The following is a 60,948-nucleotide window of genomic DNA, read 5'->3' on the forward strand; positions in this document are numbered from 1 at the left end:
GTTGCCAGCCCTCCAGCATCTAGAATATTGACTGCGGTATGGGCCTGGTTCGTCATGTGGATGTGCAGTAAAGCCCACCTACACCCTGATACTTGTTTAGTAATAGAGCTGCTGGCTGCCCCTGCCTCAGCCAAGTCCCACCAGTGTACTGTCAGGGAAAGGTAAGAGTGTGCAGCATTCATGGTGGTCCATATATCGCAGGTGAAATGCACTCTCCCCTCTGCCTTAGCTAGCAGTACTTGCATGCAACTGCGACACTGCTTGTACAGGCTGGGGATGACCTTTCTGCTAAATGTGGTTCTGGAGTGGACTTTGTAATTTGGAACTATGACCTTCAGAAAACGCTTGAAACCCACATTCTCCACTAACTGCAAGGGCTGGTCATCAAGGGCAAACATTTCCCCAATGCTCCTGGTTACAACTTTTGAGGCTGCCTGCCTCCTACCCCGGGATAGCATTACCGCACTCCACCCCATTTCCTCCATGGTGGGTTGTCGCTTCTGCCACATGTCAAGGGGTTGCTGGCCTGCCACCTGACTGTTAGAAGGGGATGAGGGTGTGGGCTGACTCTGCTGCTTTTGAACCACTTTTCGCTGCTTGGAAGGGGTCCCCTTACTGGTACTGCCACCATCCCCAGATGGCAGTACTCTTGTTGGGTGTTGCCTCTTCATGTGATGCGTCATGCTAAAATTAGATAGATGTCCCATTTGCTTGCCTCTGCTAATATCCCTGCCACAGTAATTACATGGAGCAAAACGCGAGTCATCCGTCACTTTACAGTGGCCCAAGATCGCAGATATCTTTCATGATCCTCCCTTCTCTAAAGCCTTGGGGGTGGATGCTGGCACTGGATCTGAAGTAATGGGTGCACCTTGAGAAGCAATGCCAGGGGCCTCAGTCACCCTGTGTGCCTGTGCTGACTGCTCTTCCTCCTCCTCATCATCAATTTCATCTCTCCCCTGCTGCACTGAAGTGGAGGCTAAGACAGGACTAACTGATCCTCCTAAAGCTTCGTCAGCTATTACTTTTTCCGTTTCTGATGAGAATCCCACACAAGATGATTCTTCATCTGAATCAGAGCAAACAGTGACTGCGCTACATTGTCAACGCTAAGTGTTAGTCGAGACTTCTGTCCCCCTGCTGCTTTTGGGTGTTGACATTTTGTCTGGCATGACTCAGTCTCCTTTTCCCTCACCTCTAAAACTACAGGGTCAGAAACAGGTGATGGCGATGGCGATGCATCATGGTCAGATTTCATTTTTTTCTGGATGGAACTGCCTGCCCCTCCAAAGAGTTTAGATTGTGACAGGTCCCTTTTTAACTTTAATGGGGGAATGGCACTAGTAAGTGCCTCCTCTGCCAGTCCCAATCACTCGACTACATCTAGCTTTCCCTGACATTATGGATTTAATGTCACTGCCTAGTGCCTACTGGCTGCCCACTGTCACAGTGCCTTGCTATGCACTAATGTAACGTGTGTGTGGTGTGCACACACAAGCAGCTTGCTTGTAAGCACAAAAGAGGCAGACTGGGGATTTCACTGCATAGACCGTCCCAATAATAAAGTTCAGTCTGTTAAACTACCCACTGCCCACTGTCACAGTGCCTTGCTATGCACTAATGTAACATGTGTGGTGTGTGCACACACACGCAGCTTGCTTGCAAGCACAAAAGAGGCGGGATTTCACTGCACAGACCGTCCCAATAATAAAGTTCAGTCTGTTAAACTACCCACTGCCCACTGTCACAGTGCCTTGCTATGCACTAATTTAATGTGTGTGGTGTGCACACACACGCAGCTTGCTTGTAGGCACAAATGAGGCAGACTGGGGATTTCACTGCACAGACCGTCAAAATAATAAAGTTCAGTCTGAAGCCCAGTGCACAGAGAGACTGAGTGAGTTGAATTAAACAAACTCAGTTTAAAAAAGCTGGCATTGTTGGCACAGCAGGAAAATTGATGAAATATATTTTCCAATGGAAATTCTAGCAAAATTGAATATATCTCTCCCAGCCACAACACCCAAATCATGCTTGCTTGCAGCCTAGCCCAGAGGGTGAATGAAAAAAAAAAATGGCACTGCTAGCAGCTTCTCTCCCTGGCACAGAGAGACCGTCTCAGATCATCTAAATAAACTGCTTAAAAAACAAACAGGGCTAGCTGGCACAGGCACTGCAGCCAAATAAAGAATAAATATCTTTTTTTTCTCTTTACTAACTAGCCTAGCTAGCTCTCAGTGCAGCCTCCTTCCGCAAAGACCACCTCCCCACAAGACTCAACAGTAGGCAAAATTATAGAATCAAAAGAGATACAAGATGTACTCATCAGAATTGTAGAACAAATAAATTATATAATCAGTGAAAGAGGTATACGGTGGTAGATAGGTAGGTGGTAGGTAGGTAGGTAGGTAGGACCGGGCAGTTGATACTAAGATCTACGACAGAGTGGACATGTTGGAAGTAGTAGAGAGAATGAGATGTGATTTAAGGAAGCTTGAACAGTGGTCAAAGTTATGGCAGCTAGGATTCAATGCTAAGAAGTGCAGAGTCATGCATCTGGGGTTCAGTAATCCAAAAGAGCTGTATGTGATGGAGGGTGAAAGGCTGTTGTGCACGGACTAAGAGAGGGATCTTGGGGTGATAGTGTCGAGCGATTTGACGACAGTTAAACAATGTGTCAAGGCGATAACTAAAGCCAGAAAAATGCTGCCTGCATAGCGAGTGTTGCACCCTTTGGTCACAGATGGCTGCGACCTTTGCTGCTCACTTCATTTTGCCCTATAGCTCTGATTCTGGTAAAGATGGCCACCACTGTCTCTGGACGCCGACCTCCCTGGCGTTCCTGGGATGGCGTGGGTGATCCCGGTTGCCATCTTAAATCTGGTGTAACTTAAGGCACGCGCGCGCCTGCCTCCGTCTTATCCACATCATGGCAGGAACCTCAGGGGCGTCCCCTCCACATGATGTCACTGCCTATGTGTACTTAAGCCTACTGGACCTTCCTACCAACGAGTTAGCAAGGATTCTATCTTGCTCAATTCCTTTTCTCAGAGGCGCTTCACCTCGCTGTTCCTGCATTCCAGACTGAGTGACTCAGGTACCCGCTCCTCGGGGGTCTTGCTGCACTCAGGGCTATCTGCTCCTCGGAGAGCCTTCTCTGTGAGTCTCACCTTCACCAGCTTAGTGAGTACCTCTCGCTATTTCTACAGACGACCCTTCAGTGTTCCTGCTCCGGGTCTCCGCTGCTGCTACAACGATATCTCTACTTCAGCACCACGGAGTGAGTACTAGACCTGATCTTCAACTCTGCTTCTCTCTTGCTGTGCAGATCCTCGGATTACCCCGCTCTGCGGACCACTACTGGATCCATGCTGTCTTGTGCCTGCTGCCAACATCTATCTCCGGCCTACCCCGCGCTTTGGACTACTACGGAGCCTCCACGCACAAGAACTATCAAGAAGCAAGTATTTCCTGGGTTACCCCGCTCTGCGGACCACTACCGGAGAATCCATATCAGGTCTTCCTACTCAAGGACTGAGTTTACAAATCCGCTCCTCGGGTTTCTCTTTGCTGAATAATAAATATATCTCTGACTCTTGTGTCCATCGCTGCTGAGACCCTGCCTGTCGTGGAGAGTCCCCACAGGGCTCCTCCCTGTGGGTGGAGTCAGCTCTCTCCAGGACCCAAGGGCCCACAAACCAAGTTCAAGTATAACAGAGAGAGGAATAACCAGTAAGAAAAAGGAGGTGATAATCCCCTTGTACAAGTCCTTAGTGAGGCCTCACCTGAAGTACTATGTTCAGTTCTTTTGAAATCATATCTCAAAAGGGACAGAGACAGGATGGAGGTGGTTCAAAGAAGGGCAACAAAAATGGGGGGGGTCTCCCTCAAATGATTTATGAGGAGAGGTTGGAGGACCTAAATACGTATACCCTGGAGGAGAGGAGGTGCAGGGGAGATATTATACAGACCTTCAGATACCTGAAAGGTCTGAATGATGTACCATTGACAAGCCTTTTCTGTTGGAAAGAAATCAGTAGAACTAGGGGTCGCGTAATGAAACTCCAGGGAGGACGACTCAGAAACGTCACAAAATATTTCTCACAGAGAGGGTGGTGGAGCCTAGAATGCCCTTCCAGAGAAGGTGGTGAAGACAAAAACAGTGAAAGAATTCAAAAGGGCATGGGATATACACTGTGGAAATGAAGAATTGAGTGCATGGGGGTAACTTCCTGGTGTGGCAGTTACTACCCTTATCCAATAAGCCTTCATATTGTTGATGCAACTCCATCATTGCTCTCTGCTTTAACGGCAGGGGAAAAGGGGAATTGGATTCAGACAGAAACCAACAAGAACCCTGACTTTTACAGTCTGGGGAAACAAATAAGCATGGAGTAACTTGCTGATGTGGCTGTTACTATCCTTAACCAATAATCCTGATACTTTTGATGCAACTCCAACATTGCTCTCTGCTTCAACGGCTAGAGATAACAGGGAATTGGACTCAAGATAGCACTAAACAAGGACCCTGACTTTTACAGTCTGAGAAGCTGATAAGTATGGGGGTGACCTATATGTCATGGCGGGTGCTGCCGTGGGCCTCCTGGGCAGACTAGATGGACCATTTAGCCTTTTTCTGCCACCATTTCTATGTTTCTGTTTTACAGCAGAGTGGGGAAAGAGCTGTAACCTGCTGCTGCTGCTTCACAGGGCTGCCAGCAAGCTCTGTGTCATTAGGGGCAGGCTGAGGCAGTCCTTCTTTTACCTTTGTTACACATGTGGCCTTGTACTTCTTATTTATCTCAGTGCAGTGATGCAATGAGGCAAATCTAGGCTTGGCTCAGTCTGTCCTTGATGACACAGAACTATGTTGCCTGCTACTAAATCCAACAGAAAAGCAAATTATCAGTTCCAGACCTTGCTCAGAGAATGACTTTTCTAATTTAGATTTCAAACATGAGTATGGATTTGAAGACAGATCCAGAAACAAAACAGAGTAACTGTCTACTAGAAACCAGAATGTTTTCCTGTTACATAGAATATTAAGGGAAAATAACCAAATCACTGTTGACATACATATTTATTTTTTTAGATTTTTTATATTCTGCTTTTTTCAGCACTTCAAAGTGGATTACATTCAGGTACTGTAGGTACTTCCCTATCCCCAGAGGGCTTACAATCTAAGGGGGTCATTTAACAAAATGTGCTAAGGTGTTTTTGCATGCATTAAGGGTTTACTGCCTGTGAAAGTGTCTTTAATGCATGCGATAGCACCATATTGTATGGTGTGATGCAAATTTGTAAAACAGGAGAAGTTAGGGGCAGGCTGGGAGTGCTAATGCACAGACTTAACTACACCTTTTTCAGAGAGAGAGAGCGAGAGAGAGAACCTAGCTGTGATGTCTTCTCCCTAGATAGGTATTTGTATCCCTATGGTAGGCCCACCTAGTAACTCGAGGTGAGGTTCAGGTATTAGTGTAGGGGGTTAGGGGCCACTTTGACATTCAATGTGAGACGTACTAAAAGAACAGTGCTCTCTTGTGAAAATTTGATGACCTACAGAGAGAGGAAACTCACCCAAAGATGAGATTTGGGCAATGTTCTCTCCACCTAGCTTGATGTTACCCAGGTAGAGAGTCCATCAAGCTAGGTTGAGAGAACCTTGCACAAATATCATCTTGGAGTGAGTTTCCTCACTCCGAAGGTCATCAAATCTTCACAAGAGACCACTGTTCTGTTCGTACATCTCACGTTGAATGTCAAAGTGGCCCCTAACCCCCTACACTACTATCTAAACCTCACCTCGAGTTACTAGGTGGGCCTACCATAGGGATACAAATACCTATCTAGGGAGATGCCACTATGGCTCGGCTTGCTCTCTCTCTCTCCCCCCCCCCCCCGTGGTTGAATGCAGGAACTACAACAGGTATGTTATTGCAATTTGCATTAACTTATCTCTTCACATAGGTAATTATTGCAATAAACTGTATATTAGCATGAAACACACCCCTTTTACTATCACATTTTGATAAATCCAGGCCTAAGTTTTTAGTGACTTGCCCAAGGTCACAAGCAGCAACAGCAGGACTTGAACACTTGTCTCCTGGTTCATAGGCCAATTCCTCTAACCACTAGGCTACTCCTCCATAGAAGTCACTGACACTTGGAGTTCAACAGAAGAGTGTGTGTGGGGTGGGAATAAGATTCTTTTGAAAGCTGGTATAGTTTGAAACAGATTTTCAATTTAAATATGATTAAGACATTGGTCCCAACCGCTAGTCATAGGGAGAAACGGTCTATGGTGGAATTTGATAATGTCAGCAATAATATCTACAGGGTGTAATGGATAAGACTTGTAGTGAGTAAAGAGCCCATTTTGTCGGTGGTTTTTCTCAGCTGATATTTCATCTATTTGCTGTTTCCTTGCTCCCTAGTGCAGAAACCAGTAAAGGAAACCTTGTTTCACATGGAGGAAGTAAATTAGTTACTCTACTCCTAGGCTTAAGGCTTAACTTGTTTTTGGAAAAGCCCCTGAGAAGAATAATGGGGACAACCAAAGGAGGAACAGCCTGCCTAATAGAAGTCTCATCATTTATCTCATGTGAAGAATTAAGAGACATTACTGATGCACTATATTGGATTTTGCCAGGAACGAATTCTAGGCACTAAGGAATTTATGTTACTACTAAAACTATTTTTGCTACTGCTGCATTTTTTTTTTTTTTTTTACTGCGGAAGCCTGTGGTTTGATTTTTATGAAGAAACCCCATTTTGAGTTAAATAAATATGACATTATTGGAACCAATAAGTTCTAGGTATAGCCTAACTTATTTCAAGATTTTGGTTTACATGAGGTAGAAATTGCTAGTGAGCTATTACGATTTAGAAGAAGCCATTCATTTAGGAGAGCGTCTGTCAGCCACAGAGGGGAGGTGTTTCCTTGTCCAGTAAAGAAATTCATCTTGGCACACTGGCCCACTACCCATCTGTTCAGCCACATTCCAAGGACTCCAGGTTTGTGTTTCTAGCTGCTGGTTATATCTTATGTACCATATTAGTGCTGAGCTCTCCCTCACTTCTCTGCCTAATGCCTCAACTCCCCTGTTGGACAATCGTCCCTCCACTGAAAATGCTTTGGTTGCTGTAAGCCTTTCAATGCAGTATCCCCCAATGGTCTGTATTAATTGCTAAATCAGATGAGAGCTTCCTCATCACCATTAGACCCACTGCCATTTAAATTTTGTAACATGCCACCAACCACAGTCAGCAGCCTGTGCCTCATGGCCCCAGGCCTGGTGCGGTGTCCTGTGATCTGCTGGGCTCTCCCAGCATCCTGCTCTTCCATGGTATCCAGTTGCTCTGAATAGGCCCTGCAGGAACTCTTCAGTTTTATAGAACATTTTTGTTCCATGGCCCAAAAGCTGGCTTGGTATATTCCTACTAGATCCTTAAGATCTGCTGGCATACATTAACTTGCACTGCCAGTTCCAAAGGATTTTAAGTGCCAAGTGACCAGAGCAAGTGCCTTTTATTACTCTGCCCTGACACTTTGGAACATGTTGCTGGTGGAGATCGGAAGAGAGAAAGACTTAATAAATACCTCATTAAAATATAATTTAAATAGACTGTTAATACTCTAATTTAAAATGTTATAGTTATGTTTATGAAGTTTTATGTCCAATTTTTTGTATAAATTTGGATATTTTGTTGTAATCTGCCCTGGACAGATTTATTGAAAGAGGAGGACTATAAGATGTTTTAATAAATAATAATTAAAAAAAAATCTTATTCAGGAAATGGGTAAATCAGTTTTCATTTTGAAACACAGTGGCCATTTCGGGATTCTGTGATTGTGGCTGTATATACCTAGGCCAGCACACGCTTGTTTTTTTCACAATGAAGTTTATATGGGAGTGGTACAGCTTTGATATATGAAGACTTAGGCCTAGATTTATCAATCTGCAGTAAATATCGCCTGCCATAGGAAAAGGGGCATGTTTTATGGTAATAGCCTATTTATTGTAATGTGCATTCTCTTAGCACTTCATTCACCCCTGGGGGGGGGGGGGAGACTTGTAGTAGTTAGCTATTTATGCGACTATAGGAGGCCCATCTAGTAACACTGGCTGACATCGGCTTCCAGTTCTGCAGCTCCTGGGCTTAAATTGTTCGCTCCACCCTTGGGGTTCCTCTAATATTGAAGAAGTTTATTATCTTCTCAATTCAAGATAAGCCCTTCAGAAAATGTTTTTCTGGGGGGGTTATAAGAACACGGCAACATTTTCTCTAAATACCTTCAGTACCTGAATGTAATCCACTTTGAAGTGCTGAAAAAAGTGCAAAAAGCAGAATATAAAAAATCTAAAATAAATACAATTCAAAATAATCCAATGAAATCTCCAGAAAGCATTTTGAAGAGAGTAAAGGACATATTGAGGAGGGGTTTTTTAGACCGATGGCTGTAAGCTTGTGGAGTGCAAGTTGCTTTTAGCAAAGCGGCTCCCATCAGGATCTGAGGTCTTTTCTTCTTTTTTAACATGAATAGTGCCTGAGTGAATCATTTTGGTGAAGTTCTTTTTTTTTTTTTTCTTAGTGTACCTGCACATGCTTTTTCTGATTTGCTTTACCTTAAATATTCATGCAATATGCAATGGTGATGGGCTAATTGGACCACTGTGGCTGTATTTTTTAGTTCAGTGATCCTTTGCACAGCTCTGCACCTCCTTCCCATTCAGTTTTGTCTGACCTTCAGTCTTCCCCAGAGTGACCATTCACCGTCTTCACTGGCTGCTGGGTTTTTTTCTAGCCCCAGTTCAAAAGGCTACTTCTGACCTTTAGCATCTCCCTAAGCCTACGCATTCACGACACCCAAAGTATCCCTGCTTCCTTCATTCTCAAAGTCGTTATTTCCGGGTGGTTTTCGGTTCCGTCCATTTTCATTTAAAGCCTGAAAATAATGAAGCTAACACTCCTGCGTGTCCTCATCTTCTACAGTTTCAAAATATCTGCCCTGTCTGTGCTCTTAAAGCTATACTGGCAATTCCACGGGTTTCGGCTGCTATTTCTTGAGAATGGAGTGGTTTACCACAGACACCCCACGTCACCTGGAAAAGGAGCACTCTCCCTTCCCCCGACCCCCATCTTTGTATTCAGGTTTATGTTTTGAGTTGCCCCTTCTGGTAACTTAGGTGTGCTAGAATAACTGTGCATGAGCACCCTGACTTAAGTGTAGGGATTTGCTATATCTTCTTTGATAACAAGACATGTCCGATGACTACAATAGTAGCTATCTTATAGTATATCCCATGATGATTACTGTCACTGATCTCTGGCAAGTGGATGTTCCTTATGCTTTTCTTCCCCTTTGCTTTAAATGAAAAATGAGCAGCACATTTCCACAGCTTGTGGGCATTTATAATCGCGCATTTTAGGACTCCCAAACCTCAAGCCAAGCTGCATATCAACCTTGTCTTATTAAATTCCCTCTCATTCTCTAATCCTACTACCAGCTTTCATCTATCGCTGCACTCATGGGTTGAATCTCCTCATACAAGACAACTTTGCATATTTTATTTTAAGAGTTGAATGTGAAAGTTAATAAATGCTAATTTTCATACATGAAAGCAGCTATAGTTTTAAATAAAATGCCATTTTTCTCCTGGCATGTTTTGCTCTGACAGAATAACAACATGTTCAGTTACTGCATACAGTCTTTTTAATTTAAAATACTTTAAAAAATTATTGCACAGCACATGTTTAATTTATACAAATATTATTTCAACAAATAAATAGAGAATGAACATTAGTCCCAGCTGCAGGTTCATTCACTTCTTTCCTTGGTGCCGTAATTCGTTTTTCCTTATGATAGATCAGTTCAGAGTTCAAAATGGCTTTTTCTGACCCAAACAGTAGTTTAGTAGGTGTCTAATGAGAGAATGGTTTGTTTTATGCACTTCATTAAAGTCTGTCTATTTCCTACTAGCAGATCAAATGGAATAGAAGAGTCAAGGACCAGGCTGTTTTTGTGATCTATAAGGGCCTTAGTTCAAATCCACTGCCATATAGGTTTGGCTTGTGGTATGTTTCCAGATTCATCTAACAGAACTAATTAAAATAAGGTGCAGTGACAAACTGGAGAATATGTTGCTGGTTTCTTCATCAGTACTGGCCGTCATAAAAACGTAATCATCCGTCATTAGACTCTCCATTATATTTTCTTTCAGTGTATCATTCCCTCTCAGCTCCAGCATCAGGCTGGAGTTTTCGTTGGCACGCCTGTAATAAACTTTGACAGTAACCGGAATGGTAGTTTTGGAGAGTTTACCCTTGACCTGAACCATATAGAATCCGTCCTTGGAAACAATGATGGAATTATTACTTTTCAAATTCATGTTGCCGGAACGATGAATAAGAACAACACGACTTTCATTATTAAAGAAATTCACTGGAAACAAAGAAAAAGATGAAAGTGAAGACTTACGAAATTTCTCAGTTTGAGTACAACTTGCAGACTGAGCACCTAAATGCAAAGTCTATGGGTACAGTTTACCAGTGGATTTTGCTCCAATTTTCAAAGGGAAAAAAAAACTTACTGCATCTGCTTTTTTGTGTGGGTACTTGTCCCAGCTAATAGTAAGGGCTTTTGCTTTTGAAACTCCAAAAGAATGTGTGTACTCACTTGGCCCAACCCTAATCCGGCTCGCCCTCCTCCACCTCCCCTCTTTCTGTGGGGAAAGATTACGCACCTTGTGGCATGATGCCTGTAATTTCACCTGCAAATAGGCTGGGCAATTTACAAAGACCCCATTTTCTGCAGGCAAATGGCTATTTACCCACAGGAATGAGTTTTGAAAATAGCCCTACTTATGACTAGCAGTGGAAGAACTCATTTAAGAAAGCCTATAAACCTCCCTGACAACATTCCCTGGGAGCTGGGGACCACTTCAGTATATTCACCATGGTTGACAATACGTTGATTATAGCTTCCGACTATAACGGTGGCAGACCATCACATAAACATAATAACTTGGTAAATGGCCTTTGGCAAAAGAAGCGTATACAGAATTTGCAGTAGTGAAAGTTTATTCTGTAGGACAGAGGGAATCGCCAGGCAGTCTCACTGCAACGTGAGGCATGGAGCCCGTTCCATGAGGCTGGAATGATCACTGGTGCTTAAAGAATGCCGAGGCTGCTAACAAGCCAAACATTCCTTTACGCAACTGCTCTGAGTGGGCTTGTCCTTTTAGTCTTTGAAAAATACTTACATGGACCATTCATGTCTGTCTTAATGTAATGAGTCTTCTCCTGAAAAATTAAAAAAAAAAACAACACTTTAGACAAGCAGAATTATTCTCTCTCTCCTTACATTGTATATCGCTTTCAAAATATTGCTTATGATACCAATATAGAATTTCTGGTATGCGGAAAAAGATGATGATAGCAACCTTTACAAAATATTTTTTGCTCTAAAGTTGTGCCAGGGCATGCTGGTGTGCCTTGGGCAAGTCCCCAGCAACATCCTCCTCGCTGGGCTCATGTTCTGACTCTGTTGGACAGACCCGCCATGCTCCAGCCCCGCTCTCGTGTCCCGTCCCCCCCCCGTGTCCCCCCCCCATGGCAACCACTGGAGGAGAGGGAGAGAAGCGGGAGGCCAGCACAGCAGCCGTGAATGGTAGAGAAGAAGCCTCTGCTCCCTGCTCCAGCCCCTCCCCACCCCCACTGTGCTCTGTTTGCTTGGAGAGTCACTGGAGATCTAGAGAGAGAAAGACTTAACAGAGACTTGGGACTCAACTGACAGCAGCGTAGAGAACCACCCAAAGCTCCAGTTAGACAATAATGATTTGTGGGAAGGGGAGGGAATGCTGAAAGGGGGTGAGGGGAGCTTGGGGTGGGAAGTGCATAAAGGTGATGAATGTTGGGGGGAGGTGAGGAAGGGATGAGGCACAGGATGCTGATACAATATTATATACTAGGCCCTGGCCTTTATGGTCTGGGGGTACTGGTCTGCAGACATAAAGGAAAAAGAACATAAGAAATTGCCATGCTGGGTCAGACCAAGGGTCCATCAAGCCCAGAACCTGGCAATTACCCAAACACTAAGAAGATCCCATGCTACTGATGCAATTAATAGCAGTGACTATTCCCTAAGGGGTAGATCTTAAAAACATACGCGAGCGCGTACTTTTGTTTGCGCACCAGCCGCACGTATCTTATAAAATCCGGGGTCGGCGCGCACAAGGGGGTGCACATTTGTACAACCTGCTCGCGCAGAGCCCAGCGCACCCCCTTGTGCGCGCCGACCCCGGATTTTATAAGATACGCGCGTGCTCACTCTCATCAATAACAAGGGGCAGAGAACTTGTTTAGCCAAATATGCAGCTCCCCAGAACTTATTAGATCAAGTTTTGGCAAAAAAACAAAACAAAACAAAGAAAGCAAGCAGTGTTCGTGTCAGAGAAAAGAGTTCAATCATAGAAGAGCTTAACTCCGATATTCCCTTCCAAAATCGTGAGTTCCCAGGGCATCTAAGGCCAGCAGCAGGCATTGAGAATTCTGGACAAATTATTTGTGGGTGCAGAAGACATGGGGGTAAGGACTGATGAGAGAGAGAGAGAGAGAGAGATGTAGAAGACATGAGGTACGAGTCATAGGAAAGGTGAGGTAACAGGGAGGGATGAGATTGATCACAGTTAAACTTCCATTAATTTTCTATAGAACTATCCCAAAAGAAACAATAATGTCTGGAGATGTTTTCCAAAAATACATGTTTTGCTTAAGTCAAAAGGTTTTACATAACATGTAGAAATTTTCTTATAACCCTAAAGGTTTAATACCCCATTTGCCTCCCAAAGCAAAACCTGTGCAGACTTCATAGTATCACTCCAATTGAATGCTGAACCAGAGGAAGGAGATTTTTAAAGCAGTGATCATTCCCACAGTATAAGGTGCTCATCTTTTATTCCAACAAAGGAATTAAATATATGAAATAAAATAATTTTGGCTGAAAAAGGTAAGGATCCCAGAAATAAGAGTGAAAAAAATGGAAGTCACAGAGCCAGGAAACTGGCAAGATCATATTTTGAGAAACCTATTTTGTACTGCTACTCTGAAAATAACAAATGCTATCATGGGAAATGGGCCAGAGTATTTCTGAACACAAGTAGGTTTTTCTCCGCTTTTCTTCACACTGTGGTAAGATTTGACTAAAAACCTTGGGATGTTCATTCTTACTCTTGCAAAAAGTGGCCAAGAAGCTGTCCACAAAGAGCAGCCTTGCTTAATGTCTCATCTGCGAGACAGAATCCTCCAGTGCTCCTATAGTAGCTCTGGATTTTCAAATCTTGCTTAAAAAGTGTTTTATACAGCAAGTCTTTGGATTATTTGAAACAGGGAATGAAAAAATAAGGCTGACTCAGCAGCTATATTACCATTACTTAACACTTCTATACTACTACTAGGCATACACAGACTAACCAGCTAGGATGCTAGACTATTTTGCATTTAAGACGGCTCAGCTGGAAAGCATTTTAACACATATTTTTGATCAACATTTACAGTGGTAGTGGCATTGGGCCTCAAACCAGAAATCAATTGGACCCTCATACTCAGGCTTCATTCTTCCTTCTCTATCCTTCGCTCGCCTTAATGCAATTGCAATCACCTACAGACCCAGCCCTGACTCTAGAGGTATCACAGGTATCATCCGGCTTCCTTGAGCAGAGTAGGACCTTTCTTCAATGGATGGTGGGGGTCAAGCCTCAAGGCTGAACATTTACTCTGATTATCTTTGCAGGGTTTTGTTTAACACTTATACTACTACTACTAATACATGTATTTTTGTTTCATGCTTTAAGACCAAACAGGTCTTGAAACTTCTTACAACTATCATATTAAAATTAAAATCATAATTTAAAATAAAATTGAGACCACAACCCTATCTAAAACCTCCCCTTCAAAACCACCCATCTTCCCCAAAACACTACAATTCCAAAACACACCCCTAAAGAAAAATACCCTCCCAACCAACTCAAAGCACCCTTTTACCCAGATACATAACAATTATGTGAGTAGCTACCTGCAGCCCAAAGTCAGGAAAACACCTGAGGACAGAGCCATATCTTTAGTTACAAGGTCTTCATGAAGGTCTGTTTCTAGCTAACACTCCCATACTTCCCAAAGAGGAGGAGGAGGTACCAAGCATCCATCCTTGGCTGATCTAAGGGTCCTACAAAGAGCATATTTAGTCATGCCTTCTCTTAGATAACTAAGGCCACATTTGCAGCGTGTTGTAGATCATCTCCTGCGACTTCAAAATGACTCTACATAAAACCGGCAGCTGGGATCACCTAGTTTTCCACAGCCCAGGACTGGACACACATTTTTTGAATTTTGAAACCACTAAGCCACTCTACAAGAGGTTTTTTTTATTTTTTCTACTTTCTTAAGAGATTAAGCTTATTGTAACACATGTTGAGTGTGGCTGGGCCCTCAGAAAATCATGAGCAGATCCTTAGCTAGGAAATTTGACGCCAGCAGCCAAGTGAAAAACTGCGCCCTCACCCATTACAGGGCACCAAAAGCTGGGTGACTCTGTTCAATGTTTGTACAGCAATGCCCATGGCCAGTGCAAGGGTATTAGGTGCCCTAGGAAAACTTTACAGCCTTGTACTCCCCAACCCATCACGCCCTCCTCGCACAAAAATAAAAAATAAATATTTATAATAACAAATTTTACATGAAAAAGAACATTCAAAGCACAGTCTTTTGAGCTACAAATATCACTTACAATATGTATATTATATTTACATGCAGTGCTGTGGTGCCAAACAGAAAACCCTGCAAAAAAGCAAGACACACTTGGAACCTATATGGTATTAGGCCTAATGTAATTCATCTTAGGCATAGGTATGACCCTCAGAGAGCCAGAAGAAAACAGAATTTCTATATCAAAACAGCACTAACTGCCAGCACTCAAACAGCAACAACTCTAATGTAGGCCTAATGTATTAACTATGAAAGTTAATACTACAAAGAGATTGGGAGCCTACTTGTGTGTGTGCCTGTGAGAGAGAGATTGGGAATCTGCTTATGTGTGTGCCTGTGAGAGCCTAGTGTTACATATAGGGTCTCACAGGCACGCACATACACACATAATGTGTCTGTGAGGGAAAGAGCCTGTATATGTGAGCAAGGGAGTACATGTGAAAGCTAAGGCATGTATATGAGAAAGGGAGTGTGTGAGAAAATGAATATGTTATTGTGTTTGTGTGTGAGAAAGAAGATAACATTTGTGTGGCACTATTTTCAGCAATCCATGACAATCTCAGGATGACTGGAAATCAAAAGATCCCAGGTATGAAGAGCAGGAGATTTTTCTAAAATTCTTATTAGTTTTAATTATTGGGTGTAATTTGATGTTTTTGCTGTTTTGAAATATTTTGGTTTTTTGTGGAAATATTAGAACTTTTTTTAATTACTGGATTTTTTTTTTTTAGTCATCAGATGTGTTGAAATATTTTATTGGTATTTGGGAAATATTAGAACAAATTTATGCAAGTTTTTAAATTATTGGGTGTTCAGCTGTTTGGACATATTTATTCTTTTGATTAGTATGGTTTTAATATTATGAATGATGTTTTATATCTCTTGATTTTATTGCTTGATGTTTTGCAAGGAATGAATATGTTTCTGTTTTTCTATTCTTCTACTTCATAATACAGTTGGGCTTGTGGTTTCCAGTACGTTTTTGTTGGCACACTTTTGTTTATATTTTATAAGGCACATAACTGCTGGTAAAAATGAAGGATAAGCACGTGGGGGTCCATGAAAATTTTGGAGGCTGAAAAGGGGTCCACACTCCCAAAAAGGTTGGGAACCCCTGCTCTGAGTGTGTACCTGAGGCAATGAAAGTGACTTGCCAGAAGTCACAAGGAGTGGCAGGGAGATTTGAAACCTGGCTTCCCTAGCTGGCAGCCCACTGCTCTAACCACCCACTAACTGCCTACCTATAAAAATGCAGTATTACAAATGTTATACCAAGCCCTAAAACACCAATACACCTCCTATTAGGAAACCAGCACAAGCCAAGCTGCTATAGATCCCTCAGCTGCAATTATACACTAGCAGAATACCTCACCTTGGCCGCACATGCAGAACACAGTGGAGGTGGTGGAAACAGAAATGGTAATTTAATTCAAGAAAGCCTGGGATAAATGCAGGGGGGATCTGTGAGGGAGCGATGGGAATTGTAAAGCTATCTTAGTTGGGTGGATGGCCAGACTGGACGGGTCAGACGGTCATTTTCTGCCATTGTAGTTCTATGTTTCCTCCAGACTCTTCATACATGGAAAAGAGCCTTAGGCAAGAGATCTTTTATCCCAGCTCAACCTCGGTATGAGAAGAAAACGAAACTTGCTTCCTGCTTCTTCTTCCAAAGCAAGCTCAGCACGCTCTCTGAAACAAACGCAGGCTGTGCCCTGCCACCAGCTGGTAGAACTCAGGCACTGCAGCCTCTTAAAAGCATCATATCCTTTCACCGAGGGTATAATACTCCTTACATGTGGAATTGTAGTGTTTGTTTATTTTCAAAGAACTTAGCACAGTATATTTATGTGAAATATGTTTTTTTTTCCAAAGAAAACAGTACCAGTTTGCTATCTGAAAAGCAAATAATCTCAGGCAGTGGAAGCCCCAGTAAGAGTCAAGACAAAACTGTTTCTCCTATAATTTTCCTTGGGTAGCATTCATATAATTTGGATTATTCAGAATAGAAAGGCCCGGCCATTTTTGAGTTGTAAGCGAACATGTGCACAGACAGACATACTTACACTTCTACATGCTAGCAGAATCACCCATTCTATGCATGGGTAAAAGTCTATTTATTCAGAAAAGAAAATGTATAACTAAAAAAAAAAACCTAATGTAGTAAAGCTTTCTGATATACCATATTAGTTGTTTTTACACTTAGTGAAAGTATGTATGGCAAATTTGGACTTCTAAAAACTGCACATTTGTGCAGTTGTGTCTGCATGTGTGTTAAAAGTGTGTTTTGTGTATATTTGCCCCAGCATCTGGCTCCCAAAGCACATAAGCTCCATTTCAGAGAAGGAGCCTGGCCCCTCTTTTTAGACTAGAGAAGTTCCTCAGACTACAAAGTAAGGGTGGCATCGGCTGCTTCACCCATTCTGCTCTGTAGGAGGTAATGACAGAAAGAATTTCTAGTCCTAGAGGAATTTGCGCAGAATTGCAGTGATAGTGAAAGTGTATATGTGACAGGAGGGGGAGGGGTGTGAGAGAGGGGGGGGAGGGGAGGGGTGGGGTGGGATAAGAGAGAGTTGGGGGGTGAGAGAGCAGGGGGGGGTGAGCAGGAGGGTGTGAGAGAGTGCGGGGAGGTGAGAGAGCAGGGGAGGTGTGAGACCAGGGAGGGTTAGCGGGGTGTGTGTGAGAGAGAGCAGAGGTGGTGCTTGAGTGTGGGTGCCACAGAGAGGGAGTCTATATGAGGAGATTATGAAGGAGTGTGTATGTGTGTGAGAGATTGGGAACTGGTGTGTCTGAAAAAGGGATCGTGTGTACATGAGGGTGCTAGCCTCTGAGAAAGAATTGTTTATGTGTGAGACAGAGCCTGTGTGAAGGGATTGTGTATGTGTGAGACAAAGCCTGTGTGAAAGGGTACATGACAGAGAGGCATAGGGAGCCTGTGTGAGGATGTATGTGTGAGAGAGAAAGGGAGCTTGTGTGGGTGTGTATGCAAGAGAGAGGGTCCCCGTATGAGGGGATGTGTGTGTGTGCGCGAGAGAGTGAGGGAGCCTGTAAGAGGGTGTGTGTATGTGTACTAGAGAGAGGGAGCCTGTGTGAGGGCCAGTACTGAGAACGGGGTCAAACTCTGGGACTGGTGATAGAGTGGAAAGAGTTGAGCATAGAAGTGGAGGGGAGAGATACTGGCAAGTGGAGGAGTTGGGGCCTGAGAGGGCAAAGTGGCCAGGGAGTAGTGAGAGCAAGTGGAAGAGATACTCTTACAGTGAATTTCTAGACTATCATGGAAATTGTGTTATTTTGACCAATATAAAGTTTGCAGAATTTTAAGTTTTTGTGCGCAGAATTTTAAATCTTTTTGCGCAGAATTCCCCCAGGAGAGAAAGAATGGACATGCTGCTGTAAACACATGCACTGAACCCAGCGCAGAGCAGGTATGGGCTGGGAGGAAAGACGTGTTCGAGCCATTACTTTTGCCAATATCATTGGGTTGTTATCTGACCAGGAACTTAAGGTCCTTTTATTCCCCTCATGATTTGTCGTGACCATGAACTTCTAGATCTTTGTGAAGATTCATCAGGACTAAACCTGCCTCAAGTGCTGGATCTGCACTAAGCCTAAGGCCTAGTCTCCAGTGTTTTCAATGATGAGGAACAAGCACAAGCGTCATGCATCTGACAAAGTGGACTCTACCCTCGAAAGCTCATGCCTTAATAAATTGGTTAGTCTATAAGGTGCCACCCACCTCGTGTCATTTTTGCTACACCAGACTAACATGGCTATCCCTCTGAAGATCGGATTGAAAGGGACTCAGTTTTCATCTTCCTAGTGTGGAAGGTGATATGTTACCAGTTGCAGTTTATAATGAGAAAAGTTAAGTGATAACTAACTAACATAATAGATATTTGCTGCAGCTCCATAAATAGCAAGAGTCAAAGGTTAAGTGAATTTGGCAACCTGATGTCTCTATTGCAGGAGCCTCCACCCTTAGAGGTCATGAGAATAAAATGTGGAGAATTTGCTGATTGAGTTGTTTGTTGTTGCAGTTCCAGAAACGGGGGAAAGTGTAGGAGTATGGTATGGTCCGTAACCTTTATTGAAGCATGATTTCATTTATCTCAAATGAATTCATTCGGTATTATTCTCACCAAAACCGGGAGAGTGTTCTTGTGTCTTTCAGGTACCAAACGATGGGTAATGTGGATTTGAAGAATATACCCTCCTGTGTGAGGATACATCTGAATTCAGGAAAGCATGGAATAACCACAGAGGGAGTGGTAGGGTTTGTAAATCTGAATTAGTTGGGTGGGTGGGTCGACTAGATAGGCAGTATGGTCTTTTCTGCTGTCACGCTTCCGGGTTTCTGTGAATGGTGTGCTTATACTTGTCCACTAGGAGGAATGGCCGGTGTAAAAATGCAACCCTCTTAGTGAGAGGAAGAGCTGCATCATCCAGGTATATGACGTTCCTTTAATAGGTCACAGTGCGTCTATTATAAAACTGTGCTTTTCATCTAATATCTATTTTGAAGATTTCCTCACGTGTGGTACTGGTATGGCTGTTCTGTGGGTGTGTTTGGTGGTGACATTGGTGGATGGTCACTAGAAGGTTCACACAGCATTGTCTGAATTATTAGGCAGGCTGCTCACCACATAAAATTGTTGCTAGCAGTAATTTGGTTACGGATTTAACAGTTGTTTGGTTTTGATTGTAAATATTGCTATCCTTAACGTAACATAGAAACATAGAAATGATGGCAGAAAAGGACCAAATGGTCCGTTCAACCTGCCCAGCAAGCTTAGAGAAGTATCTTCCATGCCATGCAGGTTACCCCCATGCTTATCAGTTTCCCAGACTGGGCCCTCGTTGATTGCTGTCTGAATCCAGTTCCCCTTTATGTTGGAGTTGAATCAAAAATATCAGGCTTATTGGTTAAGGGTAGTAACAGCCACATCAGCAAGTTACCCCCATGCATTTTTGTTCCCCAGATCATAAAAGTCAGGGCCCTTGTTTGTTGCTGTCTGAATGTGATTCCCCTTTTCCCCCTGCAGTTGAAGCAGAGAGCCATGATGGAGTTGCATCAAGGCATATTGGTTAAGAGTAGTGGTTGCGCTCCCCGCTCATAGGACAGGCCTGAGAGCAGCTCACTCACATCTCGGCATGGCACTTGTGCCCCCAAAACCGCCTCAGCCTTGCCGCCATGTTTTGTGGTGGGAGAGATGCCACCAGTCTGTCGTGCGGCTGTGAGCCGCCTCCACTGCCATCTTCTTCGCGGCCTTCACCACCAACTCTGCTGGGGCGCCTCCCTCCTGCGTGGCCTGGAAATGCCACCAACATTCTCCATTGCAGCGTGCTGCCTCCCTAGGCATGCACACGCATCTCTGCTTAGAATTTAAAGGGACCATGGTGGGAAAAGCCCCGCGGGCCCCTCCAATTATGTTCTTCCTGCCAGCCCTATAAAAGACCTCTTCAGTCTTTGCTCCTGACCTTTGCAAGGGTTTCCTGTGGTCATCAGTTTCTTCAAAGTGTTCTGTTTCCTGTCTTCATTGTTGGAGGTCCTCCATGTCTTCATTCCTTGTCTCTTGTCGTGTTCCTGGTATCCAAGTCTTCATCGTGATCCTGGATCCTGTGTCTTCCTCATTTCCTGAGTCCAAGTCTTCAGATTTGCTTCCAAGCCTGTTTCCAAATCTTCGGTTCCTGTTCCTAGTCAGTGTCCTGCCTGAATCTTCCTCTGGTTCTAGTCTTCAGAGTCTTCCAAGTTCCTGAGTCAAAGTCAGAGTTCCTGAATCTGAGTCTGAATTCCTGAATCCGAATTCCTGAGTCTGAATCCAAGTTCCTGAATCCTGTCCCTGGCCTTCGGAGTTCTAGTTCCCGCTTGTGTCTTGTGTCAAGTCTTTGAGTCCAATGCCTGTGCCGCTATTGGAGTGGTCCCTGACCAGCCCCGGGGTTGTGTAGGATGCACAGCGGCACCAGACTCTCTCAGAGCCTTCATCATGTTCCAAGTCCTGAGCCTTCAACACATGCCAAATCCTCAGCCTTTGTCTATCCTCATGCTCAAACCACTTTCAAGTGGCAGTCCAAAAGGGCTTTTGAGTGGCCGGAGGGCTATCCCAGAGACCAGCATTGTATTGCTGAGTTTCAGTTCCTGATGCATGTTGGTCATCTGAGTCTACCCGCTGCCAAGTCAAGAGAATTTCCTGTTCCAGTCAGCCTGTGCCCAGATGCATTCGCCTGCCAGCGGCATAGACCATAGCCAGCCCCGGGGTTGTGCAGTTCGCATTGCGGCATAGGGGCTCATGCTCTCGAGTGCACATCTGTGCTCACAACAGACTGCAAAGGCCTCGCTCTCTTAGCTGCTCAACAGATTGCAGAGACCACGCTGTCTGTCCCGCACAGGCAGTAACCACCGCACCAGCAAGTTACCCCATGCACTCTTTTCTTCATTTCCATCCTCTAGCCTTTAGGGATCCACAGTGTTTATCCCATGCCCCTTTGAATTCATTCACCGTTTTTGTCTTTCCCACTTCCTCCGGAAGGGCATGCCAGGCATCCACCACCCTCTCCATGAAGAAATATCCTGATGTTTGTTCTGAGTTATCCGCCCTGGAGTTTCATTTTGTGACCCCTAGTTTTACTGATTTCTTTCCAACAGAAACAGTTTGATGATTGTACGTCATTAAAACCTTTCAGGTATCTGAAGGTCAGTTTTATATCTCCTCTGCACCTCCTCGATTCAAGGGTGTACATATTCAGAACCTTCAGCCTCTCCTCATAAGTTTTTCGATGCTGACCCCAAAACCATTTTGGTTGCTCTTCTTTGGACTGCCTCCATCTTGTCTCTATACTTTTTGAAAAGTGGGCATCAGTACTGAACACAGTACTCTAGGTGAGGCCTCACCAAGGACCTGTACAAGGGCATTGCCACCTCCATTTTATTACTGGTTATTCCTATCTATGCAGCCCAGTGTTCAATTACTACCATAAGGAATTTTCTGGGCAGATTGGATTGACCATTTGGTCTTCTTCTGCCATCATTATTATGTTACTATGAATATGTTCTCTTCATTGAGAAGGCACCTGAATATCATCAGTATTCAGAGGAGGGATGACTTACAGCCATCTAGAGGAGAAGAAGAAGAACGGGGAAAACTGAGCTGGGATGGACCCCCATCAAGGCCCATGAATTACTGCAGATCTTGGGAGAAGAGGAGTACAAACAGTATTAATCTGATACAATGAGAAGAAAAGGAGTACTGGACATTGAGAAGGCAGGAGATATGGGAGTGTATTTGGACACATATCTAAATTGGATTACGTATTATCTTTGCCAACCACTTGAGAGGGAAGCTTTAAAACTTGCCCTAAATCATGGAGAAGGGAAGAGAAAATTGGCTTTAACATCGTAAAGTTTAACAAGACTCTAAGACGTCACAAATTTATTAAGAAGCTCACTTATAATATCTCTAAGTATCATTTTCATCCTTTTATAACAAGTTAGTAAAAGTATTGTTGGAAACTAAGTCAGCTTCTTACTGCTTAGTGACATTAACTCTCATCAGTGCTGTCATCATCATTGCTGTATATAATAACTTTGTACTGGGACTTAAGTAACTGCAATCACAAGGCCTTGAAAGTTATCCTTCTCCCTGCTCAGGAAATCCTGGTTAATAACATATAGGAGTTAAGAAAGAATTTCGCCATCCGTGATTATATTCGATATATTGACTTTGGGATCTTCTATTCGGGACTAAACTAGCTCAGAGGTTACACACACATGTCTTGGAGGCAACAGCACTGAATAAGTGCCTGGGGGCACTGGCTGATCAAATTCAACTCTGCTGGGAGAATACATCTACTTGGCATCCCCATTATGCCAGAAAAATCGTAAGGAAGTTTGTGGCATCGTAAAATAGAGAGGAACTGAAAGAAGGAATTCTGGCTAGGAGAGAAGGAGAAAAAAAACCTGTGAGGGGAAGAAAGACTGATGGTGAAGCTGTGTGAGAGGAGGAGACAGACTGTGAAGATGAGAGGCATTGAAAAAGGGGACAAAGGCTGAGAGAAGGGAGAAAGAGATACAAAGAGAGAAAGGAGAAAAGACGGCAGGATATGATAGAGGTCTATACAATCAGGAAAGGACTAGAATGGGTAACTGTGAATCAGTTTACTCTTTCAGATAATAGAAGGTCTAGGGGGCACTCCATGAAGTTAGCAAGTAGCACATTTAAAACAAATCTGAGAAAATTCTTTTCACTCGACACACAATTAAGCTCTGGAATTCATTGCCAGAGGATGTGGTTAAGGCAGTTGGTGCAGCTGGGTTTAAAAAATATTTGGATGTCCCTGGAGAAGAAGTCCATAAATTGCTATTAATCAAGTTGACTTGGGAAATAGCCACTGCTCTTACTAGCATTAGTAGCATGGGATATATTTAATGTTTGGGTACTTGCCAGGTGTAGCCTAGATTGGCCACTGTTGGAAACAGAATGCTGGGCTTGATGGACTCTCTGTCTGACCCAATATGACAACTTCTTATGTGATAGGCAGAGGAGCCGGCATAAGTGTAGAAATGTAATGGGCCACCCATGCCCTGGCCTATCTAAATTTTGGGCTATTTTGGAACTGTAGCTGCCACTGCCAGAGACACTGCATGGCTTACTATACTGCTTTCTGACTATCTTGCGCTGGTCCCATGAGACATGCAGAACAGAGTGAAAACACAGGCACTTACTGAGGGCGGAGTTTGGTTGTCCTCCCCCCACCCCATCCAAAAAGTTGTTCTGCTGTCCACGGGCGCTGGGGTGACAGGCTACTCCTCTCCATTGTCCCATACAGCTCCTTTTCCATTCCTTGTCATCCCTCTTGATAGGTGACGAGGACTGGAAGAGGAGATGCATGGGACAGAAGAGGGGTGCTGAGAGCTGATAAGGAAGATAAAACAAGAGAAGGGTTGTGAGAAGAGAAAAGTGGAAGGAAGAGGTATGAGGGAGAGAGAAGGATGGAAGTGGCTGGAGGGTTTGAGACTAGGAGGAGATGTGGGAAGATCTGAGGAGCTGAGGAAATATAGCCGGCTGATAGAAAGATATACAAACAGAGGAAAAATGAAAGAAATTAGAAGATGACCAGAAAATAAGTTTAAAATAAAATGGAGGAGGAGGCAGAGACCTAGAAGAGATTAAACTACAGACACCAAGGTTGAAAAATTGTCCATTTTAAGTTTGGTGAAAATCTCTGTGCTAGCTGGGATGAGTCAAAGGAAGGGGACAGATAGCATCTGCCCTTTTATTCCAATCCTACACAGTCACCGGGATAAAGCTCCACATGCAGCTGTGACTCGGGATCTGGGGAGATGCCAGGGCTCAGGGCTTGCGGGTGGTGGAGGGTCTTAAAAAGTGCTGCAGAGGATGGGGGGGAGGGAGGGGGCAGGGGCAGATGTAGAAAAAGAGAGAGGTGCTTAGGCTCAGGAAAGATAGTGCAGGGAAGTGATTCAGGTCTGTGGAGCAGGGGGGATCACAAACTGAGAGGTGACCTAGATTAACCTTTAATTTTGCACCTTTCCCTTACTTATCTGCCTCTCTTGCCCTGCTCATTAAGGACCTCACTCTCCTCTCTCCAAGTCCTGTATTCCCCGACCTGTGCCTCCTACCTTCAATGCCCAGCATTTCCTTCTCTCTTCTCCCCCCCCCCCCCCCCCCCCCCCCAGCATCTTCATGTTCCTCCTTCACTCCCTGTTCAGCCCAGCCGCATCACCCCAATCTTTCTTATTTATTTCCACTCGTGTCCAACATCATAGCATAGAGGTGTCCAACATGACCACATCTATGCTTGTCGTTTTGGTACTGTGCACTAATTCTGTATATAGTTTTGATGTAAATAGTTTTGATGTAAGGGCTCCCCCCTAATTTCAATCATATGTTTCCTAGTTCAGTATATTATCTGTTTTATGTAAGGGCCCCGCCCAATGGTTTTGTGTTCACTGTAAACCGATGCGATGTGCGAACGGTCATCGGTATAAAAGAAACGTTAAATAAATAAATAAATAAATAAAATCATCTCTAAGCAATCCTCTTACTGCATCCCACCCTCTCCTGCCCAGCACCATCTCTCTCTCCACAAAACCTGCCCACCCATCTTCCTCTGCCTCCGCATGTACCCAGCACCCATCCCCTTTTTGCTGTACCTTAAAAGTGGGTGGGCAGCATCTATTTATTATTTATTTATTTTTAATTTTTATATACCGAAGTTCTTGTAGGGACTACAAATCACTCCGGTTTACATAAAACGAAGAACTGCTCAACAGAGAGCTGAGCTTTACATGGAACAGTAGAACATATGGAACAGTATAACTGGTTGACAATTTAACATAGAGCTAAATAAAGAAATAATAATTTAACTGGTAATAAATATTAATAAGTAAAGAAATATAATATATTATATAAGCAGTATAACTATTTAACGTAGCAATAAATATAAATATAAGCAATGCCAAATATATATATGAAATAAAGTAAATTTTTGATCTCAAAGATAATTGTCCAGTTGTAGATATTTTAGAATTAGTACTGGATACAGTGACCATAATTAGGGTAATTAGGATACTTAGTAATTAGGGAGTCTGTCTGTCACTGTCATCTGGAGGTTTCCTGGGATTTTGCCATTGCGCCCACTCCCCCTCCCCCAATAAAAACCAATTTGGCACCCTAGGCAACTGCCTAGCTCCCCTGATGAAAGAAGCAGCCCTGGCTAAGCCTGATGTGCTGAGGAGGGGTACGGAGTGGAGCGCAACGAAAGGAAAGGGTGAACCCAGCCTGCAGAGGAGGGGAGCTGGCTGAGGAGAGATGGAGGGAAACAGAAAAAGTTGAGTGAAGGGGGAAATGTGGAGTAGAACAGGATACGCGGGGTGTACAGAGAGGAGAAGGTAGAGGGATATTTCTCCCATGCAGGAGGGGGAGAAAAGTGCAGAGGGAGTAAGGAGAGGAAGTGGGAAGGAGGATAAATGGGGAAAGGAGGAAGAGGAGGTGAGGAGAATGTGAGAGAAAAGGGGGTGGTGTGGATGAGTTGTGAGAAGGAGTCGGGTTGGGGAGAAGTAGGACTGGTGGAGCTCTGAGCGCTTCCATTGCTTTTCTTTTGGCCACGTGTCGACGTTACCTGCTCCTCTCTGGTCAGTCAAGCTCGGGTCCCACTCTATCTCCTTTTTTTTTTTGCTTGGGGAGCTATATTCAGCACCTCCATTCATGTTCAGAAGCTGCCTCCTTTCCTCCCCATGCACTTTCAGCACACTCCTTTTAGACTCCTCACTAGTTATTTTCCTCTCCTCCCTTTTAGAATTACTCTTCTCCCCTAATTTTACTTCAGTAGATTCTAATGAGCCTGAATGTGGCTCCTCCTCTCTCTCCTTTCCTAAGGATGGCTGAAAATTATCCATCTCCACAGAGCCCCAGTGATCTCACATTCCTCTTTGGTAAAAGGGAATCTCTCCCATTGTTGTTACAGCAAGTACAAGATTATCTAGTATTTCCTAAAGAATTGAAAGCAGTTTTATTTTGCCAAGCTTATGATAAATGCGATGCCAGGGATGGTAATTTTCAAAGCGTCACGTGTGCGCACATGCGTCGGCCCGTGCCCAGGGATGTGGCCATTTTATAACATAAGTGCGTATATGCAGGCATGTTATAAAACAGACTGCCCACTGGCACGTGTGCTCAATTTTAAGCGGGCACGCACCTGTGCACGTAAATCCTGCTTCTACCACATAAGGGGGGGGATTTTAAAAGGCATGCAAGCCGACACCATTGCCAGTTTCCCAGTTCATTCCCAGTTCACCCAGTTAAGAGATAGGACTTTCAAAACTCCCTAGTTTAATAGCCCCCCTTCCCCTCTATTACCCCTGACCTTTAAAACCCTGCTGATCTGCCTAGATTTTTTTTGTTTTATTACTTTAATGTCATCCATAGCAGAAGTAAAGTTACCTGGCAGGGGACCCCCAGTGCGCATAAGTATTTGTGCATAAATTTCATGTTAAAATCCCAGAATGTCCGTGGCCCATCCCTTTTTGGAAACTTTTCATTTGTGCACACAGAAACACGTACGTGCATATACGGGCAGCTTTTAAAATCCGTTTAGTGCGCGCCGGCCCGACATATTCGCGCGTCCCCTAATTTCAGTGCACATTGTGTTTTTAAATGTCACCATTTAATGTTATATATTGTACTAGTAGTTGCAGTGAAAAAGTGCTATATACAAAAACATATACTTTTAATTGAGTTTTAGAGTATTTAACTGTTTAAAACTGTGCTTATGCTTTTATTTGATTTAATGTTTTATGAATTTTGATTATTTGTAATATTGTAATTGGTGTCGAACAATGTTGACTTGTGTAATATAAGATGTTTTAATAAATAAAAATTAAAGCAGAAAAAAAAAAAAAGAAAGTAACTGAGTGCCTAACTGATAATGGGTGCTCAGAATTTTAAAAAGCATAAAAATATACAAGGGAGAGGGAGGGTGGAAAGAAACTGCCTTCCAACTAAACGTTTCCAAGGTGGCATTAATCAAGAGAAGACTCGGGAGGGGACACACATGGCATGAAAACCCAGCCAGTAAAATGACGAGCTGAGTCATGTTCTCACCCTAATCACATCTGCTTCTTTCTTCGCATGAACAAGAAATATTTATCCAAAATGTATTTTGATTGTGGGGGAGGGTCATTAAATTATCATGAATAGAAATATTTTACTGTGCAAACAAGCCTAGCTCTGATTGTTTCACGTATCCGCCTTTCAGCAGAGGAGCTGCCCGACCTGCGGCTGCATCCTGCCGTATAAATGAACTGAGATCTATATCTGGCACAGGACAGAACTCAGGTCTCTTACTCATAATCAAAACGAAGGGGGAAACGCCCTTAGAGGGTTTGAGAGTCCCGGGCAACCCAGGCTGAGGAATCAGCACAACACACAGCTGTGGACGGCCTTTGAGCACCAACACTGACTATTCCTGAAGGAGCAAGTCAACCCGTTCTAATTGTTAATCGTGTACGAGCAGTTCTAATTAGAAACCGCTTGTACATGGTTAAAATTAGTGCTACAGCGTTGCAGATCGTTGCACATGCTAGATATGACACCGCTCTAGGAATGTATCATTCTATTGTAAATTGTTTTGAAATATTGTTTGGATGCCCACGATTGCTTTTGTTTGACATTATACCGGTATGTGGGCTCTTGCCACTCGTTTACGTTCCATTAACGCAGGTACTCAGGACCAGTCGTTCAGGCATTCACTCAACATTGCCCTCATAACCTTTACAAATTAGACACTACAACTGATTGGATAACAAAATAAGGCCGCAGTTTATTAAACTAACCCGAGCCAACTTAACATTGTTCCAAAATAACTCCCCCGCCTCCGCCTCCTCTGCCGCATGTCAATTCTTCACTTACCATCGCGGCCCAATGGCAAGCAGCTTGGAGCTCCCCCCCCCCTTTCACCTACCCCGCCGCGTCGTCAGCGAGGGTAGGCTTGCGGCCTGAGCATCGGCCCCCCCCTTGCTCTTGGGCCTTCCCGTGCAGCAGCCTCAAGCTGCACGAGCATTACCCCCCCTTTCAAACTTGCCCTTCCCCATTCCACATAATACACAACCAAATATGGCTCGGGTTTCCGCCTACTGCGACAATCCATAACAAAACACAAACCGTGCAGAACGACATTAGGGTGGGAGGGAGGGAAGCAAAGTCACCTCCTCTTGCTTTGCCGCCGGATCCCTCAGTGCCCGCTCCCCGCTATCCCTCGCTCTCTTCTTTAGCCCTTTACCCAATGGCGACGCGGCAATTCAAATTGCCGCGCCGCCATTGGTCCTCTGTTCCTTCCTCTCCTGCTCGCACCCGCCCCCCCCCCCCTTTTCCCTGCTGCCTTGCCTCCCGCCTGATCCCGCGTTACTATCGGCGATACCGGGACGAGCCCGGTTCGCCTCCTTTAACGCAGGTACTCAGGACCAGTCGTTCAGGCATTCACTCAACATTGCCCTCATAACCTTTACAAATTAGACACTACAACTGATTGGATAACAAAATAAGGCCGCAGTTTATTAAACTAACCCGAGCCAACTTAACATTGTTCCAAAATAACTCCCCCCGCCTCCGCCTCCTCTGCCGCATGTCAATTCTTCACTTACCATCGCGGCCCAATGGCAAGCAGCTTGGAGCTCCCCCCCCCCTTTCACCTACCCCGCCGCGTCGTCAGCGAGGGTAGGCTTGCGGCCTGAGCATCGGCCCCCCCCTTGCTCTTGGGTCTTCCCGTGCAGCAGCCTCAAGCTGCACGAGCATTACCCCCCTTTCAAACTTGCCCTTCCCCATTCCACATAATACACAACCAAATATGGCTCGGGTTTCCGCCACTAACAAGGCAAATTAAAAGCCTTGTTCCCCCACTGCGGCCAAACTTACAACTGCAATTTAAGACCTTCTTCCAAGGCATTATTGAATAAATCCATGCCAATGTCGGAAAGGTGAACACCATCACCCATGAAGAATCCCTCTAAGACCTCCCAAGACCAGTCATGCCTGACCCAGAATCCCCCTTCCCTCACTAACCATTTGCCTATTTGGCGATTCAATTTTTTGACGCCTCGGCGCCAAATGGGCTCCTCCCGGTGACGAAGTCGAATGATAACATCCGACCACCCCAATTTGGTCATGGGCAAGCGATTCAGTAGAAAAGCAAGGTCTTTACGGATAATTTTAATGAACTCCCGACAAGTGAGGTGACCAATGTCATTCCCGCCCAAATGAATGACAATGAATCTGGGTAGGCCAAAAGCCTCAACCTTGCCTTGCAAGAAGTCACATAAACTACCCCATCTCATGCCCCCTCTGCCCAACCAGCGCACGACTCCTTCGTGTGCAGCCACGTTCAGATTCTCGCCGTACGGCCGCTTCCGAGCACGACGTTGAGCCCGATGCACAAAAGAGTGGCCCACTATCCAAGCACAATCTCTGGGCGACGCGATGCCGTGCAGATCTGAAAGATAAAACACACCCATTACCACTCCTGTCCGCCTACCCCCCTGACACCCCTCCCGACATGAACCCCGTACCGCCGAGGAACCCACTACCGCCGTACATAGCTGCGATAAACGTTCGACTTCCATCTGCCCAACGCTTGAATGCGATCCGCAGCCCACCCTAATTCGGCCACCACCGTGGCCGCACCAATACGGAAGGAATGCGGAGTATACTGCCCCTCGTTCCATCCCAACCACGCCACGACTTTCCGCAGCACGGTCGCAAACTGAAACCGTGTCAACGGGGCCCCGTCCTCATGCACCAAGAAATGCCGTCCAACGCGAGGCCGCCAGGCCGCGTACTGCAGCGCCGTCCATACCGGACACGCCAGGACGTGCGGGGCACGCCGTAACGATATCCAAGCTCCTGCGCCCCTCTGATCCGTTTTGGATCTTCTAAGGCGCAGTGTGACGCTATGTTCGTATAAGCAGACATCGTCAGCTAAGAGACCCCCCTCACCCCCACCCTGTTTAGACTTCGCTACGAGCTCCCCTAGGCGAAACGCACCAAAGAAGGCCCACGCGAAGGCCACCCGGAACAAGGCCAACTCAAATGCCGAACTACATATCCCCCGCAGGCCTTCTGAAATCAGAAGGAGATCGGGAAACCGTATAGGCCGTCGCCGATCAGGCAGGTGACCCGCGCCTCGGCGCCAGCCCGCCAACAGCTTCCGCACCAAAAAACTACGGAACGGGCTACCGAACCCGGCCAATTTATGGAAAAAAGCGAAACCTGCCAACTGGCTCCGAACAGAGGCAACTGAAAACCCCGTCCGTTTGGCCCACAGTATAAACCGAACAACGTCTTCTTCCCTCGCTTCCCCCCCTGTCCACCCAGAAGAGTACAGAAAATCAGCCACATATCGTCTGCCTGAGAGGTAGGATTTCCATGTAGCCGGAGCCACGGACTGCTGAATCAGGTCCCACGGCGGGGGGTGCCGAGCTTCCAGAGGCTGACGGGCACCCTGTCCCCCGTCCGGCATGCGTGTGGAGCTGCAGCTCGGAAGACATCCCACTTAAAGCGAGAAAGAGCATCAGCAATAACGTTCATAGTGCCCGGCACATGTCGCGCTTTAACAGTAACATTCCAGCGGAGACATAACAACACTAATGCTCTAACCAAAGCTGACACCTGCGGGCACTTTGCCGCCAGCTTGTTGACCACTTGAACTACACCCAAATTATCACACCACCAAACCACGCGTCTGTTAGCTAAGTCCTCACCCCACAGGGTCAATGCCACCAGGATGGGAAAGAGTTCCAGAAACGTAATATTCTTAACTGTGCCGGCCGCCACCCAACTAGCCGGCCAACGCTCGGCACACCATTTGCCCTGAAAATACAGGCCGAAACCCACCGCCCCCGCCGCGTCCGAGTACAGTTCCAGATCAACGTTCGACACCTCCGGCTCCTGCATGATGCAAACTCCATTGAAAGATACCAGAAACTCAGCCCATATATTCAACTCATCCCGTACCGCCTGGGTAATTCGAATAAAATGATGAGCCGCCCTGACTCCCGCCGTCCTTGCCGAAAGGCGACGAATGAAAGCCCGACCGATCGGAATGACCCTGCACGCAAAATTGAGGGAACCAATTAAAGCTTGCATCTGTCGCAAAGTGACTTTCGCCGCCCCTTTGACTAACGCAATCAAACCCTGGAGCTGGATAAGCTTCTCAACCGGCAGCCGGCAAGACATGCTCACGGAATCCAGCTCTATGCCAAGGAAAGTTAACTTGGTAACCGGACCTTCCGTCTTGTCTGGAGCGATGGGGACTCCGAGACGCTCGGCCGTGCAAAGGAAACCATCTAATTGGCTGCGACACGTATTGTCAGCTCCCGGCCCTACAAACAGAAAGTCATCCAAATAATGCACGGAGGCCTCGCAAGCGTTATGCATATTCGTAGCCCAATGAACAAATGTACTAAACGTCTCGAACAACGCACATGAGACGGCGCAACCCATGGGCAAGCAGCGATCTACAAAATAATGACCATCAAAATAAAAGCCAAGCAGCGGGAAACAACACGGACGTATGGGGAGCAGGCGAAACGCAGATTCAATGTCCGCCTTGGCTAACAGAGCACCCGGACCCGCAGCGCGGACCAAGGCGACAGCATCATCAAAGGAAGCATAAGTGACAGCACAAGCCTCCGCTGGAATGAAATCATTGACCGAAGAACCGTCTGGGGAGGACAGATTGAGGATAAGCCGGAATTTGCCCGGAACCTTTTTTGGTATGACCGCCAGCGGCGAAAGGTGCATAGCCGCAAATGGCTGACGCAAAAAAGGGCCAGCTATTCTACCTAATGCAAGCTCGTCAGCCAGCTTGTCACAGACCACTGACGCCAGCCGTGAGGCGGATCGAGAATTCCTAGCCCTCCCCCCACAACCCGGACCGACATAAGGAATGAGAAAACCATAACGAAAACCCTCGGCTAACAAGTCGGCCGCCCGTCTATTCGGGTAACGCTGTAAAGTCGCAGCCAATTCGTCGAAGAGTATCGGGGAATCGGCTTTACAGTAAAGGGACCAATCATTTGGCTCCTTTACCGGTCCCGGCACCCTGTCCTTGAGGGCATCTGAGGGCGGAATGGGCTCCCCCACACGCGGTACACGCATGTCGAAATTTGCATTCGGGGAACAGGCACGTAAGCTTGTTGAATCTCCAACATACATCGGAGCCGCCCCCCGCAATCTTGACACCTGACACGCCTTTACTACCGGATCCCGGACGAAAGGACTGAACCGCAGCTACGCCAGCTGAATCCAGGCGCGAGGAACCAACCCCCACACCTCCCGCTCGCGGTCCCCCCCGGGAGGACACAACCCCTTTATTGGTCATTTGGGTGAGCCATAAGTGGATGTCCTGAGACCCCCAGGACATGAACCGATTACCCGCCATTTTATCACGAAACTTTTCATCGTAGTTGAGCCAGGCCCAACCTTCATAGTCTCGAAAGGCACCGATAATACTGTCCGCATAAGATAATAAGGAGCCATACTGGGAAGCATCGAAATGGCTAACGACACTAGCCAGGCGTAAGAACCCGCGGATCCAATTGACAATGTTCTTAGCAATGCGAGGCCCGGTACCGCGACGTCTATTACGCTTTTTGGCTTTCCTTGAGCCCTTCTTCCCTCCCCGACGACCCTCCAATAGCTTGAAAATATTGACAAATTTTCGTTTCCGTATGCGCTTAACCAACCGCCGAGGCACCTCCTCCCACAGTTCGGTCAATGATGCCAAGGCGGGATGGCCCACATCACATTTCGGGCCCTCGTCGACGGCGAAACGCGTGCGCTCTGTACTCTCGCTGGATCCTGTATCCGATGTGGTAGACGAGGAACTGGACCTCACCCTGGATCTTTTGGCCCTAACAGTGGCCCCCAAGCTACCTGGGTCGGTACTGGACTTACCTGCAGCCTCTGCGGTCCTGTCGGCAGCACTGGCCCGAAGGCCGGGTATCACCTCACGCTCACCGACCACTGGATCAACTCCGGGATCAGACCAGGCTACATCTCTGGGGGCCCGAAGACCCGCTGCATCACGGTCCCTCCAGGCCTCCTGGCGCAACGTCCCCGCACGCTCATCATCGTCGCTGGGGGCCCCACGCAAACCTTCCGCAACGCGGTGGGGAACCTTCCGGCTACCCTCCGTAGGTGGCACGGCGCGGGGGTCCCGTTGCCTAAACGGCGCCTGGGGGCACCCCACCACATTTCCGTGTGGGTGCGGAAATACAAGCCCGCCCGAGGGGAGGGGGGCTGGGCCGGGCCGCCAGGCTCCAAAACCCAAGTTGTCACGTGACTGGGCATTCCCCCGCGTCGGGGCCTCGGCCAAAGGAAAAAAGCCATAGCCGGCCTGTGCCATTCGCTCTAAGAAGGCCGCCACTACGGCATCCTCGTGGGGGGCACCGGTGGCTGCCGGAATGGAAGGTGGAACAGGAAAGGTGGAACCCGCGGGGCTGGGCATGACTGCTGTGTGCGCGGGGGCAGAGCGAGCAATGCGAGACCTTCCGGCCCTGACTGCCGTCGCCTGGCTGCCCTGTTTCCTTCCTGTTACTCCCCCAGAGGGAGGCGCCGGGCGGCACCTCGAGGGGGCCTTTGAAGGGGTGGGAGCGTGGCCGACGGGGGCGGCGTGCGGGCCGCTCGGGCGACGACAATGGGCGCCTGAGCTCTGCAAATACCTGGGCGAGGGGGGGGTTTGAGGAGAAAAGACGGCACATGCGCGCAAATGACCGGCGGCAGAGGCAGGGAGAGGGGGTGCTGAAGCAGGCAGTGCAGGCCTGACAGAGGGGGTTGCGTGATCGTGTAGCGAACGGCCCAAAAAAGTAAAAGTATGGGCGGTCTCCGCCTGCAAGGGGGGCGGTGTAGGCCGCACCGGAGAAAGGGGGGGGGGGGGGAAGGGGGGTTAGTGGTTGGGTACGCATCTGCTTCGGGCCCGCTCTCGCCCGAGTCTGAGATGTACGGGAGAAGGGAGGCAATAGTGGGGACCGAAGGCAGTACCGGAGGGGGGGAACCGCTCCGAGGACCCATACTCACAGCGCTGAGGCCTGTGGTCACCGTCGGCGCCGGAACCCGGGACAGTCTGGACCTCGCCGGCGGGCGGGATCGCGAGACAGCGGTGGGCCTGCTAGCGCTCCGCGTTTTTGCCCGCCGCATAGTACCCTGCACAAAACAAAGCCGCCTGGGGAAGCAGAACGCGACAGGGAGGATTCGGCACAGCAAAGAAGGTAGGAGCAAGCAAAGTCACCTCCTCTTGCTTTGCCGCCGGATCCCTCAGTGCCCGCTCCCCGCTATCCCTCGCTCTCTTCTTTAGCCCTTTACCCAATGGCGACGCGGCAATTCAAATTGCCGCGCCGCCATTGGTCCTCTGTTCCTTCCTCTCCTGCTCGCACCCCCCCCCCCCCCCCCCCTTTTCCCTGCTGCCTTGCCTCCCGCCTGATCCCGCGTTACTATCGGCGATACCGGGACGAGCCCGGTTCGCCTCCTTTTATACTTTCTGTCCCTTCTGGGAGCGCGTGTTGCTTTCTCTGAGATGCCACCATGTCCTCGGACTCTGCACTGCCCAGTTCCAACATCTGGCCTCACTTTGCACCTATGCCCATCTCACATCCTCATCCACAGAACAAAAACCAACTACCTACACTGTATAAATTCTAGAATTGTAGCAGCAATCCCATTATTCCGTCTAGTAATTTTTATATTGTTTTTAAGTAATATGCACAGAGCACATTAATATATACCCAGGAGATACAATAAAAGGAAACTAGCAGAGAAAATAAGGAGACTAAATGATCTAGTAGTGGTCAGACTTTATACTGTGATTCAAGATAAGTCCTGGTAATTGTGTTCAAAAGACACTCCACCCCCATCCCGTGATCTCCCTGCGTCTTCCTGATCCAAATGAAAATCACATGCTTATGCTGACCACCAGGTCAACAAGTTGAAATGAGTACATAAACTGCACGTGATATACGCATAGCTGAAGCCTGCCATACCTTATCGGAGTCCTCCTCCCAAACCGGGGCTATTACCCCACACTCGGGGCTGCGAGTGGAAAGTTCCTCTGCGACGTGGGAGAGACAGGAGGAAGGATGCCCTGGTAGCATGGGGACCGTTTCTTCTCACCCAGCCTAAATGCAGCACCGGATCCTGCTTCATATTGTGATGGGGTGCCACCTGCTGCCCCCTTCTGGCATTGCAGGCACATAATGATACTCCACCACTTCAGTAACTCCCTGTGGCTGCTATCCGAATCATATTCTTCTAGCTGAGGGATTACATCATCCCTTGAAATTTGCTGTAACCTCACGCTGCATGCTGCAATGATCTTTTCAACAATCACTTTTTTATTTTAATTGGCTTTCGACGGGAAAGGTAATTTTCTCTGCATAAGGACCTGTCACGGGCAGAATGCCACTCCCTTTGCTATTTCTACAGCTAATTAATTTAATATTCTACAATTTAACCATTTACAAGAAATATGATGACAGCATTGTGCTTCAGTTCCTAAACTTACTGAAACCAAATTGAAGCCTTTGAGGAGAAGGAGGTGAGACGGGGGTTTAAAACATAATCTTGGGTCATCTTAACTGCAATAAAATCATACATTGATTACAGAGTATACTGGCACTTTATCTCCCTAGGTCTCTGCAACAGTTATAAACAATATGGTTGGTTTAATCTGACTTTCCCAATCAACAAGTTAAAATAAATGTATAATATATAGTTACCTGCATGTGAAAAATGCACAGATCACTCTCTTTCTAGAGCAGATTTTCTCAGGCTCTCTCAAGTCTCCATCTTATACCATCCTCTCTATGGCTCCCTACCACACTATACTCATCCACAATCTTAACTTTGCCCTAGAAAACCGTTCTTCTATTCTGAAAATACTCAGTAGGTCTGAATGCTAAGATGGGCTACTCGGTTTCCAGATGCCAGAGCATTCTGCCCAAACTCCTCTATGGAAATCTTCATTTCAAAGAAGCTTCACTAGATTTTTTTTTTTTTTTTATTTTGCAGGAATCTCCCTGTCGCCATAATTTCATCATCACCACTCATTCTTTCCTCTTGGTCACAACATGGTAATTTATCATCAAAAAGTTCTTAAAATAAATGATCATCAACAGCTCAGCCTGCAGAAGCCTCCGAAATCTGAGAACCCCTGATCTATAGTCAGGTGCATACATACAATGCACAGGAAATCTTGGCTTAAAGAATACAAAGTTGTTGCTACTTCTTATTGGATGCTATCATCTCGCTCTGATATAGCACCACAGGGTTATACATCATCATCATCCACAGAGGGGAACAGGAGACAAGTGTGCAGTATTACAAGAAGTCAAAATGGGACCACCAGGGGGGCAAGAAGAGTGAAAATGCAAAACATTTGGAAAGAAGGAAATTCTCTGTTTCCAAGACATTAAGATCATAGGACACGATATACAGCCCAACGGGAGACTTTATCTTTCATTTCATGGCAGTGCCAGAGCCAGCAGTACAGTATGGGAAATTGTACCACCAAGAATAGGATGGCGAGTTGTGTTACTCAAATACCCCATAGCTCTGATTATTTTCGGATCGTGCAAAACCTGCATTCATCTTCCATCTGACCTACTCCTACTTCTACTATGCATCCTCCTTTCTGAAGCCCCCCTAGACAGAAGCCTTGTACAAATGGATACACCTAAGTATCTGCACTCTAGTCGCTGTGATTTAAGCAGGTCAAAAGTAGTAGAGGAGATGGATGCGGTATCTGTCTCTAAGTTAGATCAGGGTGTGAGGTCTTCCAGCCCGTCCTGTGCTGGCAGATACAGAAGGAGGGAAGGAAGGTTACAATAATATTTGCAGAATGCAGAAGTTGGGGTAAGATTAGGAAACCACAGATCATTTAGCGTCACTTGCTTGCAACCCTGATAGGAAGAAGAACCAAGGGTGCGGAAAGTGAAATGAGAAGGAAATCGAGCCTGCTCTGACCTTGTCGGTCGGGATCTCCTGGAAGCCAAGGACCGCATGGCACAGGATGGCCAGCAGCGCCATCCACTGAGCCCCGGCAGAGAAGAGGAGGAGCCGGAGCAGCCTCCTGCGCCCGTGGCACCTGCCCTGGCACTCGCAGGCCGGCAGCTGGTTTTGCCTTTCCTCCATCGGCTCCAAGCCAGTCAGGCCCCCCCTACCCCAGTGGCACTGCTAGGCAAGGAGCAGATAACTGCCGGCTCCGCTCTTTTATAGAGTCAGCAGTAAGCGGGCGGGGAAGTTCATTCTGAGTAATCCGAAGTTCCCCTTTTCTTTTCTTCTCTCCGGTGTGGAGGTTGCTCTGTGGTTATCCAGTTTACTTATTAATGCATCTTTTTTTTTTTTTCTGAATGACACTCGTTTGTTGGCCTTCTAATATGTCCAAGATTTGGAGTCTGGCCCACAGGCGCCCCCCAAGATTCAGATAATTCATCTCAGCTATGAAAGACCCCCCACCCGCAAACTTCCCCATCGAGGCAGACGAGGGGGAGCCATTTTCTCTCTCTCCGCTTACAGCCCAGTGTGGCAGGACCGCTCCCTGGAGGTGTGCAGGACCGACTCCATCCCTGGGGGAGTCTTCCAGTGCCTGGCCTGGGATGGGAAGAGGACAGAGAGGGCACCCAGCCTTTTGGTGCAAGGGGAGGGGGGGAGGGGGTGCTGCTGAATCCGGGCCTGGGGTGTTGGCAGCCGCTGTGGTATGGCGAGCTGCGGTACCGCTCTGGCAAGCAGCAGTGCCCCTTTCTTTGGCCAAGGCGGCTGGGTGCTCTCTGGTTGGGGGTTTTTTTTGTCGCAGAGGGTGTGGGGTGATTGGATGGGATCCTGAACCTGAGATGTCAGAATCTGAGTAGTCAGGGATATTTTTTGGTTTTATTTTGCTGTTTCTCCGGTGCCATGTGTTTGCAGGCTGAATTGTGGAGGGCGGTGCTGGAGTCGTTCAGGAATTTGGAAAGTTTTGGGGGGAAGGTGACTTTTTTCTGTTTTGTTTTTGTGGCGGGGGGGGGGGGGGGGGGGTCAGGAGCACTGAGTAGATTGGTGGCACTCTCAGATGCCCTTGGGGCACAGGACCCAGGTGCCAGTGCACGGTGATGCCCCTGGGTAGTGAGATTCCGCTCCTCTTCGCTGATGCGCTGCGCCACCTGCTGGTAAGACGGCTAAAGAAGCGCCCAGCACAGGGGAAAGGGAACCCTGACAGGAGGAGGGGGGAAGAACTCACAAGAGCGAGAAAGAGAAGAGAAAACAAGGAAAGAGGAAACTTGAAATAAACCATGATTTTCCTTTCTTATCCTCTTTCCTTCTTGGGGGCCACTAGGATGACCGCTCTTTCTTACCTACGATCTTGAATGAGTTCCAAAGATTAAACAGAAAAGGGAAGGCGTCTGCGTCCGGATTTACGTATAAAATTGAATTGCAGCTTTCCCCAGCCCTAGATGAGCTCCGTAAGGTATTGCGATCTGCAGCAATGCAAATAAAACGAAGCGCTCGCCAGGCCGCTCTGCTTCCAAGCAGCTCTGAAGCCCCCCCCCCCCCCAAGCACGGTGTAGCCCTGGCGCCTCCCGCCCACCTTGTGCTGCACGGCGGCGGCGGCAGGGGGCGCCCCCAGGACCTGGCCCAGCTCTTGAGCCGGAGCTCGGAAGGGACGGCGCCCCAGAGATCTCTCGCAGACGGGAAGGATCTAAAGGCGAGCATTTCCCGGGGGCGCCGGACGTTTGGGGAGCGGAGGGAGGGAGGCTGGGTCAGGGCCAGACAGGATGCACTTTCACGGCTTCGCTCATCACCCCCCGCGCGCTTAAACTCCCAGGGGGGAAAGTGGAAGGCACTTTTAATACTCCAGTTAAAAAGGGGAAGGGAACAGCCCAGGATTTTCCAACGGCGGCAGGAGGGATGCCAAAGTGATAGCATCAACAGCAAGGGCTGCCAAGCGAGGGAAAGAGCTGCGAAGAAGGGAAGCGGCTTTTCTTCTTTAACTAATGCAGCAGGGAAGGGCCAGAGGAGTACAAACCCCGTTTAATGCCGCTGCCTTTAAGTCACCATAAACAGACAAAATGACCTGCTGCAGCCTCTTACTGCATTTTCTGTTTGAAAATAAGGCTGCTGGCCCTGGGAATGACCGCGTACTGAAATGTTAGGGTGAAAGGTTTCTCTATCCGAGGACTCCAGTCATTGAATTTACATTTTTGTAAACCCCTCAACAAGTTAGAAGAGAAAGCAGGCTATGCGCCTAAGCAATAAAGGGGTGATTTTCAAATGTATTTCTGCACCTAAAACGAGGTTGGACACAGTTTCCACACATAAATGGGTTTTTTGAAAATTAGCACGGGGAAGGGAAGGGGAAAGCGATTTTACCCCCATCTTAAAAAAAAAAAAAAAAAAGCAATCCCGGGCCGAAGTTCGGGTGTGAGAAACCATTTCCGTGCATAATTTTGATTTACAGAAGTATGCACGGAAATGTAGGCGTCCACATCTGCACCTCAGGTTTAATTGGACTGCCTGCCCATGGCACCTGCTCGTTACAGATTATTCGGAATCCAGTTGCTGACAGGAACATCAATCCGTCAACGTATTATGCCTATACTGGAAGCCCTGTATTGGGTCCCTCTTATCTTCCGAATTCAATAGAAGTTAGCTACAATTATACATTCTGCTATTTACTATATTCACCATCCCTGGATTACATCCATCCTTAAAATTCACACTCCTATTAAGATGCTCCTCTCAATCACTTCTTGACCTTCCCTCTCCTAGGGGCCGATGCAATAAATTCAGGTAGAAAGCAGGTGCTAATCAATCAGCACCCACTCTCTTAACGTGCTCCAGGAGCCTCCATGGGGGGGGCACCATGCAATATTTAAATTAGGGGATCGTGTTAGCAAGGAGGCACTAAGGTCGCTTGCGTGAACCTAGCGCCTCCTTGCTAACAAGAATCCAACCAGTTTTCATGATTCGGCCGTCCGCCAGCAAGGAAAACCGACGCAGAGTTTATCCGCATCGGTTTTCCTTACCAGTGGCCAGCCGAGTCACAAAAACCTACACCGAGTTTATCAGTGTCGTTTTTCCTGACCGGTGGATGGCCGTCACGAAAATCGATGCCAGTTTTCGTGACCTGGCTGTCTGCCAGTAAGGAAAACTGATGCCAATAAGCACGGCATCGGTTTTCGTGATGGCTGTCCGCCAGTAAGGAAAACAGACCTGAGGGTTCAGGAAGCGAACACTTTGTCAGTCAAGCGCCGTTTCCTGAACCTGTGTATTTTTTTTTTTTAACTTTTTTTGTTTCTTTAATTTTTCATCCTACTTAATATCACAACACTATTAAGTAGGAGGCATTACAGAAAAGCAGCTTTTTCTGCTTTTCTGTACTTGTTTTAGATGCGCTCAGCTATTAACGCCTGCTCCAGGCAGGCATTAATAGATGACAATTAAATGTGTGTCCGAGATGCACATTTTTTTTTTTGCATCGGGAGTGAATGCCTAATAGCCTCATTCACATGCATTTGCATGTGATGAGTGCTATCAGATTCACTCTGCTTTGGATGGGCGTTGAATATACACGAATCCCCTAATGCAATAGCATTAGGGGATTGATTAGCACCTATTCTACCCGTGTCTGACTGTAGGTTAACAGTGCGCTCAGCTGAGCGCACTGTATTACATTGGACCCCTAGAGCTATGGGCTTAGAAGAAACCCGAGAAGGCACATTTTCATCTGCAGGTCCACTTTTATGGAATTCTCTCTCAATGAGTTAAGGAACCTCACTGAAAAATTGTTTTTCAGGAAAGCCTTAAAAAAGTATTTGTTTAGGAAAGACTTCACCAGTCAGGCAGACATGACATAAACACAACAAACCTTTCCTAAACTATATATGCGGTCAGGTTTTTATTTTTTACAAGTTTGTTTACAATGTTATTTTATCTTAGATTTTATTTTATTTCATTTTTATTTTAAAGTCTTGACAAGTTTTTTATGTGTATGTTTTATTTATGTATTGCCAATTATGGATGTATTTCTTACCTCACCCTGAACGTAGGAAGGGCAGGTAACAAATGTTTTAAGTAAGTAAGTAAGTAAATAAATAAATAAATAAATAAATAAGCGGGCGGAAATGCACGCCTTAATGCTGCATGGGATTCTGTGTGCACCTACAAATTTTCAAAGCAGACTCAAACATGCAAGCCCGCTTTCAAAAGAGTCAGGCTGACGTCCACATGTACTTGCCAAATGCAGTCTTCAGCTCCATGCCGGCTGGTATGAAATTACCCCTTGAATATTAGTGGCTTTTCATTAGCATTCCGTATAGAGAAAGATTATACCTGTTATCTATTATATTCGTGGACTCTTGGATTGGCTGATCAATATGAATTGAATAGCTGAGAGGCGGTTCAAGACAGGAAACAGTTCAAATAATGTAACTTGTATTTAATAAAACTTGGGAATGAACTTGAGAACAGGACAGTCAAGCAAAGTCCTGAGAACAGGACAGTCAAGCAAAGTTCAAATGATTTATTTATTTATTTATTTATAGCTTTTATATACCGAGGTGACAAATCAGAAATCCAGTCAGCAGTGTGTCAGATGAGAACCAGAAACAGCTGATTTCTGCACAGGCAATATACTCAAGTACTTTACAAACTAAGATGAGGAATCCAGTAATTCTATTACTTAAACATTAAATATTAAATAACTAAACTAAGACTGTAAAATAAATATAAAAGAAAGCAATAAAAGGCAACAATCAGGCAAAAGCATAAAAGTCAGTACAAGTCTCTTACTGTTGATTCCTGTTGCCAAGGCAACATGGATGCTTCGTTGGGACTCTTATAATATTTAATCCTCCAGTGGTGACGTGCAGCTTGAGCAGCTCGAGAGAAAGCTCGAGGGAATCCTTTTGTTTCTCACGGAAGTCCTTCCCCAATAAGCGCCGTGTATAAGCGCGCGCAACCTTAAATTAATTCTAATCAACTGGCCTGTGTGCGCGCGCGTATTGACATCGCACATATGTGTACATCAGCACATGTGCACGCACCACGATGTCATGCTCTGCGCCAGTATACCGAAACCCCAGAGACACAGGACAACCTGGCCGATCGAACAAGTCACCCCAAGAGGTAACAATGAACCCGATTGCAAAACCTTAACAGTACCCCCCTTCTTACACCCCCTTCTTACGCCCCCAGAGGTCTGGGCTTATTAGGATTATCTTAATGAAATTGACTTAAGAGATTTGTCCAAAATATTAGAAGCTCGTTCCCACGTATTCTCCTCCGGACCAAAACCTTCCCAAGAAATCAGATATTCCCATCGATGATGAAAGCGAACATCAAGAATATCTTGTGCTTGATATATAATATCTGCGTCGGCAGCCGTACTCACTGGTTCAGTTGGAGCTGGATGAAATTTTGAAATAACCAATAAGTAAATAAGTAATGAAACATGAAAAACATTATGAATTTGGGGACTTGAAGGTAGTCGTAAATGATAAGACACTGTGTGCCTATTCGTTCTGTAATTACAAAAGGTCCAATATATCTTGGAGCCATATGCATTGAAGGCACTCTAAGATGGATATGCCAAGTACTAAGCCAAACTCGATCTCCAGATTTGAAGGTAGGAGCTTCATGTTGATGTTTATCCGCTGCTTTCTTGGCGATATTAGCTGCTTTAGTCAGATTAATTTGTGTAGAGTCCCAAAGTGACCGAAGTTGTTGAACAGTAAGTTGAGCTGCTGGCGATTGTACTGTCAAAGGAAGTGGTAAAAGAGGTTTTAATTGTTTTCCAAAAACCAATTGAAATGGAGAAACTCCTGTAGCAGAATGAATATGATGATTGTACGAAAATTCTGCCCATGGGAGTAAGGCTGCCCAATTGTCTTGTTTATCTCCAATGAAGAATCTTAAAAAGGCCTTTAAAGACCTATTAGTTTGTTCTGCCTGTCCATTACCTTGAGGATGGAATGCCATGGTGAAGTCTAATTGGATACCGAATTTCTTACAAAGAGCTCTCCAAAATCTTGCAGTGAATTGTGTTCCCCAATCACAGGTTATATGTTGAGGTAACCCATGTAGGCGGAAAATATGTTCAGTAAACAGTTGTGCGAGTTCAGGTGCAGTAGGAAGTTTTTTGAGAGCCACGAAATGAGCCATCTTAGAAAATCTATCTACTGTGACCCAAATAACTTGTTTTCCCTCAGATGGAGGTAGATCCACAATGAAATCTGTAAATGAGTCCAAGGTTCTACAGGAATGGGTAACGGTTGTAATAGTCCCCATGGATGACCTGACAACGGCTTTTGCTTGGGGCATGTAGGACATGAATTTACATATTTTCTTACATCACTTTTGATGTTTGGTCACCAATAATAACGGGACAATAGTTCCAAAGTTCAAGCTCTGCCCGGATGTCCTGCAGTTAGAGAATCATGAGCCCAAGAGAGCACTTGTTTCCATAAGCGAGTTGGCACAACAGTCTTTCCTTCAGAAGATATATTGGTATTTGTTATGAGAATATTAACCGGGTCAATAATATATTGAGGCAAAACTATTGTATCATCTACCTCATTGATGTGTGAGAGAGCATCCGCTCAAATGTTTTTTTAAGCTGGTTGGTATTTTAAAAAGAAATTAAAGCGACTGAAAAACAAAGACCATCGTGCTTGTCATGGGTTTAAACGTTGCGCCTTGCACAAATATTCTAAATTTTTATGATCAGTATATACCACTACCAGATGTTGAGCTCCCTCCAGCCATTGGCACCATTCCTCAAAGCCATCTTAATAGCTAATAGTTCTTTGCCACCAATTCCATAATTCCTCTCTGCGGAAGAAAATTTTCGTGAAAAATAAGAACAAGGTAGCAATACCCCCTTGTCAGAGACTTGACTAAGAACCGCTCCCACCGCTAAATCAGAGGCATCAACCTCTACCACAAATGGTCAAGTTGGATCTGGATGATGCAAAGAGTTATCAACCAGAAAAGCTTGTTTTAAATTTTGAAAAACTTTTGTAGCTTCCGGAGACCATTCTTTTGCGTTGGCCCCTTTTTTAGTCAGAGCTGTGAGTGTTGTTACTCTTTGGGAGTAATGAGGAATGAAATTTCAGTAAAAGTTGGCAAATCCCAGGAATCGTTGTAATGCCTTAATTCCAACGGGTTGGGGCCAGTCTCGAATGGCCAAAACTTTCTCAGGGTCCATATGAAAGCCTGTAACAGATACTATATATCCCAAAAATGGCAAAGACTTTCGTTCAAAAAGACATTTCTCCAACTTAGCATACAAATGATTTTCTCTTAGTCTTTTCAGTACTTGTAGTACCTGTCCACGATGAGTATTAAGATCCATAGAATATATAAGAACATCATCCAAGTAAATGATGACTGAAGAGTTTAACATATCTCTAAATACTTCATTCATAAGATTCTGAAAAACAGCTGGAGCATTACACAATCCGAATGGCATAACCAGATATTCATAATGTACATCTCAGGTATTAAAAGAAGTTTTCCATTCATCTCCCGGTTTAATTCGTACTAAATTGTAAGCTCCTCTTAAATCGAGTTTAGTAAAAACTTTAGCTCCTTGTAAACGATCCAACAGTTCAGGAATTTATGGTAGAAGATATCTGTCCTTTCTTGTAATAGAATTAAGTCCACGATAGTCTATACAAGGTCTAAGAGACCCATTTTGCGACAAAGAAAAAACCAGCTCCTGCTGGAGAAGTCGAAGGACGGATAAAACCTTTATCTAGGTTTTCTTGAATATATTTTGACATTGCTTGTGTCTCAGGTAAGGATAATGGATACACCCTACCACGAGGAGGAATGGAACCAGGAAGAAGATCAATGGCACAATCAAAAATCCTGTGCTCTGGAAGTAGATCTGCCCTTTCCTTAGAGAAAACGTCTGAATACTCAATATATTGTGGTGGTAGTGTCCAAGAAGTAGTAGATAATGGAATACTTGGTATGAACTGGTCTGGTAAACAAATAGAAGGTCTGGGTCATTTATGCAAACAAGTATTGAAACAACCTTTACTCCATGCAGCTATTTGTAATTTATCCCACGAAATGAGTGGAAAATGTTTCTGTAACCAAGGTAATCCCAAAACTATAGGATGTATAGATTTATTCAAAACATAAAAAGAAATCTCTTCCACATGCAACACTCCAGTCCGTAAAATTAAAGGGACAGTTTTATTCTCTATAAAACCAGGTAGATAAGTTCCGTGGATAGATGATATCCGCAACGGTGGTGTATGAAGGAGAAGTTACTGGTATAGTAAATAGGGGAGCAGGAGTCGTACAGCCTAGGAAAGCTCCCCGAAGATTCCTAGACTTGGAAGTTTCCTGGTCGCTCCTTGCACTGAGCTAACATATGACCTGGTCGCTCCTTGCACTGAGCTAACATATGACCCTTCCCTCCACAATACAGGCATAATCCTAATGAACAGCAACGTCTCCTTTCCTCAGTTGTAAGTGAACTACGGCTGATTTGCATAGGTTCTTCTACACGATTAGTATGAACATCAGAAGATGGAACCAGAGGACGAGAGAAAGATGGAGCTAATGTCACAGGTCTACGTATAACTTTAGTCTCTCGAACTCTTTGTTGAATTCAATCAATACGTCCGTTAAGGTCAATTAATTCTTCAAGATTATCTGGAAGATCTTGAGCTGCAAGCTCATCCTTGACTCGGGAAGATAACCCTTCTAAATAAATGCTACGCAGACTGTCTTCTCGCCAACCTAGTTCGGAAGCTAAAGTACGAAATTCTACCATGTAATCAATTAATGAACGTGTACTTTGTCGTAAATTCAGAATTTCGGTGACTACAGTAGATTGCCGTGCAGGTTCATCAAACACTTGTTAAAAGTTTTAATAAACTGCTGTAAATTTCCAAGTAATGGATCACCTCGTTCCCAAATTGGAGATGCCCAAGCCAGAGCTCTACCATCCATTAAAGACATTATATATGTCGTCTTAATTTGATCATTTGGAAATTGAGTGGGCTGTAAAGCAAACCTTATAAAGCAGTGATTTAAAAAACCCCGACACTGTTTCACATCTCCTGCAAAATGAGGTGGTGCAGATAATTGCAACGAAGCTGCTGGACCAGGAACCAAATTTGAAGCTGGAGATGAGGCAACCTCTGATGAAGAAAAATCTTGATGGCTGGTCAACCGCTCAACTGTTGCCACTAAAAGATCCACACAATGTTATTGCTGTTGAACCCACTGGGCTATACCAGGAATAGCTTGAAGTCCAGATAAATCTGCCGGATCCATGGCCTTGGCAATCTGTTATCTATTATATTCGTGGACCCTTGGATCGGCTGATCAATATGAATTGACTAGCCGAGAGGCGATTCAAGACAGGAAAAAGTTCAAATAATGTAACTTGTATTTAAAAGAATTTGGGAACAAACTTGAGAACAGGACAGTCAAGCAAAGTTCAAAAGATGTGACAAATCAGAAATCCAGTCAGCAGTGTGTCAGACGAGAACCGGAAACAGCTGATTTCTGGACAGGCAATATATTCAAGTACTTTACAAACTAAGATGAGGAATCCAGTAATTCTATTACTTAAACATTAAATATTAAATAACTAAACTGAGACTGTAAAATAAATATAAAAGAAAGCAATAAAAGGCAACAATCAGGCAAAAGCATAAAAGTCAGTCCAAGTCTCTTACTGTTGATTCCTGTTGCCAAGGCAATGTGGACGCTTCATTGGGACTCTTAAATAGTCCTCCGGTGGTGACGTGCAGCTTGAACAGCTCGAGAGAAAGCTTGAGGGAATACTTTTGTTTCTCGCCGAAGTTCTTCCCCAATAAGTGCTGAGTATAAGCGCGCTCAACCTTAAATTAATTCTAATCAACTGGCCTGTGTGCGCGCGCGTGTTGACATCGCACATGTGCACGCACCACGATGTCATGCTCCACGACCCGTCCGGCACGCAGCAAGCCCCCAGCAATACTGAAACCCCAGAGACACAGGACAACCCGGCCGACCAAACTGAGTCACCCCGAGAGGTAACAACGAACCCGATTGCAAATCCTTAACAATACCAAGTATAGGAAAGCGTTGAAGACGCATCTAGTTTTACAACCCTTTCCTTCAGATCATACTTTACTTGGTCAGAATTATTTAAAACTCGAGACAGTATGTTTGTATATTGTTTTATTGGTTTTGGCTTCATATTTTATAAAAAAAAAAAAAAATGTTACTGTTTTCATTTTAGGGCTCTGTTAATTTTAATATGTTCTAGCACTTGTCACTATTTAATTTTTATATATAGTGCCTGATTTTCAAAAGCATTTACATGCTTAAAAATGGGTTATACACATGTAAATGCACTATACAAATGTAAGGTGGCATTCCATGAAATTAGCAAGTAGCACATTTAAAACTAAACGGAAAAAAATTATTTTTCACTCAACGCACAATTAAGCTCTGGAATTTGTTCCCAAAGGATGTGGTTAGTGCAGTTAGTGTAGCTGTGTTTAAAAAAAGGTTTGGATAAATTCTTGGAGGAGAAGTCCATTATCTACTATTAATCAAGTTGACTTAGGAAATAGCCACTCGGCCGGATTTTAAATGCCCTGCGCGCATAAATCCGGCTGGATTTACGCGCGCAGGGCCCTCGCGTGCCGGCGGCCTATTTTGCATAGGCCGCCGGCACGCGCAGAGCCCCAGATGCGTGTAAGTCCCGGGGCTTTGTAAAAGGGGTGCGTCCGGGGCGTGTTGGGGGCGTTGCGTAAATGACGCGGCGTTTCTGGAAAAACAAGTAGCACAGATACAAACCACACAAAACACCTTAATACAAAGAGAATTGATAAATTCCAGAAAAATTGAAAATTTGGAAAACAAACTAAGAGCAAAAAATTTAAGAATTCTAAATTTCCCTCATATTGCTCTAATTTCTCCATTAGAGCAATTCAAGAAATATCTTCTGGAAATTTTGCTGCTTTCAAAAGATTTAATACCATCTATAACAAAAATATATTTTATAAAAACAGAGAGAAAGGATGGACAATGTGATCAGCCTCCAAATTTAGAAATTGGAAATTTAACAGAATTTCTTGAGCAACCTTCAGAAGAACAGATTGACTATTGTGGGACATTGTTAATAAGCTTTTCATCGGTTTCAGTAAGAGATATGATTTTGAAACTCTTTCTAAGAAATAGAGAAAAAAAGTATTTGGGATACAAGCTATGGATGTTTCCAGACTTGACTAGAACGACCCAGCAGAGAAGAAAAATTTTCTTGGCAATGTGTCAGGAGGCCAGGGGTATAGGTGCGCAGATTACCATACGATGTCCCTGTAAATGCATTCTTAGATTAAATGATGTGAGATATATCTTTTTTGATCCATCTCAGTTAAGAATATTTCTAGATACGCATTCCTTGAGTAAACAAAGCTCTACCTAATTCCTGTTTTGGGATTTAAGATAGTATTAAATTGCTGTGCCTCTCTTTTTTTATGAGAAAATATTTTCCTTAGTTACTCCCAATATTATAAGGATTCTCCCTCCTTATTTCCTTATAATGGGATGATTTGGTTTTGTGAATTTATCTTATGCTTATCTTGTGTAACTTAAATGGATTTACCTGTGGGAAATTCTATGTTCCTGTATTTTTCTGTTTACCTTAATCCCAACCTTTTGATATGCATGTATTGCTATCAAGTTTGCTTGAAAATGCAAAATTAAAAATTAAAAAAAAAAAAGTTCAACAATGAACCTGGAAGATGTACTAGGACAAACTGACAAACTAAAGAGTAGCAAATCACCTAGACCAGATGGTATATATCCTAAAGTGCTGAAAGAACTGAGAAATGATATTGCAAACCTATTGGAAATTTGTAAACTATTCCTATGGTACCTGAAGACTGGAGGATTGCCAATGTAATGCCAATTTTTAAAAAAGGGATCAAAGGGTGATCCATGAAACTACAGACCAGTGAATCTGACATCTGTGCCAGGCAAAATGGTAGAGACTATTATAAAGAACAAAATTGCTGAAAATATAGATAAGCATAGTTTAATGGGACAAAGCCAACATGGACTTAGCCAAGGAAAGTCTTGCCTCACAAATTTGCTACATTTTTTGAGGGCATAAATAAATATGTGGATAAAGGTGAGCCAGTTGATATAGTGTACCTGAATTTCCAGAAAGCATTTGACAAAGTCCCTGACTAAGGACTTCTTAGGAAATTAAAAAGTCATGGGATAGGGTGCAGTGCCCTAATGTGGCTTGCCAACTGGTTAAAAGATAGAAAACAAAGCGTGAATAGTGTGATGCCGCAGGGATCTGTTCTGGGACCACTGCTTTTTAATATATTTATAAACAACCTGGAAATGGGAACGAAAAGTGAGGTGATCAAATTTGCTGATGATACAAAATTATTCAAAGTTGTTAAATTGCAAGAGGATTGTGAGAAATTGCATGCAAATGCCAAATGAAATTTAAAATGCACTTTGCACTTTCCTAAAGTGCAAAGTGATGCACTTAGGAAAGAGTAACCCAAATTATAGCTCAATATGCAAGATTCCACATTAGGAGTCACCAGTTAGGAAAATGATCTAAGTATCATCGTTGAAAATACATTGAAATCTTCTGCTCAATGTGCAACAGCAGCCAAGAAAGCAAATAGAATGATAGGGATTATTAGAAAAGGGATGGAAAATAAAACATAAAATATCATAATGCCTCTGTATTTCTCCATGGTGTGACCTCATCTTGAGTATTGTGTGGAGTTCTGGTCATCACATCTCTAAAAAGATGTAGTAGAATTAGAAAAGGTACAGAAAAGGGTGACCAAAATGATAAGGGAATTACCTAACATCTTTATCCTTATGAAGAAAGGATAAAGATGTTAGGACTCTTCAGCTTGGCGAAGAGACGGCTGGGGGAGATAAAATAATGAGTGAAATGGAATGAGTAAATGTTAATCAGTTGTTTACTCTTTCAAAAAGTCGAAAGACCAGGGGACCTACAATGAAGTTACTGGGTAATACATTTAAAACTAATAAGAGAAAATATTTTTTTTACTCAACGCATAATTAAGCTCTGGAATTCATTGCCAGAGGATGTGGTGGGAGCTATTACTGTAGCTGTGTTTAAAAAATGGTTTGGGAAAGCTCCTGGAAGAAAAGTCCATTAACCATTATTAAGGTAGAGTTACAGAAATCCACTGCATATTCTTGGCATAAGCAGCTTGGAATCTAATCCCGTTGGGTTCCTGCCAGGTATTTGTGACTTGGTTTGCCCACTGTTAGAAACAGGATACTGGGCTTGATAGACCCTTGGTCTGACCCAGTATGGCAACTCTTGTGTTCTTATGTTCATAAAGCTGCTTTTCAAGCAAAATTACTTGTCAGAGATGCTTTAAATGAAGTGGATTTCGATAGGCCTATATGGTGCTTCTCCCCCCTTGTGACTCTCACCTATGTTGCATCACCAGAAGTCCCCAGAATAGTTTTAAAGGGTATCCCTTAATATATTCTCATTTTCCAAACAAAAAAAATAGAATTCAGCCTGTTCTGCATATCTTCCATTGGCTCTGGGATCCTTAAATGATATTCCTATCATCTCCATATTGGAATAAACTATTTTTTTGTGGCAACATTTTAAAGTACAATGCAGAGTGATCTGAAATCCACCTGCTGAGACATAAGAACCCAAGACTACTAAGGTTCTGATATGGAGTAAAATATGAATTAATTATTTTTAACTATTTTGAGATCATGCAACATTCAATAAGTCAGAAGTGTCTATCATGATGTGGCAGGGTCACCATAAATGGCTGTCCCAACCCTCATGAGCTTACCTGTTCAGAGCTGGTTTTTACTGTGCATCATAGTTGTACAACAAATGTACTGCTAGCTAGGTACTGTTTCCTCCCTTCCTGTGAACTGAGGAATGCCAGAGGAAAGCTTTTCAGTTAAGCCCAAGGGTTGCCTTGTGCTGTTGAGTGACTGTCTCTCCAAATAAACCAGAAAATGCAGGCCTAATCAGCTGAAGTCACTGGGAAAATCTAGCTGTTCCTGCCTGTAATGCCCTCATGCTGAGTGAGAGAGCAACTTCTGCAGAAGCCAATCAGAGCAGCTGGCTCACCAGATGCTTTTTTTTTTTTAGTTTTTCTTCCCAGTTGGTCTTCAGGAGAGTGTCTGACCAGGCTGAACCTGAGTGGAGGACTAAAAGGGTACAGCTGCTATAGCAGCTCCTGTTAAAGCAGCCTGGCAGCAAGGAAAAGAGAGTGAAAGGAAAGGCTGAAGGCAAGAGAGCAGAGGAGTGAGCCCAGTTGGAAGGAGGTCTTCACCTAAGGCTTCCCCATAGGCCAGGACTTGAACTGAGGTTCTGTCCCCTTGGACATAACTGGTCTATCCTCCTGGTATATAACTGGTCTACGCAGTACGCAGTATTCTAGCAAGAGGAGGAACAAGCTTTACATTGCAGTATTTGTAGCATCCCATTTCAAACAAGGCTCAGACCACCTCCATAGGTGCAGCCAGCTCGGACTCTGATTCAATGCACCAGGGGCCTGCTAATTGAATTTTGACTTTTAAGTCTGCCCCTCACCAGTGGGAAGAGCACAGGATTGTGTTTTTCCCTCCAGAAGTAAACACTCCACTAGATACAGCTCTCATCTTTTGTACATGAATTTTCTATTTTTTTAAAAAGTAGCAAAGGACTCAAGGGGGGAGGTTTCCCTCTTCTTCTGTTATTGTGCGCACATATTTGTACTGAGGACCGAGAGACTTGGGGTTGAATCTAGGGGTAGCAAATGATTAAATCATGTGGTGGGACGGTCAATGTTAACTGGTTCTTAATAAGTTATACTGGTATTATTAATGCATTTGCCACTGCTCTAATTACATTGCACTGCTTTTTTCTTTATATATATTATTTATTAGGAGTACTATAAGTCTGACAAGTTCAACTATTAGCAACTGAACAAAATGCAACATATACAAAATGCAGCACAGTACTACTATACATTTTCTATTAGAATAACATCCCTTCCCCCACCCCACAACTCACCCGAGAGCTGGGGTTAACACCTAATACAGAAATGGATGTATACTGGAAACAGGATCCACAGAGGAGTATTGAGGTAAGTGAAGTTTCAAATAAATCCATGTATCTTCTTTAAGAGGAAGTCACCATCGGGTGAAGCAGCTGGTCCGAGGTTGGTAATGCACGATAAAGTGGTTCCCAAGTCTCATAAGAGAGTTTTTTCTTGCCCGGGGAGAGTGTCGAGAACTGTGAACCACATTCCAGATGGAACAACTCAGTCATTAATGTTTTCCACATGTTTACAGCTGGAGAGGATGATTCTATCCATTGCAATAAGATACATTTTTTGGCAATCAGGCAAGACGTAGAGAGAAATAAAACATTGTCTACATCAGAGCTTTCCAAACTTTTCATGTTGGTGACACACTTTTTAGACAAACATAATTTCAGGACACAGTAATTTAGTCTACCAGCAAACCAGAGGTTAAAGGTTAAACAAACAAAATGTATTGCGACAATTTATGTATATTTCCTTAAATATATACATAAATAAAATGATTCATGACACAACCTATCTCATATTAAATATTTGCAGGCTTCCACTTCCTCCATGCTGATCTCCTACATTGTGAGATCCGCATAGAGAAAGTGTTACTCTTGCACATTCCCAAAGATAACATGTGCCAATCACTAAAAAGTAATTTCTTTTTTTACCTTTGCTGTCTGATCTTAGTTTTCTAATCAGTTGGTCACAGGCTTTTTTTTCCACCTTCCATTTCTTGGTTTTTTACCAATTCCTTTTACAGGGTCTTTTTTTTTCTATTTCTTTTCTCTCCATCTGTCTTCTTCCCTCAAACAGGTTCTCATTCTCACACACTGTCTATCTCACACATACACACACACACACACACACAGGCTCTCACACTCACATGCTCTCTCTCATACATACATACACACTGTCTCCCTCGTGCACATGCTGTCTCACTCTCACACACACAGGCTCTCACACTCTCATTCAGTCTCACGCATCCACAGCTCTCTCACATGCACTCTCTCATACCCAGGTAGAGAGTCCATCAAGCTAGGTTGAGAGAACATAGCACAAATCTCATCTTTGGGTGAGTTTCCGCACTCTGAAGGTCAACAAATCTTCACAAGAGAGTACTGTTCTGTTTGTACGTCTCACTTTGAATGTCAAAGTGGCCCCTAACCCCCTATACTAATACCTAAACCTCCTCGAGTTACTAGGTGGGCCTCCCATAGAGATATAAATACCTATCTAGGGCAAGGGCATTATGGCTAGGTGCTCTCTCGTGCTCTCTCTCTCTCTCTCCCTCCCCCCACACCCACACATAGTAGGAAATGGCACCTATCTGCAAGTGCAAAAAAAGTTATCGCAATTTGCGGTAACTTAGCTCTTCGCATAGGTATTAGTGCAGAAAATTATATCATTTTGATAAATCCAAGCCAAGGTTTGATATATATATATATACACACACAAAAAAGACAAATATGCTTCAGAAAATATGTCACAGTGGCTGATTAATTCGTCATCTCTGATTTTGGGGGGTAGACCAAAAAAAATACATCAAATTTAAAAATGAAAAGAAATCCATGCTGCATTGGCTAAAGATAGTCTCTGAAATGACTGGCTGGTCTGGGATATAAAATTGTCAAATTTATTTGTCACCTTGGTAACAGTGACACAAACTCCTTCCATTAGCAGGCACATTGTAAAATAACACAAAACCCTGCAAAAAAAAAATCACTCATTCCTTATACCAAACCTACCATACTAAAACAGCACTAACTACCAGAAAAACAGCAACAATTCTACCTGTGAAAAGATAGCAGTGCATATATTATACCAGTGCATATATTATATTCTCTCCAGCAGGGCAAAGAAAGGGCCTACCGTTTAGAAGAATGGGCAGAAAACTAGAAAAACCTTTTCCCACCACTGACAGTTTTTGTGATCTTGAACATATATTTCCCCCTCTCTCTCCCTTCCTAATGCCGCAGCTCTGGCTTCTTTCTGTTCTTTGGCCTCTAGTGGAATGGACTCTGCCAGCAGCCCTGGGATTTGCACTAGTGGGATTTTGCTGCCCCCAAAATTTTGACGCTCTTGGCAATTGCCCAATTCACCTGATGTAACTGTGCACCAGATCCTGTAAGTAAAGGAATTTTGTGACTGTCTTGTTTAAAGTATTATGAAGTTTGTCTGTGTCAAGTTCACAGAAGATTGATAAAACTGGATTAATTTACCTGGACTGGATCTTGGACTGCGTTTGCATTATCCCTGTGCTATATAGTCTTACCTTGCAGAAATTTAAGTCAGGTTGCTATTTTGGCTTTGCCTTTGAATAGAGCCCTGCAAATACTTCGAACTGGAATTGACATATTGGAGGGAGCTCTGCAATCTGACAAGGCTATGGGGATACACAGTGAGACTTCTCGATAAATCTCAGATCATAAATAGAAGACTAGCTGCAAATTAATTGTGCAATTGGTTCTAAAATCAGGTTGAATGGGTGTGAATGTATCCCCAAGAAACTTTTATCACTGATAGCACTACAAAATCAGAATTATGTACCAAAAGGAACTTGCTATGCTAAATTCTGATTGAAGTTACTGACCGTGATCACAGCCTGGCTAACAACTTTCTCCAGAATGGAATAAGAATGAGTCAGGCCCTTAAACATCACATGCAGTTTGGCAGGAAACAGGATCACATATCTTTTAATCTGCACAACTACTTTATCACTTCTCAAAAAAGAGAAGAGAGGTACATGATGAAGTAATAAAGAAGTTGTGCAGATTTAAAGATATATGATCCTGTTTCCTGCCAAACTGCATGTGACGTTCAAGGGCCTGAATCATTCTTATTCCATTCTGGAGAAAGCAGTTAGCCAGGCTGGGTTCTTATTTTTAATATATTTATAAATGAGCTGAAAAGGGGCATGATGGAGTGAGGTGCTTAAATTTGCAGATGACACAAAACTATGCAGAGTGGTTAAATCACAAGCAGATTGTGATAAATTGCAGGAGGACTTTGTGAGACTGGAAGATTGGGCATCCAAATGGCAAATTAAATTTAAAGTAGATAAGTGCAAGGCGATGGATGCATAGAGGGAAGGACTCTTTCTGACTCCCCGCTGTCTGCATGCATCCCCGAAACATCGTTTGGCTACCAGCTTCCACCCTCCCCCCCCTCCCCTTTGTGGGGCTGACGTCATCATGAGGTGCAGGTCAGTGCCTAAAAAGAAGGTGGCCTGCAGCAGCTGGTGGGCTCGTAGGACTCTCTCTGGCTCCCCATCGTCTGCGTGTATCCCCAGAACATTATCTGATTACTGGCTTCTTCCCTCCCCTCCCCTCCCCCCGTGTGGTTGATTTCATCGTGAGGTGCAAGTGAGTGCCTAAAAGAAGAGGGCCTGTGGTGTGCCGCCGCCAGCGTACCAAAGCCACACACCTCTTTGGCTCAATTTGGACTCTGGTGCAGCAGGGTTGTTTTGTTTTTTTTAACATCTGAATTCTTGCTCTGGGTCAAGTGGTGAGGTCACGTACAGTTTTCTTTTTCTTGCCCCCCAGCAAACTATTCCTCAATTCTGTGTAGGTTCTCCACTCTAGGAATACTCGGATGCTGTCCCGTGTGTAGGCATCAAAGGGGCAACGGATGGCTGGCTTGAGGCTGAAACATCTTTGAGCCCCCGAGAATCACATCCCCCCACCTGCTCCAGGCTCATAGGTGATTTCAGACTCTGCTCCACGAGGAAGGGTCTTGAAGGTTCAAGGAGTTACTCCAGGTACTGGGGAACAACTGGGGGGGGGGTCCCATCAGCCTGTTACATCTATACAGTCTGTGTTGCAGCGTCCTACTATTATAGGTCTTGAAGATGTGTGGCAAGCCATTGTTCTACTGGAAAGAATTGCCAATAAAAGACTAGATGAGTTTTCTTTATCCATGGATACTAATAAAGAGCAGGTTTGTATCCAACACATCTTTCTGTCTGGCTGTGAAGAAAGATTAGAAATGTTGGAAGTTAAACTCAATTTCTTGAGCATTCCACAGCTGAGATCTAGGAACGCTCAACTCTTCTGGTCTCTTTCATCTGTGAACAAGAATTGAGCGAAGTAAAGGTACTTTAAGAACATTTTTGTTCCTTTTTACGGTCAGATAGTACGTATTTTTCCGGACTTTGCCCAAGCTACTCAAGTCGGAGACATGATGTCCCTTTGTACTGAGATATCCTTGCAAATGTGTTATCCGTTCTCAGAATTAATGCCTCGTATTTTTTCTTCCTGAGCAACTCAAATCCCTTATTAATTCCAGGAGTATATTATCTTTTTCTCCTGGGAAATAATAAGTTTAAAGATCCATAATATGCGGTTGCCGTGTAACGTTAAGCCTGTTTCTGTTTAAGGGTTTCCTTTAATCTCCCATTTATTGTGGACCCCTTTGTTTGCCAAATTTCCTTTTGGAAAAATGAATTATCAATGGCAGTAGTTTTCTTATTTGGATATTGTATTTGCTCTTTTTCTTTCATATGTCATTTTTGTTTTCTGGAAATAAAGACTATCGTGCTTGTATTTGTTGAAACTGATAAAAATAAAAAAAATGTTGGAAGTTAAAGATTTGTCTATCCAGAATTTTAAAGCAGCAAGTATTCTGGATTGTACTAATATGCAAAGATGCATAGAGTTCTTAGAAAACAGATCTCAATTTTTAAATTTGACTCTTTTAAATTTCCCATGTACTTCTCTTATTGGTCCACAACAATTATTAATGAAATATATGAAGGTCTTGCTGATGACCATCTACCTAGTGACCTTAAAGCTTATTATGTATCTAACAATACTTCTAGGAATAATGTCGTTACTATTTCTGACCAGACAGGTTCTTTCACTTTAACTAATTTCATCAAACAATCCAATGACTTAGTCAATGATTGTGCTATTCTCCTGATTTCTTGCTCCATTGAATGTGATAAGGCATTTATTATGAGATTATTTTTCTCAAACAGAGATGCTCTTTTTGTGGGGCAAAAAATATGGATATTTCCATAAGTCTTTTCTTCAATATAGAAATACTGTTGAAAGTTTAGATGGGGAATTTTTTCTTCGCTATCCTGCTAAATGTGTAATTAAAATCAATGGTAGCGAGTATATTTTCTTTGAGCCCAACCAGTAATAGTAAATTAGCATAGAATCCCTCTTCTGCTCCAGATCCTATTTAACTTAGCAATTTAGTGATTATTAATAGCATCTTTCAGACATTTCATTGTGAAATTTCCTCAGAGTTTGCTCTAAGTTCTCTAGGCCTCATAGTGTGGACTTGTATAAGGGTAGTGACCATAGTAGGGCCACAACCAGGTAAAAAAAAAAGATTACACTTTTGTAGTTTATGTGCAGGAAATAGAATTTGTGACTGCATGCCTCATTGTTTAGCCAAACGCTTTCAAACACACTGGGTCCACATAAATAAAGATACGAGAAGCAGCAGAAGAATTCATGTTGACCAAGATGGCCGCTGAATAGTGCACACGCTGAACATTGCAGCTCCGGTTCTCTGTATTTCCTAACCTTGAGTGATTTACCTTTGATATTTCTTGGATGGGTTTACAATGCCCCACACAAAAAGAAAAGCCAAGGTTAGAGATATTACCTCAACACCCGTCTCGGACTTAAGGCAACCCCGGATATAGGTGATGCTCACGAGGCACACGCTACCACAGCTGGAAGGAGGGGCCGCTAGGGAACTCAGTGAGGAGCGGACGCTGAGCCCCAAGGCTGAAGAAACATCTCTGTCCCGGTGCACCAACGACTCCTGATCTACTGTACAGAGTCCTGGAGAGAGCGGACATGTCAGCGGTATTGCTGGAGAAGACATCAGCCTCGGTTCAATTCGGGCCCCAGAGAGGAGCGGAAGGAATGCTGAGCTCCTTGGAGAATCCGGATGCGCTGGATTCCAGGGGCCCAACAGATGAGGCACAGCACCGAGACATAGTTGGAGAAGGTCCGGAAGAGGTAGGATGAGAGATTCAAAATATAAATGTTATATGCAACCCCCCGTTGATAAGGCCACAAAAAATAACACTGGATGAAATATGGAATGCATTATCATCGATAGACAAATCGATAAATGTATTAACAACTATGGTGAAGGAAAGTCTAACTAAATCTCAGATTTTGAAAAATAAAGTAATTTGGAAACATCCTTAAAAGTCACAGAAGAAAAGATAGAAGGTATGGAGGCAGTACAATGTAATTTGATAAAATCAGAAAAACTTCAAATGAGTAAGATCGAAACTATGGAAAATCAGATGAGGAGAACAAATTTGAGGATTTTAAATTTCCCAAAGACAAAGCTGATTTTACCTAGTGACTTATTTAAAAGCTATCTGTTGAATATCTTAAAATTTCCTGAACAGGCGCTGCCTGCCATTTCAAGATTATATTACTTACCGCAGTATAAAGAAGGAAATACTCAACAAGAGAAATCCAATGATTTGAGCCTGGATTTATCAGCTTTATTGGAGAAGTCTTATGAGACTATTGTAGAGACTAGAGCAAAATTATTAGTTCAATTTGCTTTCGCCTCTGAAAAGGATTCTGTATTAGAAATGTATTTTCGAAACCAACCAAAAATGTCTATGGCCAACAGGTCCGTGTATTTCCGGACCTAGCACAAAACACACAACTCAGGAGGAAAAAGTTTATTATGATGAGAAGGAAGGTCATATCAAGGGGAGCAAAATTTACACTACATTTTCCTTGTAGATATGTAAGTGTTTACCAAAATTCAAGATATGTCTTTAATGATCCAGAACAACTGCGTTTATATTTGGATTCTCATGCGTAAATGTTTTCCACCGAGGATTGGTTTTGAATTAGTAAGCATGGGGTAACTAAACGGTATACATTGGTTTGGAATGAATTTCTTTTTCTTTGTAAGACTGCTCCATTTATATTTTGGTCTCAATGTTACCTATAAAAGTCTTGATATGATTACAGAATGGTTTAAAAATGATGTATTATTGTTAAAATTCTTATATTTTTAATTATTCTGTAAACATTTGTTTTCTGTAGAAATTATGAAAATCAATAAAAAGAAAATTAAAAAAAAAAAGAAGAATTCATGTTATCTAGGACCATGCTGTCACGCATGTGCCAGATTGTTCACTGTCCAACGTTCAAGTTTATCCACAAACAGTGGGCACCTCAGCAGGCATTCCATTGCCTGGGGCTTGATGGTTGAAACAGTGATGCAGCTTCACTTCTTCTTTAATTCCTAGGAGCATCCCACGCTGGCGAGCAGGAGAGTATCTGCCATGATCAAAAAAAGAGTAACTGAAGAATCACTGCTACAACTTACATTTTCTAACAGCAAATGGCATGCATGGGAACCTAGCGCTGCATTAGTGTTCTCAAGCAATAACCCCTCTGAACCAGTACCAATGCACTAGAATTTAGTATACACGTGAACACGCTCTACTCGAGGTAGTGTTCTGGGTCTCCCTTGTGGGATGCTGCCCGTATTAGAAAGGTACATCGCACAGCTGAAAATGAACAGAGGCCCCACATACCTGCCTCTTCCTGGCACCTGGATTTAAAATGTCCCATTAACCCCCCCCCCCCCCACACACACACACACACACACACACACTGCTGGCTTAGAAAATCAGATGTCATCTTTTCTTACATGTAGGCTGCAGAAATGGTTTTATGAAATGTAGATGTTTTCTGATTTGTTTGGGCATGCCCTTTCTTTGCCTCTTGCTCTCACTGAAACGTACCTTTTCATGTCAAAGAGCCACATCCTGTTTTTTTCTGTCTAATATGATTACAATTAAAGGCTCGGACTTTCCCTTCCAGAACCAGTCATCTAGCAACTCCTTTTTCAGGATATTGCAGTACTCTAGAAATGATTTGTTTATTACATTTCTGCACCTTGCTAATACATGGGATTGAAGCAGGGGTACTCACCTCCCCTTCTTACTCACTAATTTCTCAGGTTCCCTCTATCACCGTTCCAGTGCCCTTCCTTAATCCATGGTTCAGTTATTCCTCTCTTCCCTCCATCACCTGTTCAGTTCTCTTCTCTATCTTCCTCCATCTCATTCTCCACTCGGCTCCATACGTTTCTCTCTTCCCCCAGTATCCCCCTTCTTCTCACCACATTTTTGTCCCTTCAAGTTTTTCTCTTTCCCCATCTCCCTCTCAGGTTCCTCTCTACTTCCCTCCCGATTCTTCTTCTCCCTTCACTGCCCTCACTTCTGGTTCCTTTCTTTCCCTTCTTAATTCTTCGCACGCCTCAGGTTCCTTCCTTCCTTCCTCTGCGCCATCTCTTTCTTCCCTCACCTTTACTTTTCCCCTGGCTCCTGCCATTCTTTCTTTATCTCCCTCCCATTTTGGGTTCATTTTCACTGTCACCCCCCCCCCCCCTTTGTTATGGGTCCCTCCCTCTTTTTGCAATTCTCTGTGAGAGTGGCAGCAGAAGCCAGTACCATGGGAGCAAAGTGAGCGCCTGCTCCATGGACCAAGGCTGGTTTTCCACCACCCCCTATGCTTCTTTCTAAGTAGGAAGGCCACAGGGCCAAGAACGATGCAGACAAAGAATCA

At 44.3% G+C, this 60,948-nt stretch overlaps 1 protein-coding gene across 2 annotated transcripts; it reads right to left on the reverse strand.

The window, feature by feature from the left end:
- Nucleotides 1-9,680: 9,680 nt before the first annotated feature.
- On the reverse strand, nucleotides 9,681-37,488 carry TNFSF4 (TNF superfamily member 4). Of its 2 annotated transcripts, none has more exons than XM_029618911.1 (3): nucleotides 37,287-37,488; nucleotides 11,265-11,304; nucleotides 9,681-10,444 (listed from the first exon to the last, which is right to left on the reverse strand). In XM_029618911.1, exons 1-3 carry the CDS (start codon nucleotides 37,452-37,454, stop codon nucleotides 10,092-10,094), a joined length of 561 nt encoding a protein of 186 aa, XP_029474771.1. In that variant the 5' UTR covers nucleotides 37,455-37,488; the 3' UTR covers nucleotides 9,681-10,091. The 2 variants fall into 2 exon arrangements, with proteins under 2 accessions (XP_029474771.1, XP_029474772.1); XM_029618912.1 differs by lacking the exon at nucleotides 37,287-37,488 and adding an exon at nucleotides 35,306-35,527.
- Between the last annotated feature and the right edge of the window lie 23,460 nt (nucleotides 37,489-60,948).

Source organism: Rhinatrema bivittatum, chromosome 10 (assembly GCF_901001135.1).
Source record: "Rhinatrema bivittatum chromosome 10, aRhiBiv1.1, whole genome shotgun sequence".
NCBI classification, from domain to species: domain Eukaryota; kingdom Metazoa; phylum Chordata; class Amphibia; order Gymnophiona; family Rhinatrematidae; genus Rhinatrema; species Rhinatrema bivittatum.

Bases quoted from the DNA above. Each gene is read 5' to 3' on its own strand.
- TNFSF4 (XM_029618911.1), bottom strand. From the start codon at position 37,454: ATGGAGGAAAGGCAAAACCAGCTGCCGGCCTGCGAGTGCCAGGGCAGG. The intron at 11,305-37,286 runs GTCAGAGCAGGC...TTAATTTTTCAG, and splicing joins AGGAGATCCCGACCGACAAG to GAGAAGACTCATTACATTAA. The intron at 10,445-11,264 runs GTAAGTATTTTT...CTTTGTTTCCAG, and splicing joins GACAGACATGAATGGTCCAT to TGAATTTCTTTAATAATGAA.